Below are 59346 nucleotides of genomic sequence, written 5' to 3'. Positions count from 1 at the left end.
TTCATTTGTTCTTCCAACTTAGAAGGTTATTCAGATTTGTTAGTGAAACTTATGTAAGCGGGCCCACTAATTGTTAAATCACATTGAACCGTTGAATGCTTTTATTACTGCTTGTTAAATCACATTGAACCGTTGAATGCTTTCTATTACTGCTTGTTAAATAACATTGAACCGTTGACTGCTTTTATATTTGAAGCTTTTTATTTCTATTACTGCTTGTTAAATCACATTGAACCGTTGAATGCTTTGTTGAATGCTTCTATTACTACTTGTTCATTGTTGGGTGATTATCATGTTTTTCTCCTTCTGTTTCAGAATTCTAGTTAGATAGCATACTCATTCCTGTCCTCTCATTTTCCTATATTGTTCTTCCAACTTTGTTGCCATTTTCTAAATTATTTCAGTATGTTTCCTTTTTGTTATTGTATTGTTTTGGTGCTTAGAACAATGATATGTCGCTTCTAACCTTCACTGCAAATGAACATTTGGGCTTTGAGTCAAACGAAGGTTTAAAATCCAAGGTCTTGTAATGGGGTTCCGGTTTGTGTCTGCTTCAATTTTTTTGTAGGTTCATGTGGTTGTGATGTAGACAGAGCATCTTCCACTGGATAAATAGTTGGTCTCATAGTGTTAAAGAGTTCATTAATGGTTTTAGTAGTATTGTTTTGTATGCTTAGGAACATGGCTTTCTTCTTCTTCCTTCTCTTTTCTTTAATTTACTGTGCTTTGCTATGCTTAGGGTCACGTTGGGACTTGGGCTTTTGACTGCAAAGGTAATTGTCATGCATCTTTTGGCAGCAGTACCTCTGATCAGTGATCATTGTGGTAAACGTATTGTGATTACATATTTAGTAGCATCCATAAAAATTAAACTGAAAATCTGGTTCTCACCAGCCTACCAGGTACAGACCTGCAAATTGCAATCAGCTGAAGCTAACCAAATGAGCAGCGTTGGTATTGGCTTTAATTTTTTTGTTTGCAGCATAGTTCTCGAGCCCGTCTCAAAGCCCGGCCCAACCCGCCTGGCTCATTAACAATCGGGCCGGGCCGGGCCTCGGGCATAAACTGCAGCCTGAGGCCCGATATTACGTAAGCCCGGCCCGGCCCATCTAGAAACGGGTCGGGCTTCGGGCCGGCCCGTTTCTATTGCCGGGCTTTGAGACGGGCATTGCCGGCCCGGCCCAATGCCCAACCTTAAGTCCAACCCACTAATTTAGTGGGCTAGGTAGGGGCAAGTCATGGATGCCAATGGGTACCCATCAATTTTTTGGTTTCTGTTGTGGATCAATGTATTTTTTTGTTAAGATTATCAAATGCAAGAAGTTTTGGATATATGTTGATCGATCTTCTTGCATTTTGTTAAGATTGTCAAATATAAATGACTAATCAGAAATTAAATCACAGCACATTATTCATGAAATGCATTATGTTTTAGGTCACTAAATGCATGCATTCATCTACATTTTTACTATATGAGCCCAAGATTATGATGTTTTATGTGTCTTGGAGTGATGTTTCATATTTTTCCCAATTTGGAGCTACAATGGAGAAGATATCACTGGTTAAGTGTGCTTTGAGCAATAACCAAGAGGGTCTAATTTCAAATCCATCTAATTCTCTTCAAATATTTGAAACTTTCATCTATGAGGCGAAGTTTCCATGGTAATTCTATTCACTATTTCCGAGGTAGCGTTTGATTGTTTGGAAACCTGAGAATGGAACGAAGTCTCTAGCAATATCTTTCCAGGAAAAGTGGAATGGAAAATTTGGTGCTCCTTCCAATTTCGTTGTGTGTGTGATGACATTGAAAGAAGTTTTTGAAAACTTCTTTCTTAGTTTGATGGCATGGGATGAAAAACAAAATGTGAAAATAAAAAAGTGAAAGTGACAATGGCACAAACAGTCAAAAATAGCGAAAATATGTAACAAAACAACATCAAGCAGTGGTGAAAAATAGTCACAAAAATCAACAAACCATTTTCCCTCTTTTGGTGTTCTTCGTAGTGCAGAAATCTCTTCCCACCGTTTGCATCCAATAGCTGAGAAAGATGTACCACACAAAAACAGAAACAAATCAAATCCTTAATCAAGGTCGCATGAAAATTGTAATGAAGCAAAAATTACAATCTAAAAGTACAAAAGTCGTCACAAACTGTTTTTTTATTTCAGTAGTGATCTTCATACTCCAACGGTTCAGTTAGGTGTCTAACTTCCAAACTTGCAACTTAGTGGAGATGGATTGGAGATGAGCAGAAGGTGAAGGAGGTGGGTATTATCACCCCAATTTTTTCCAAAAGATGATACTCTCTTATTCAAACATGATTTCAATAATTTTTACGGCAATTCAGATCTAATTTGGACACTGGCCCCAAGTTCGCCTCAAAACTGACATCCAATCCATGTCCAAATTCAAATCTTGACCTTAGATCCAAAACCACCCTCTAGATCCATATCCAAATTCAAGCCTCGACACCACATTCAAAATGAACCTCTATACCCATATCTAAATCCAAATACATGGTCTAAACTCAAAATCCAACTTTGACCTAAATTTAGATCCATATAAAAAACCTAGATCTCAAAACTCACAACTCGACCCGAAATACAAAGCCAATGTCATAATCAAGCCCAACATGCAAAAATCAAGTCCAAAATAAGAAAGTGGATCCATAATGCTGCTCCTGTGTCCAAATTAGATCCAAAACTAAAGATTGGACCAAATCAAGAATTTCAACTCAAAATTGCAAGTCAACATCAAAATGACGAGTCCCAACACTATTTAGCGGCACATCCGCACACACAAATCTTCCCTTTGTTTTTGCCTCAATTTTGCATTGAAGACTTACAAAAAAATTGTGGGACCACCATGGAAGGTGAAAGCCACACTCATTGGCCCAAAATAGGCCAAATAAAGGGGGCATTTGCCCCCCCTTTTCAAGGGGCATGGCGTACGGCTGCGCTAGCATGTGCGGCCAACCCAACGTGTCGAGACAGGGCCCGTGCCCTACGCATGCCCCATTTTGGTCAAAAACTGCCCCCAAAGGGGCGGTTTTCAGTCTGTTGGGTGGGCACTATCCACCCCACCCTTTACAGGGCTAAAAGCCAATCCCCTTTGGTCAAGGCTTATTAAAAAAAATTGAAAATAATTCAAACATACTTCAAATTTGCATTAAAATCTTGTTAAATTAAAAAAACAATGAGTTTTAAATCCAAAACTCTCTATAAATACCTCCAAAATCTTTCCTCTTGAGTATGAGTTAAACTTTGGAGAATTTCTATAGTTTTTTAATGTGAAATTTTGGAAGTTCTTCCGTTAGCTCTCTCCAACTCTCTTATTCTCATTATCTTCTCTTTCTTATTCTTCTTCAACCTTGGGAGCAAGCTTCTTCTTCAACTTTTATTATTCAATGGAACATGAGGAGATCTCCTAGGAAAACATCCTCAACACCTTGGAGGTTCACTTCGAGAGTCTTCGGGATCATTCAGAGAAGAAGTTTGGTTCTCTAATGGGTCTACTTAGAGGTATGTAGTCAATACATTAATCATTTTTTCCTTCTTTCTTCTTTTTTTATCTTCCCATGGCCATACAAGGTAACTATAAAGTTTCCTCTCCAAAATCGAGAGTTGTTATTGAGTGCACCTGGAGCATGAGCAAGGTAAAGTTAAACTTCATTTTTCTTTCTAAGATCGGCATGGGTTTCTTTCTTTATTGATTAAATGAGTACATTGTTTATGCTTGAAATTATGTATATGTATAGTTTATTGATTTTTCAATTAATATGTGAATGAATGGTAAGATTGAGTGCTTGGGTTGAGATTGTTTTTATTATGTTAATTTTTGAAGTTGAGATTTATTCAACTCGAGAAAACCTTTACGAATGTGTATATGTTATAATGTACCTTCATAACATTCTTACCTTTAGCATTTCTCTTAATCACCCGAGTAGGGATCCTAATAAGAGCTTTCTTACTTTTTTAACTTGTCATTTCATGTATGCTTGTTTTTCTTCGATATCAAAGGGTGGGAGAAATAAATTTCCTTATGATAGATGAAATAATTATTTTTTTTCATGCTTATATGAGAATATTTTGAGTATTGTTTTCTAAAAAAATTTCAAAAGTAAAAACCATTTTCAATGAGGCCTTGGAGACTTAACATATGCTCTTGCATAAGCCTAAGTTCCTCTCTAACCTACAAAAAAAAATCAAAGTAAAAAGTGCTTCAAGTTATCCATTGATATTAACTTTTCATATATATATATATATATATATATATATATATATATATATATATATATATATATATATATATATATATTCCATTTTTTCTCTTTAAAACCTTTTTTTTTTCTCTCTCTCTCATTTAAAATCTTCTCTTATAAGTTTTCTTACACACACACACATATATCTTTTTGTTAAAATATTTCTTTCTTTCTCTCTCTCTCTCTCTCTCTCTCTCTCACACACACACACATACACATATATATATATATATATATATATCATTTTTTCTAAAATCACTTTCTCTTTCATTTTCTTTCTTTTATTCATATAAATATCTCTTTTCTAGGGCCTAAAATTTTAATTTTCATTTATAAACTTCATTAAGATCAAAACTCAAGTAATGATCAAATGTTGAAATCATGCTTGGTAGTCTACAACCTCATTCCAATTTCAAAAACTTTTATTTCTTTGCAAGAATATTTATGATAAAATGATAGAAAATATATAAGCAAGTGTAAGAAACTTAGACATATGTGATTGTAGGAATGCCCTTAAATTGAATGTCATGATATGAATGAATAGTTTCTTTCAATCGTATGTAATCAATGCATTCAAACGTTCGCGTTCACTTTAAGAATGACCACATGCACTTTTCTAAGAAAACTTAAGCATGATGAGATAAAACTCTAGCTATGTAATAACCGAATATAGCAAAATCTTGAACTTACTTAAAATCTTAAGAAAACACTAAATTGATTTTAAAAAAAATCTTCAAATATGCGCACATTAGTTTCAAAATGATATTTACAAAGATTTTTTAATTTGAAAATCTTTGAAAATGGCTTAATCTCTCAAATGATACTTCAAAATTTTCTCATTCAAAAGACTTTGAGATGTCAACTTTTAAAATTATTTTCAAGCACCACATCACATCACATTTGGATGTTCAAGTAAAAACGAAATGCATAAAGAATAAATATAACTTTTGGATTAGTTACCCATGGTAAAGACACCGAAATAGCCAATCCAAGGGTGAGTCCCTTCCTCTCACTTTTCAAACGAAAATTTTATTTTTCTAAAACACTACAAAAACAGTTTTGGGATGCAAACAATGGGCGTCTGTGGTGAGTCTGCTAGAGGAAGCAACAACTATTCTCTCTCTCAATATATGTAGGGGAGAATCCAAGAGAGGTCGATGAGCAACAACAGTTTGAGCTACTACGCATTAGGGATGATCTATTGGAGACAAACATAAGTGTGTTGAGGATGAGCTACAAGAGCAGGAGGAAGACAACTGCAGTGAAGCTGTGGAGGAAGTGACGCAGTTCTTGATTGACACACTCATGCAGCGCTAACATGCAGAAATTTCGTCTCAAAAATTTATGGAAATCCTTTCAAAGGGCACATTTTTCATTCCATTGTTGGTTTGTCATCCTTCACCCACCCATCTTCTTCTCTTTCTTTCCTCATATATTTGTCCTTTATTCCCCCTTTGTGGGTTGTTTTGCAAGAAACAAGCTTATGGGTGGTACTTTTGTGCACCTATGAGGTCTCTAGGCATTTCCCAAGCAAGGAAATTGTCAACCATCTTCTTCTTCACCATCACATTCCACCATATCACATATTGCTGGTTGTGTAGGAGTAAATCTTGGAGAGAGGCGGATATGGGAAGCTTCAATTCTCAGGTCAAAAACTTCAGCCAGTACATAATATACTTTAGGTTTTCATATGCTAGATCTGCTCTAGTTTTGGCAATGTTCTTTTCTACTTTTTCAGCATATTGATATTTTTTTCTCCTTGATTCGTGGTAGTTTATGACTTTATTTTATGATTCACATTAGGATTTTGTTATTTTAGCATGTTAAGGTGTTATTTAACATCTTATATTACATTTAATTCAGAAAAAAAAACTCAATTTGTTCTATTGATTTGGCATTAAAGCTACATTTTTTATTTAGGTCTCAAAAAATATGTGGACCCCATTTAGAAGGATGATCTCCCTAGGATTCTATAGGTCTGCTGCCACCTCTAGTGGACTTCACTTCATTTTAGATCCATTTCCCTGCATTGAACTTTTATTTTCATATAGTTATAATCTAATTTCATTTAGGATTATCTTAATTTAATTCCATCTCATTGCACTTATCTTACATGTCATTTCATATGATTGAGTTGCATTTCATTTAATTATTAATTTGCATCACATATTTAATTTAGGGTTTCACTTCATTTACTTCAAGCAGGACCTACTCCAGGCTCATGTGTCACTGTCACCCTTGGCCTCTCACTTTGGAATACTATTAGTGCTGATTAGAGTTCACTTTAGTAAACTATAGTGCCAGAAGTGGCTGTTTTGCGCATTATTGGCTCTCTTTTAAACTGTAATTTTATTATATTTGAACTCATCATTTTGTGTATAAATTATCTGAGTTGTCAAAATTGATTTCATTCTTTTCATCATGAGTCACATGAGTTGAGACCAAGTTTCACTTTATTTAGTCTTCTTCAGGCCTATTTTTTAAAGGTTTCTCCAATCCTATTTTCATAGATTAATTCAAAACTTGTAACTATTTTGTGACAAATTGTTATTATATGAACACTCATATCTTGAGATCTAGGATGAATTGTTGGTTCAATAAAAAGAGTCTTATTGTCGGTCTTTTTTGTTCAATTTGAACATTTTTTTCCTTTGAAAGTCTCTGTTTTTAGAAGCATGTGAGGAAACCATTTCAACATTATATTGGGGGCATTTTAGGAATTTTCTTACATAATTTATTTTCTATTATGCTTATGTCATTTTTGGAATCCATATAGTTTTGTTTTGGGGTCGAATATTCCTCCAACAGATTTAAGTTGTTTGATTTGTTAAATTTTATTTGATGCATGTTCTTCCCATAGTTTTCAGTTTAGATAGTTAAAATATAGCAAAATAAGGTTTAGCTTTTATTAATTTTATTTGTTTTAGTAATTTTATTTTTTTGCGTCTTTTTTATAGGTCCTTTGCAATGCTTCCATAGTCTTGCAGATATGTTGGTATGGAGATGAATATTTAACTTAACACGCTTTTTGTATGTTGAAACAAGTCCTATGGGTTGTTTGTTACGAGGCATATTGTGCAATTGTGTTATGAATCTAGCGCAAATATTGAATTATATTTATCAACTACTCAAACAAGTGTTCTGCGAATTTGCCCTAATATTAGAAGCAGATTCATGAAATAGTCACCTCGTGTTTCTCATGCCAAACGGCCTCTAAGGTTCATCCCTTAAGTGGCAAAACTAGCTTTTGGATTCAACAAACAACACTTATGTACAGTTCTTCTATTGACTACACAAGTAAGAAAAAATATAATAAGAGGTACACAAACTCCTTAACGGTATCTAACATGGCCAACAACAATGGTTGATGTTTGTCAACATTAGACCACTCAGACAAGTAAAAGAGTAGAGAACCACATGCACTGGTTGATTCAACAGTTCCACAAGCTCGTGTTTCACCAAAAAAAAAAAAAAAAACCTACAACCAAAAAGATAAACAAAATTGAATGTTGTAAAGATAAACGAAATTGAATGTTGGGTATTATAAGAAAAGTGCATCCTAAACTTGATGGACAATTTGGAAACTTAAAATTCAAATGACCCATATGTACACTCAAACCCATATTTTTATGCCCAAGCTTGAATAAGCAAAGGGACTCCTCTCATCCCATGGTGCACCTCAATTCTAGAACACAAGTTCCTGTCAATAGAAAGAGAACACAGAGGACGTTTAGTTTGTGATCTTGAAAGATGAGAACAATGATGTCCTTGTCCGTCTATCCGGGGTTAATCAGGCCAGTGATTCTCTTTTGGGGTGTTTGATTTGTTTGGGTAAGGAACATAGGGTCCCATTGTCCAATAGACTTGAGGACCAAAAACGGCAAACTAAGTGACAAGCGAACAACCGAACGACCAACTACACCAGAAACAACGAAGAAGAAAATGACAACCTAACCATCCACTCACCAGTTTTGAATAAAATCCAGGGTGGAACCCAAATGAGAAGAAACAGTCACCCCGCAATAGATTCACTCAAAACAAACTGCACATGAACACTGCAATGTGATTTGCACTCATTGTTCATAAAAAAAATTCATAGATCAAAAAGAGAGAGAGCAAAAAAACTTATAGACAAAGAACATTTTGAAATTGGCAGGCAGCTGAACGTTGTTGGACGACTAAATATTTAAAGTTTGTTACTATAAACATAATGAACGTCTTTAAGGCCATCATAAATAGTTGCTCATGCTTATGCACATAGTGCTTTTAGTGATAGTTGTTAAATATGTTCTCGATCGTTATCATTTGGTAGCCGGCTGATTTCAGCTATACATATCAAACTAAAAACTAAAAAGTAAAGATTCTATCAAATTTAGAATAGGACTCACTAGAAATCACTTCTAAGGCCTTTTTCTGGCTGGTTAAGTGGGAGAAAGAGGAATGGTGGTGGAAGATTAAAGGGTTCTCAAGCTTTCTGTCTATCCAAACAGGCTTAATGAAAATGAAATAAAAACACTTCTAAGGCCACAGCCGATAACCTAGGCCAGGCTTGGCTTGACTACCCAAAACTTGAGCTTGCCTCAATTAATATTTAAAAATATATAATTACATATAAAAACAATAAAATGCTATTAAATATAAATTATCGAGCCGCGTTGGACAGCCCAACACCAAATTTTTGAGATGAGACCCTGACCCGAGTCGCGTCGAGTATTCAAGCTGGTGCCCAAGCTTAATTTCGAGTATTGCGGCATGTTCTATGGTTTACATCAACAGGACAATTTTAACTAGGGCTGGGTAGCGGGCCGGCTGATAATAAGTTGGGCTGGGGCCGAGCTGTTGACCATCGTTGCGATTATAATATGTATGTATATATATTTATATAATGTAAAAAATATAATACAATATAAACATGTTCAATTATAATAAAATACATATATATTTTAAATAAAATAATATTATAAACAGGCGGCTGACCTAACTTGTCCTGCCAGCCGGACGCCCACGTTGACGGACTGGGCTCGGACACGAGTCGAGCCGCCGCAGTGTCCACTCGACATTTCGGATGGTGCGGACAAGACTGTCCGCGGACAAGACTGTTCATGTTCCATAGTCCACTCTCGCCAAGAGTGGCCTGGAGGGCCTCCTCCATTGAGCGAGAATACTCCGTTCTGGTAACGGCCGGTCGCTGTCTTCGAGAAGTTTGTGTCCGTGTGAATCTCCTCCATATGCGTTCAATTCCTATGTGCGCTATATGTTTGCCGGCTTCCTCCTCCAACTAAAATGGCACTTCCCGTCGTCCTGCAGTCGTCTGGCCTTGCAGGAGCTCGCCTCTCTACTCCGATCTATCGCCTGCCGAGGAGAGGCCCTTCTCTTCTCCTCATTAAGCCTAAGCATCTGCTTTTGAGGCGGCCGTCGTCATCATCGTGCTTGCTTGGTTTCCCCATACGTTCCCGTGCTTCAGGGCGGACGGTGGTAGTTGTCGCGCAGTTGGAGGAGAGACAGTTCGAGAGTGTCGGTGCTGCTTCCGGAGCACAGGAGCCGGTGCCCTTGGTCGTTGAATCCTTTAGTTCGAGGGAGTTGGAGGTGAAGAATTCGGGCGGGGAGGAAATCAGCCTGGAAGGAGGAAGCGGCACCGGAGGCATTGAAGGTGGGTTTGGTGGAGGTGGCGACGGCGGAAACAACAACGATAACAACGACAAGGACAATTCCGGTGAAGGCGAAAACCAGGAGAATAACAAGAAGATGTCAATGTCTCAAAAGCTGACATTAGGGTACGCTGCCCTGGTTGGAGGTATCGGATCTTTCGCTGACCTTCCATTTTATTTTCCCTTTTTCATGTGATCTGGGGGAATCAATGATCCAATGCTCTTCCTTGGGCTGTCCCGCGTTTGTTTCAGTGCTGATGATGACGTTATTGTCTTGAGTTTACTTTCGGTGAGGGTTTCTGTTCGTTGTCTTGCACTATTTGCATCATTGGGCAATGGTTTTCTTGTACAACCTAGAGTTTAAGTTTCCTGACCAATTTTTTTGCCAGTTTTTTTGCAATGATGTCTGCAGTTTGTTTCTCTGTGCCGAAAAATCTCCCGCAGGCCGCAGCTCCCCATCTTCTATTTGTGGTTCTAATGTACTGCGAATCAATCTCTATTTCTTTGGGCCATTTTGAAGGATATGAGTAGTTATTCTTTGCAGATATCGGTTAGTAATTTTCTATTCTACGATGGGCTGGATCTGAAATTGACATAAAGATATATAACGTTGTGATTCCCAAGGCTATCTGTCTGAAGAGTTCAATTTCCTTTCCTTTCTGTCGGAAATAAACTGTGATCTCTGGTTAGTTACGGAAGACACTTTATTCTCACACGAAGACTTTGGAAGATCATACCACTATACTTCCAAAGATGGAATTAGGCATGCTTTTTCATTATATCTTTTTTTTATATTCGATATTGAGCATTAACATGCCAAGGTTGATGTGCATTTGTGTTGACATGTGTATCAGGGCCTTTGTTCGTGCTAAGTCGTTCAATGTTACATTGATTTTTTGTGAAATCTAGGTTTTTTTAATCAGTTCGCATTCACTTTTTTCTTGTCATTTTCGATTCAGTTTCTTTTTTTGCATATGACCTATGACACCGTTCATATTGGGTTTCATTGATACCGCTTGGGGTATGAGGGTGACTAGTCAGCCTCTTGAGCTTAATAGCCAAATTTTGTTGAAGAGCTTGAACTTTGATGAACACATACCATTAGGTTTGGGTGATTGAATTGGAAAAAGAAATAATTCAACCTCCTCAACAAATGCCTTGGCACTAGCCTCTTCAGTAATTGCACCCCTGAAGTTCTTTGCAGTTTTATGCTTTGTGGTCATTAGACTTATCCAATTGGAGTATCCCCACCTCTCAAAATTTCTCTTAACCTTAAATGTACTTTCATTTGTCAGAGCAGGTAGTCGTTCCTCTTGAAGTGCGAGATCCAGATCCATGTATCCCTCTTTCTATAATTTGAAGTTTGAGCCATTTAGCTCGGGGATGAAATTTATATTTTCTGATATGACAAAAGCAGAAGTATTAACTGTGCAATAAACAACAGATAATCACGTGCTCACAGTCAATATGCATGTTCACATGCAATGACTCATAAATGAACAAAAATAATGGTTAATACTCATCACAAGATGTGCATGGCAAAATAGATATTTCATCTTTGGAAAGGAACACCATCTGAAATTGGTACTCTTGCTCGTCAACAATCAAATGCTAGCAATTAAGTTTGTCAAACAATGAGCTTCTCTGGGTGGAAGTTTTACAATTGTCATGTACTCATTGCTTAGCATGCCTAAATTCATCTAAGTAGTAATTTTCCTTTTCGTTGGCTATTACTTGCATGAATATCAATCATGCAAACATCTAAAGACAAGTTTATCCATACAAGAGAAGGACCACTTTTGAAAACATATTACATGAATCTGCTTGTTCATGAAACATTGGACAAAGCAAAAGAATGGCGAAGCTGAATTCATATCCCAAATTTTCATATATATACATGCATACCTTCCACTTGGACAAAACACATGTAAAATGTATTGAATTCTAATCGAAATCTTCATATATCTACACACATAATGGAAAAATAATGGACAAAATACTTGTTAAAATATCAGGGCGTCTCCATGCATGCTACGCTGGCATGGTCTCGTCAATTGCAAACGTAAAGATATATAAGGTAGTGGTCTCTAAGGCCATATGTATAAAAAATAAAAAGTAGAACTTTTGAAAAATTTTCCACCAGAGCCTATTCAAATTCCCAAAATTTTTACAAGGGATAAGTTGAAAATTTTCAAGATATTTACATGTAGCCTTTTTTTTTTTAAAATTTCAGGAGGGGCCATGGCCCTTGGCCTCCTGGCTCTGCCCTTGTAGACAAGCTTGGGAAGACTCATCCTCAGGACCTCATCTTCTTGCGTATATCCTTTTCATTATTATCCCTAGCAAAAGTGCTGCTGCTAGATGGGAGACCTTTGAAATGGCTTAGGCACCTAGGGTGGCAAAAAAAAAAAAGTCAAATATTGTGACAAAGGGCTATACAATATTTAGATAGAACTAGACATGTTTGGAATACAATAGTTAATGTTGTTGAGTCAAAACAAACTAACAAAAACTGCATTAGACATTGCACATACAAAAATCAAAAGCTAAAACCAATGCTATGAACTATGAAGTGCATGTCTTAACTCTTAAGTTTTAACCTGTATTGGTTAGGGCAATAGATACTTACTGTAACGTATCGTAATTGGAATCATATTTTTTTTTATGTTAAAAATTCAAAATAAGCAAAAAATAGAGAAAATTATGAAAAATTAGAAAAAATCTAGGAAATACATTATCCATAAAAAACTTCACACATAGATATAGGCTTATAGTGAATAACATTCATCAATTTAATGTAACATAATCATAATGTCATACGTAATAGCATATTAGAAATAAGTTTAAGGTCATATATGTCATGACATGAAAGTCTTCAATACAAATAAAAAATGAAAGTTATGAGACATCATCTATTCATCATGCATCATCTAATTAAAGTACTTGCAAATAATTTTCAGCTGATCATTTTCCTCACCCTTGTGCACCATCGTCGTGCAAGTTTATTTGAAATTTTGAAGCCATATCTTCACAAAACAGTAGAAATCTATGGTGATCTTCAAAAACGATAGGGTACTATTTGCTCCCCCAGAATCAAGTTTCTGGAATGCTAATTTCAGAAACTTGGTTCTGGAATTGGTGGAATGGGAATCACAATGCCATTTTCCAAAATGACATTGTGTTTGCTAATTGTAGATGGGGATTCCTGGATTCAGAATTCTGCGTTTGATGAACTGGAAACCTGATGCCTGAATACCTTTCCTGTGTTTGGACTTTAGAGATTGGGTTAGGGATGTTGGAACCATTTCCAACCATTGAAGAGGCAGCAGTTGACAAAAATTAAAAGGGGATGTATCGATCAAAGGATGAACATGTCAAAATGCTTGTTAAAACTGGTGAGCTTATAATCATAGAAAGCAGCTCCACCATACAGACTTGGGCCTTAGTTTTCAGTGTCACATGAGAAACCCTAGCAGGGTACTATACATTGCAAATGTTAGCATAAAAAGCTTTTCAATAGATTCACAAACTAAATCTCAACAAACAAAATCATGTTCAAATATGATTTTGTCCAATTAAAGAGAAGAAAAACCGGTAAACAAAAAGCCCAGTCTCTAAGCAATAATGGCCAAACTATTTATGCTTGCTCTCTCATTCCACCCCTATGGTAGGAATTTGGATTCCAGAATCGGGATCCCTGGTTTTGCCCTAAAATGTCTTAAAAACTAATCCCTGTTTGCTCCAAATTGGGATGGAACTCAAATTTACCCATTTTTTTGCTACAGTTGCATTCAGAGGGGACAAACATGGCCTAGAAATGTACAGTAATCTTCCAAAAGAATAGAAATCTATGATGAAAGTGAGAGAATTTATATCTTTTGTGAAGGAAACTGGAAAACCCTCTTTCTTCAATCATAAAATTGATCTCCTAGTTCAAATCTTCCTTCAAGCCTTCTTTTTTTTTGTTTCCCTCAAAGGAACAAGGTCCCCCTTCATTCAACTTGTAAGAGTGCACAAAGAGGTCTCCAATACCCCCATATTGTCCTGTAACTAGAAACGAGCGTATTGTATCAATTTCCCCTGTAGCTAGCTACAATATGCATCATAGGATATGCCTCTGTATCATAGGATACAACATTGACTAAAGCATTAAGTGGAAAATTAAACAGTATATATATATATATATATGTGTGTGTGTGTGTGTGTGTGTGTGTGTGTGTGTGTCTGTGTGTGTGTGTGTATATATAATGTATACACACATACGTGTGGAAGGTGGAGAAGAAATGTTTTATATACCATATCAAAAATTATATCATCATATGTGTGGTGTGGGTATATATATATATCTACACACACACACACACACACACGTGTAGAAGGTGGAGAAGAAGAAACAGGAGGATAAAAATGAAGAAGAATAATGGAAAATGAGAAGAAAGAAAAGAGGAAGTACAAGAAAAAGAAAGCAAGATACGGCAGGAGATCAAGGAGTTGGAAGAAGGAACAAAAAGGTATTAGGGGACGAAGCACGAGAAAATAAAGATGATGAACACTGGAAGAAAAGAACCAAAGCCGGAGAAAGTAAGAGGAGGAGGTGGGGGAAATAAGGAAAAAAGGAAGAAGAAGGAAAAAGTAAGAAGAAAAACAAGAGAGAGGATGAGAATGAACAAAAAGGAAGTGTACTTGGTGGAAGAGAACAGTGTCAGCAACTGGAGCAGCAATATGGGGTGATGGAGGGGAACAGGTAAGCAACAGCAGCGGAGGAGAGAGAATGAGGATGCATACTGTTTTTTCAGGAAAAAAAAAACCTCTTTGTAAAATGACTGGCACCTGGGTGGTGGCTTACTGAAAATGACTGCCTCCCAGCATCCACTCACACCATTAACTATGCAGCTAGAACAATTGCTCTTCTTATTTTCTTTGTCTCCAACACCTTAGCAGACAGAGGAGTAGAGGAGTAGTCTCCTCATAGGTGACTTCTTTGGTAGAGGATGGATATAGTAAGGTCTTGGACTAGATGCGTGGGACACTAGATGCACTAAGGATGAAGTGGGTAGGGCTAGTTTATAGACGGCCTTGCCATTGACCTGGATTGCTTTGGAAGGACGACATAAATGAGGAAATTGTTTGGACTAATATTGGTCAAGTAGTGACCTTTGTTTCCTATACAATTTCTTAAGGACTGTATCTTCAACATCTCTCCCTTCTATTATGATCATATATCTGCTTCATAATACTTTGAGCTTGGCATGCGCACAAACCCACCCACCCGCACACCAATAAGTCATTGAGTTTGGGACAGAAACATGAGGGCATGTGAAACTTTGGGTGCACCTTTCAATCATTCCATATTTAGAACATATGTTTGAATGATTAATGTTGCTGACAGCTGGTGGAGTTGCGGGGTTTCTCAAAAGAGGGAGCAAGACATCACTTGCTGCAGGTGGTGTGTCAGCCTTGCTTCTTTTTTACGTGTACACGCAGCTTCCAACGAATCCAGTTTTTGCCTCATCTGTGGGACTTGGTACTGTCATTCTCAATCTTTTGATGTCTCATCTCTAGGATGAATTTAATTTAGAGTGATCTTTATGGACCTTTTTTCTGAAAGCAAAGTTCATTTTCCTATGGTTGTAGGCGTGTCTGCCGCACTTCTGGGAGTAATGGGTTCTCGCTTCAAAAAATCAGGGAAGATGTTTCCCGCAGGTGTTGTATCTATTGTTTCTTTCATAATGACTGGTGGTTATATCCACGGGATATTGCGCAGTATGCATGCATAAACTTAAGAAACATATGCCTTGTGGCATTTTTGATGTGTTAGTGCTGCTTGACTCTGAGAGGATCATATGACTTTGTTGCTAGTTCTGTAGATGTTGATGAATCTTGAACCTTCTGTAGCCTATACTACCCCTATTCTGTATGTTCTGTTGTTTCTCGAGCTTCGTGGAGTAACTTGTCTTATTGTATTGGTTAAGGACTTTCACTCTTTTTCAGATGAATGTCGAATGGAATGTCTATCTGGAGTGCAGTAATTACATGGATGACAATGTCTCTGTCTTGATTTTCCGTTCAAGCTCGTGGAATTATATCCTTGAATAGCAACTGTATCTTTCACAACGATTACCATGCGATCAGTTTGACTTGAAGCAGGTGTCAGGAACATGAGGGGTTTAGGTGAAAAAAAGAAAAAAAGAAGAAAAAATACAAGTGAATACCGGAAAAATGGAGGCGACTCTCTCTCTCTCTCTCTCTCTCATTTCTGATGGTTTGCATCGGAGTGTTTTCCCATGTAGCCCATCGACACAGGGAGAAACCCTCCGCGTTGTGGAAAAAACCGCATGCAGAGGGTTTCCCTCTGCGTGGAGGAGGGTTTCCCTTGGATCAACCACCTTGACGTAGAGGGTTTTCCTTTGCATCATCGTGGTTAAGGTATCGAAACCTTTTTTTCAGAGGTTTTTTGTTTTTCCTTTTTGGGTAGTGCAGACCAATGTTATCCGTATCGTACGATACGCACGCGTATCGTACGATATGTATCGTATAGGTTGAAGAAACCTATACGATACATGTTCAATACACGATACGCGTGCGTATCGTACCCGTATCGGCCGTATCGTACGATACGGGGCCTGTATCGTACGATACGAGCGATACACCCCCGTATCGTACGATACGGGAGAAAACATAAAATTCTTTATTTTTTAAAAGTTTAAACACTCCTTCCTCTCTCTCTTCTTGTATTTAAAGACTCCAATAGACATAGGAGGGAGAAATTTTGCGTATTTTCATAAAAATTAACCGATGATTCATCGATTTGGGAGATATCATCGTTGAATCATGAAATATGATAACTGTATGTTTGAACTTATAAAATTCTGATGTAATCTAAGTCCTAAAACTCCAAGACTTAAGACTCTAAGTCCTCAAATTTTATAAAATTTTCAAGTTTAAAATTGTGATAGATGCTTATTATGTTAATTTGAATATTTGATTTCTTATTTTTGAATGTGTTGTTGATAGTATACACATGAATGTTCCTTATGTATGATGATCTTTTTTATATTTGAATACATTTTTTATTTTTCTTGATTTCTGATTTTTTGTTCATTGTTTTCAGATTTTTGAGAATTTTTGTCTATTTTTTTTATTTTTAAATATTTTTTAAAATTAAAAAATTAATTTTACGATACGTTTACGATACGTTACGATACGGCATATAGGTCAGCCCGACCGATACGCGATACGCTACGCCTTTTATAACATTGGTGGAGACCGTGAAGAAGCCAACTATGGGAGCAAGCACACATAGTTGAGACTCCAACGGGCAGTTTTTTGGTCAAATGAAATTTCCAATGGTAAAAAAAAAAAAAACTATCCCCCACTAGCTGGAACCCAGATGGATTCTAAAATTTGAATCTTCCAAATGAAGCCATCTGTGGGGGAGGCGCTCCCCCAAATTTGTTGCAAACAAGAATAGTATTTATCAGAAAACATCAACCAGAAAACAATAAATGCATTGCATTAGCCAAAGGAAAATCAAGCAACTATACTCAGAAAAATTTGAGTCAGGGGAGGCAAAACAGAAAGATCAACCCAGTTCGTAAACATGGCCTACGCTTCCATGCTGCAAAACAAGTTTGCCTGTTGTTCTAGGGACCTCAATAGATTGAATGTTAAAGGACTCAACCATCCTTCCTATATGATTTCATCGGTCTGGCCAGCTTCTTCTGCCTTCAATCATTCCTTTGAGACGTCTGACCCAAAGATTAGTTACGTCAACAGAGTTAGATGTGTCTTCATTGACACGGTATACCTGCCCTCAGCCAGATATGTGCCATTTTCTTGTCTTGCTGATTACATTTCATGGCCAAAAAGGCATCTTTGCAGGTTCTCCAACAGATTTAGAAGAGGTTTTGCAATGCCTTATCAGCTTCGGTCCATGGAGTTCTTACCCTCCTAAAAAAGGTAGATATATTTTTCCAAACATCACTAACAACTTTACACCCAAAGAAAAGATGCTTATTGTCTTCTTCAGCTTTTTCACACAACCAACACCTATTGGCCATTTGGATTCCCATTCTTTGGCACCTGTCAAGAGTGAGCAGTTTTCGGTAGTACAAGCTAAATATACAAACCAGTTCGCACGGTGGTTTGAGAATGTAAGATTCTTATGAATAAGCCAACTTAATTGTTACATTCTGCATTCTTAAAACATGTGTTTTGTAGTTATTGATGAAGCCAAGTCATGTGGAAAATCATACCTTTGACCATAGCTCGTTCCTATTTCCCTGTCAAGTTTAGGTCTCAATCCAGAAAGACATGGGGCATTTGACGAGGCCTCAATTGTGAATTTAGAATTAAAATTCTCATTTTTTATTGAATAAGAATTGCATTATCAAACAAAGAGTTTTGATTCTGGAATTATAGGTTCATTTTTTAATCAAAGTTCTGATATTGTAATCTCATTCTGGGATAAAATTATGATTCCAGAATTATGATTTTTTTTTAATCGTTTTTTTAGGGCACAAGTTAGGAAAGTTTTAATACATCAATTTCTATTTGTCAAACAGATCATTTTCAATTCCGCAATCTATACTTTGAACTATCAAACACAAAGAAATACTAGAACCGAAGTTTTCATTCTAGTGCTAGCTTAAGGTCGGATTTTGATTATAGAATTTTAATTCCACAACCAAAATTCAAGGCCATTAGCACAAGGGGTGAAACAAGAATTCATCTTCTAGGGGGTTTAATACAACTATTAAATAAAAATTTTGAAAATTTTTTGATAGGGGCCAACTTCTACTTTTCCAAAAGTTCCATCTAGACCGAAAGTTTTGAAAGATTTAATTCGTCAAAGTTAAATTTTCAAAATTTGAAAGAATGGTGTTTCGGCAAGAATTTGTTCTAAAATGTAGTTTTTAGAACCACACTAGGCCGTTAGATACGCCCCGAGAAAAAGAAGCCTGCGACGGACTTTTTTTTCCAGGATTTGCGATTTTATATTTCAGCCGCAACAAACACGCCTGAGTTTTTCCTCGAATCCAGGGTGGAATCGGGAAAAAGAACCGTGTCGTGGAAATTCTTTCTTTTCTTCCGAGGCCGTTATCGCGTTCGTCCTCCGTGGTTCTTGGGCTTCTTGCTCCGCCACGCCTGCCTCTTTCTTTCGCCTCCGCCTGCTTCTTCAGGTAAACTCACGAAAACCCTTGTCTTGCTGTCTCCTTCTCGTGGGCAGGGAAAAACCAGTCGTTTTTTTGCCGGCTTAGGCCTCACAAGTCACAAACTACCAGTGATATTTGACTGATGCTCAAAATTTTTGATCGCCGAAGCATAACGACATTGCCTTTCAACATTGAATCCCCCACTTTTCTTTGATCTTTTTTATGATTTTCTCTTGTGTTTTAGAACAGATTATTTTTTGTGCCACTTGATATTTTCCGGACAAGGATGGCGGCCGCCATCGGATTCACAAGGATGGCTCTCCACGCGGCCATGCCTTGTTCCTCTGCCGCTCAACGTTTTCATACAAGACCTGAGTTGGTCTTTCCTATCCTTCAGTTAAAGAATGCTGCATTTTCCCTCAAGGCCATCAAAATTGGAAGCATCAACAGTAGCATTTTGCCCCTTCGTTCAAGAATCTTCTGTTCCTCAGCAGATGTGTCCCACAACAGCAGCAGCAGCACTGTAGTAAACCCGACACCTTCAACGTCTCCATCCATTCCCGATGAGCCAGCACCGTCCACAAATGTGGATCCCCTACGAGATAATGCCAATGCACTAGATATCAGAGTCGGACGAATAATAAAAGCCTGGAGACATCCGGAGGCCGACTCTCTTTACGTGGAGGAGGTGGATGTGGGTGAGCCCGAACCCCGGACTATCTGTAGTGGTCTTGTTGGCTTCGTCCCATTGGAGGAGCTTCAGGTCGGTTTCTCTTCTTTCTTCGTCCGAATACTTTTTCCGTTGAAAAGAAGAGACATCAATTGGCCTCTTGCAATTGCCAAACAATGAAAGGAAATGTTTGAGATCTTTTCTGATGTTAACATAATTGGAGTGATACTACGAAGATGAATACGAATTCATTGCGTGAATACTTCTAATAATATAACGATTGTATATTTGTATTACTAACACTTAGTAGGAAGGGCATACAAACAAATATAGGAATGGAAGTTTTAAGTGATCCCAAAGCATGCTCGAAGTATTCAAATAATCAATGTGGAAGAGATGGTTATTTTTTGTTGCTTCCAATGTTCAACCTATCACATGGTAATGAAAGAGAAATGTTGTGATGGTCTTTGGGGCACCAAATGCTTCCTAGTGCAGGTGCTGAAGAAGAATGAAAATAAAACCTGATTACCTGTTTGTGGATGTTGTGATGGTATAGATATTCAAGAAAGAGTTGGCAAATATCGTTTCCTTAGTTGCTGATCAAGATCTAATAATTTTTTTGCGTGATTTGTTCAGTTGAGTTCCAGCAGTAGCACCTGTTGAATTTGCTAAAGAACTTATACAATGCACAGACTCCATGGATATTTATTACTGTAATTCATATTTGCAGGATAGGAATGTTGTTGTCCTTGCTAATCTTAAGCCACGGAATATGCGTGGCATTAAGTCAAATGGAATGCTTTTGGCTGCTTCAGATGCACAACATGAGCATGTCGAGCTTCTTTTACCACCAGAAGGTTCTGCCCTTGGAGAAAGAATATGGTTTGGCTTAGAAGAAGACAAACATGAACAACAAGAAGCTGCCACACCAAATCAGGTATGCGTTATGCATTTGGTATTTTTCCAATAGATACTTTTATTTGTTGCTAAGGCATGACTGTATAAATTGCAAAGGTGCATACATACCACATAGTTTTCTTATCTTTTTAGCATTCTTAATCTTAGTAATTCAAGTATTTTCATGAAGGTTTGCCCTACCACCAGTGAATGTGAATGAACAGATGATACTGCAATTCTAAAATGCCAGTGAAATTGACGCAGTTTGTTTGTTTTCATTTGGAAGTGGAAAAGGGTAATTCTCCATGGAAGGATTTCAAGCTTTTGCTAGGAAGATGGACCATGTCTGTGAAACAAATTTCTTTTTCCATGGTTGTCTAGGAAAAAGCTATTATATGCAATATATGATTGAAGTTTGGATTTTGAAATAGGAGTCCCTTTTGGCAAGTCTTGCCCTTATTTATGGTGCCCACTGCTTGTGCAACAGCATATGTCATTTTGGGATCCTTGGTCATCTTGTTTCAGACAATGGCATTCCTCTCAAGAAGAAAGAGTGACAGTTTAGCTGTGTGATTCATTTTGATGACCATAAATCTCCTATACCAGCTGAGAAATTTAGCTGGTGAAATGTGGAGATATGATGGTGCCTATATTGAAATAAAGTTCTGAGATTCCTAAATTGGGGGAATTAATTTGCGGTTTTATATTTTCTCTAATGTGTATAAGGACAATATGGGCCTTTGGCTAGGAAAAGGGCAGGTAATGTATTCAAACAACGTCAGCTAATACACATGTATATATGTTCATTTTTTGCGTCTCTCTCTCTCTCACACTCTCACTTTATACATTGTATCCCATCAAAGCTCTGAAATCAAGAGTGCTTAGAGAGAGTAGTACTAGGATAGGAGACATCCCAAGAAGTCCTGATGTTGCAATCCCTTTTACAGTACTGCTACTGTTGCACCTCTCTGCCACTAGGGCCCCGCCTATATCATTGGAGCACACACACAAACTCTCTCTCTCGCTATATATATATATATAATTCTCTTCAGTAGGCAGGAACCTGGAACCCCCTTGTAGTCTTCTGCGAGGTGTCTAACAATGTCACTCAATCCTGGCTCATGCTAACGTCCTAGTCCAGCTAGCTCTGATCTTCTCGTGAACCAGGTTTTGATAATCAATAGTCTGGCTTGGGTACACTTTCCCTTTTTGGAAAGAAGCTCTCCCTTTCTTTCTCATCATTTGGCTGTCTGAGGGTTGTGTCTACTCAATGAAGAATGGTCATTGGCAGCTGTCTAAGCATTGTTTGGCTTGTTGTATCCGAAGAGATACGGGGAGCAATAAGTTTTTGGTAGCCTGTTAAATGAGAAATAAAACCAAGAGGTATTTATGGAGGCTCTCTTGACGTTGGAGCTCTCTGGTTGAGGTTCCTTCTCGGTTATTAGTAAATTTCTTCATTTTCTTGTCTAGTTATCTCACAAGGATGATCCGTGTGTGAGTGTTCATCAAATCAATCAAGACAGAGACCCTCTCTTACAATGGTGTTGTAGCTTTGCTCTCCTCTCCATTTTCCTATTCTTATTCAAGAGGCTGGGAAGTCGGTTGGCCTAGCTGGCAATCCTCATGGGCAGTATTTAGTGCCAGAGTAGCAGTTCACCAGGCTAGAAAGATTAATTGGTAGTGTGCTAGCCTGCTAGGTGTGCAACTTTGAATCTCAAAGTGAGGGTGGAATGCTTCAGTGTGGTTTTTACTATGTTGTTTTGGTCAGTTTAGTAGTTTTGGTCATTTTAGTAGCATCACAAATAATTGTTATTATTATGACAAAAAGGATCCTGTTGTAGTTATAAAATTCATCGAATATTGGGACTCCATCACCTAAGAACATCACACTTTTATCCCTCATTGTGGCTTCTACAAGCTATGGCTGCCAATGGGTCTAGCCTCGATGTGGAGCTACTCCTCTACCTCCTGGCTGAAGTTTCTATGGGAGGCAGAACCCTTCATGTCAATTTGTCTTAACGAGCCAAATCATGATTACATTAAGAACGGCGAGCTGGTGCATGTGCCCGAGGTGTTTTCATGTATGTCGAAGAGCCTTTCATACTTGATGATGTCTCATTCCCCATGCTCTCCTTTAATTCTTAGCTTCTTTTTTGCATGGGGAAATTGCGTTTCTCATATGGCTTATGGGGACCAGCACCCCTTCATGGTTCCACTGCTTTCATATGGCTCTAGGGCCTAGGCATATTACTGCCAACGATTTCAATTGCTTGCTATCAGTTCACAATTCAAACGTCTATGTGGCCCCAAATATCATGATTTGTGGTTTCAAAATGTTCATCCAAGGTTGTGGACTATATCCTCTACCTAATTCTAGAGAAAAAATTTCATGGTCTAGCAAAAGAACAGGTCTATGTCTTCACCTATTGTGTAGGGCTCTCATCTCTTCTGACATCTTGGATGTATTCCCAGATATTGCATCTCATTTAGCAGTTAGATTCCTATTCAACCATAGGGAATTGTCCATCATCTAGGGATCCCAGTTTACTAAGACTAGGAACAGTGGTCGTTAAATGAGAAGGAATTCAGTGAGCTCTTCGCTTCTTTCGAGATGGTGCTTGCTACTGCAAAATGGCCTGCCATTGGATTCAACGTAAGATGAATGGAGAGCCTAGGAAATAGGTGGAAGATACGTTCTAGGATTACTTGGCTAAAGTATGCAGATAGCAATACTAAGTTCTTTCATAAAATGGTGTCTCAGAGTCATCATAAATCTTCTGCCGCCTCTATTAACATTGTGGAATCCGTTAAGCGAATGATTGTCTTCTCACAATAACTGGGTACTACAAATTTTTCTCTCATGTCTCAGCAGAGGTGGGAAACATTGGTGCATTGGGTTTGTCTACTCTCTCTGCTCCATCATGCAAGAATTATATTGCACAGCAAGGAATTTGCCGGAAGTAATTTTGAGAAAAAACTCAGTTGCTAGGGACCTCATAAAAGGGACCTTTTTTTTGCCAGTCTTCAAAAGGGGGCTCCATGTTATGGAGAATGTGGCTTTTCTCCACTTGATGGCTTGTGGTTGCAAAAGAAAATGCAGTCTACAGAGGGGATAAACTTAAAGTTAATATTAATAGGTGGCCCCCTCGTATTCTTTCTGGTGTAGCCTCACTTGTTAAATGGTTGCATCCTACTATTTGTGGTCTTGTTCATGTTACCATGTCCACCCTGTGATGTTAAACTATGTTTCTGTTGCTTCATAACTCTTTGTTGGGAAGGGTTGGTAATGTTGTCAGATAATTTATCTCTTTCCCTTTCTCTACTTCTCTCTGACCACACAAACAGACACGTGCATGCACTTGCATACGTATGTAGATGTGAATGCATGATTGCATGCACAAGTATGTACTTTCAGGTCTTTACTGCCAGTCGATTTTGAATGCATAATACAAGCTTTTTTTTGTTTGTTTGTCTAGCCCAATGATGGATTAGGTTATATTTTTGTTTAGCTAATGGTGATAAGGTCGCGTTGGTCGTGTAGCAACTACATTCTTGATTGATCTTTACGCTGCTGGGTTGTTCCAATAGCAGAGCCAGAAATTTAATTAATAGGCACGAACTTTCAATTGATTTGCAAGGCTGTCAATTTAATAGAAAAATATAAATTTTTGAGTTATTAACAGGCAAAATAGAAACCTTTTTGATGTATGTGCAAATGGTATTTATAAATGTCATGTTTTCACAAACTGAGTGCAGTTTTGAAATTCTTTTATGTATGTTTCTGTAATCTTAATTTTTTTTTGTATTTTAATTTTCCTTTGTTTTTCTAAAATGTAAGTTGTCAATATATTTTCGAAATTCTCTTGTAACAAGTTCAAAATGTCGTGGAATTTAACTTTGTGAAGATTTTTTAAGTAAGATTTATAAAAAATAAATTTTCATTTTTCAAACTAACAATAATTTTGTAGTTTTAGTAATGGCAAAGTAAGAGCTGTAGTTTCTCCCTTGCTCCAACTATTAAACATAACTGAATAACATACTAAAGTATAAGTTTTTAAAACTTATTGATAGGTTTTGTATCTTCCGCAATGATAAAATGTAGAATGAGCACCTTAAGTCCGACTGTCGTTTAAATTAGTAAAGCTCATTTAACTATGCCAAAAAATTGACAGTTAACTTGAATTTTAAATGTAAAAAAGGTAGATCTAGACTGAAAATGTCATATCATATGCATTAAATGCTAATCTTCTCTAAATAAAAGTAATGCATTTAATGCTAATGTTCTCTAAGGAAATGTATATTGACATATATAGGCATTTCTTTGTGATGTTCGACTTTATTTTTCTCAAAAGATAAAGGAAAAGACAAAGAAGGTCCACTTAAGAAAATTATTTGTCAGCCAAAGTAACTTAAATAGGAATTCTTCCGTAAGAGTCTCTTTTTAAATAAGATAATTTGTAACTCATTTATAACTCATGGTTAGCAACTGTCCTCTGGCTCTGCCCCACTGGGTTGTACATTGAAAGATGTCCTTCCTAAGCAAGCTAAATGTGTATGAATTTCAAATTAAATAGGAGAAATCTAACTATTTCAAAAGATTGGGCATCCTAAGTGCCTGTCTGCATAACACTTATTGATATGTTTCTGCTTGGTGACATTAATGCTGTTATCTCCAACAGGTGCAGAAAAAGAAAATATGGGAATACGTGCAACCTCACCTTAAGACCACAAGTTCTTGCGAAGCTGTCCTTGGAGGGTACCCAATGCGGACATCAGCAGGCATTATTGTGTGTAAATCCTTGAAGGATGCAAACATTGCCTGAGCAAGTATATAAATCTTGTCTAAACACTCTGAAGATTTCTCCAGCTTACTCTGTTCCTCAAGAGGGATTCCTATTTTTCCTCAGAAATGGTTGTCATCATTGCTAAAATAGTCTCTCAGATAATCATTCAAAGGAAAAAGTTGGATTCCCTTTCTAATCATTTTTTGCTGTTTTTCTTTTTATAGTTTCCTCATTAAAAGGAAGCTCCTTTTTATCCTTTTTCACACCGTGTTGATGGCTTGTCTGCGTTATCTCATGAAGCAATTGTACCGCTTTTCTGGCTTATAGGTGTGTCCTTCTCTTGGCCATCCTAAGCAACACCTGTTCTTTCTCTCTCTCTCTCTCTCTCTCTCTCTCTAGTGGAGAACATAAAACAGAGTTAGACTTTTGTTGCCTAACTCACATGGAGACAGATATGGTTGGAGGTACCAGTATGGACCTACAGGTATGGATATGGCAACTTTACAAAATATGAGTATGTAATATGAGTATGAGAGTACAGCAATATATATGTATGCAAAATAACACGAAAAGTTGAAATGGAAGCAACATTTAAATAAACAAGTGACTTTAAATAAAAATATTACATGTTAATGAACAATAACTTTAAAAATATAATTAAAATTAAGTTGGAAAAAAATAAATAACGTAAATTTAGCGGTTTGAATCAATTTAGAATTTAAAAAGTATCAAAGTATGTTCAAGTACTCACTTTCGGTAGTATGAGTATAACGACACGGGTATGTGGACCTTATTTGACTCGTGAGTTGCTAAAGTTGGTAAGGTAGCCTACCCAGTCTGGGTGTCAAGGTGAATAGATTTGTGTGAAACCAGTTTATTGTTATTCCTAGTTGGGTAAAGATTATAATAGCCTACTCTATCAGATGCAGCAGAAAATGCTTCCCTGAGTATCTTCCTTTGGTCATCTAAATTTCGTTTACACCTTCCTTTTTTTTTTTTTTTTTTGAGTGAGTCATTCTTTTACTGGTATATTTATGTATTAGTAGAAACCAAACCGTTAGACTGTGGACAAAAACCAGATCCTTTGATTTTTTAGTAAAAAATTATTTTAAATAAATATAAACATTCTCATGTATTACAAAAGCTATCTTGATGTAAAACATGAAAAATGTGGATTTTCCTATTATCAAAATGTTGCTGCTACGTGAGTTTCTTGGTTTTTGCTTGTTACAAAAACGCTATTGAAATTCGAAAAATGATCACCTTAATATATGTTTTGTAGCAACCTATTCTTAGTTAGGGTGAAGTTTTGGCTGTAACAATTCGAGTGGCTCAGTTGACTTGACATCCTCGAGCCAATAACAAACAACAGAAACTAATATAAATAATGTTAATTTTAATGTTATATGAAGTTAAAACTAGAACTCTTCCACTTTATGGTTTTTATAAAATACCGTGTAATTAGAAAGGGGGAAAAAGAAATGAACAAACAAATTCATAATAACGACATTTTAGAATATGGTATATTCTGTAATAGTAATTAAAAAAAATATGCTAATAATACTTTTTTTAAATAACAATTAAAAAGAATTGGAGATGACAAAAAATATGTCTAACTTTTTTATATTGATAAAAATACACGTAATTTTATATTACTAATGAAATTGTTCTTGATCAGTTACCTCTTATTTACTACAAACCTAAGTTAACCTTAAATTTAATAAAACGACTAAAATTCCTTCCATGAAACCATATTTCACGTTCATTTGTTTGCCTAGCCTCTTGAATTATATATGATATATAATTATCCACTAATTATTTATTATTACATTTAAAATGGTTATGTAAATTCTTTGTGGTATATTAAATTCAAAACCAAGGGAACCTAATTTTGTAAACAAACTCAATCAATCATGTCATTTTTATAACATAAAATGTAATTTTTTAACTGATTTATAATTATTTTAACAAAAATAGCATGAATTATCCTTTTAATTAATTGAGAAACTAAATTATGTCTACTTTTAACAATATTTAAAAATTGTGCATATTTTCTATCGCAGTAAGTGTATTCTGAAAATTTTGTTAATAACATTTGCTGTTAAAAATTATATGGAGTATTAATCTGATGACAACATCCTTCGCCGTTTGCTTTCGGTTGACGTCGGTGCCATATAAAGTAAGAGGAGGAGGAGGAGGAGAAGAAGAAGAAGAGGAGGAGGTAGAGGAGGCGGCGGAGGGATGGATCCGGCCCCCAAGCGCTGTCTCTACGAGGTGCTTGGTCTCCCACGAACGTGCAACCAGGAGGAGATAAGGGCCGCCTATAAGCGTCTTGCCCTCCAGCTCCACCCGGACAAGCTCCGCCATTCCTCCGACGAGTCATCCGCCACCGCCGCCTTCCAGGAGCTCCGCCACGCCTACGATGTCCTCTCCGATCCCCGGGAGCGCTCTTGGTACGACTCGCACCGCCTTCAGATCCTCTCCCCTCAGACCCCTTGCACCTACAGTGCTTCCTCGTCGGCCGTCGATGTCCCGAACCTGTGGCCCTACTTCTCCAATTCGGCCTTCTCCGGCTTCAGTGACACCGGAAAGGGGTTCTTCAAGGTGTACGGGGATGTTTTCGGTAGGGTTTATTCCAGCGAGGTGGCCTTCGCGAAGGAGGCTCAGGAAGCCGGGAATAAGGTTTTGGTTAGGGAGGCGCCATCCATGGGGAATTTGGAGAGCGATTACTTCCAGGTCTCGGCCTTCTATGATTATTGGTTGGGTTTCTCTACGGTTCTGGATTTCTCCTGGGTCGATGAGTACCGTCCATCGGCAGCACCAAACCGGAAGCTCAGGCGGATGGCAGAGGATGAGAACAACAAGTTGAGGAGGAAGGCGAGGAGGGAGTACAACGAGATGATTCGAGGGTTGGCGGAATTTGTTAAGAAGCGGGACAAAAGGGTGATCGAGCGGAAGTTGCAGAAGGATTTGGAGCAGCGGAAGAAAACGGAGGCAGAGATTTTGCGTAAGAAGGAAATGGAGAAGGCGAAAAGGGAGAAGGCGATGTTGTACGAAGAGCCGGAATGGGCGAAGGTCGCTGAGGAGATGGAGGAGGTTGATGACGCCTTTGATCAACCGAGGAAAGAGGTTAAGGAGTTCTACTGTATAGTTTGCAGCAAGAAGTTCAAATCAGATAAGCAGTGGAAGAACCACGAGCAGTCAAAGAAGCACCGAATGAAAGTTGCAGAGATTGGGGAGCCATCTGATGCTGTTGTGGATGAAGGAATTGAGGATGGGCTATGTGAAGAGTTCGAGGACGCAATAAACATTCATGAGGAAAAGAGAGATGATGGGAATGTGAGTGGCAAAAACGTCGGAGGCCTTGACCGTGAAGCAAGTGATGAATCGAGAAGCGTAACATCAGACGTTGAAGGTCATGGGGAAAAGGATGGTACTGAGAGCACTGATGAGGACGAGATGAGCATCTTGGAGGCTATGGTGAAGGAGCAGAGAGCTAGACGAAATATGTCTTCACATGAGGTCGATGCATCATATGCTGGAGATCAGGAATCCGATTATTTGAATCTTCAAACTTCTCTGGTTTCCAAGAAAGACGTTGAATATGTTCAAAAGTCCGAAAATGTCAGTAATGCCAACGGAACTGCAGATACTCAAACAACATACACAAATGGGCTTGAGGGGGAGGAAACTTCGGAGTATGACAATGGTGATAATGATGATTCTATGCCCAATTCGCGAGACATACCCTCCGATCCAGTCAGAGATACGGATGCCATTTACGATGACCGGAGAAAGAAAAGTTCCAAAAAACATCCACCCGAAAGGAAACGGTTTGTGCAAAATGAAGCAAATGTCATGCAAAAGGTTTCTTCCAAAGGCAGAAAACAGAAGGTACTAACTTGTGCAGCTTTATACGATATTTTCTTAGAAGAAAGGAAATTAATGCGAAGGCCTACCAGTATTCTTTTTATGCCAGTCCATTAGAAGCGTACTTCACTGGGAAAAGAAGACTATCCATTAGAATTTACAGAATCGTTACCTTGCATTATTATTACGATCATGGGATCTTTTTCCTTGATCCATGCTCCAGTTGGGCGGGGAACCTTTTTGGGGCTTTTCCTGTGGTTTATTTTTTTGCGCTGTTTGATTTTTTGGTGAATTCTATATGCCTCGTAGGGTTCTTCTGCAGAAGTTTTTGTTAGACGAATAGGATCAAATGTCTCCTACAGTTCAGATATTCGACTATTCGTGGTACTTGATAACATAGTTTTACTATTATTGTTCACAATGTATAGTTGGTCCTTGGTAATAATATACATCATGATGTACAGTTATTCTTTTCTTTGACCAATTTTAATGGTTTTGGGGAATTATTTGGAAACATTAAAAAATAAGTTTGTGAAAATTTTTCTTTTCCTTATTTTCCCCCAGTATGATATGTAACCTTCTTAAACGTTGAAAGATTCCGATTAGTCTTTGACAGCTTGCCTAAGTAGTCCTTTATTGGTCATCGGCCATCATTCAATGGGCTGGCATCACTTCCACTATCTTTTCAGCTTTTGTCATTCGTCGTCAGGTTCAGGCTACGGTAGACTATCTGATTATGAACACTTGTTGGAAGAACTCAGATAACAAGCAGCACAGATGCACACTGGAATTATCCAGTTTTAGACACAGGCTTGCACTGGATTATGATGGACGTTAGCGAGGGCCTTGGACACATGAGGAGGGCCATGACCCTTGATTTGTCCTATTTTGGTAATTGAAGTGACTTCAACAAATCATTTTTTGGACACATGAGGAGGGCTATGAGCCTTGATTTGCCCTATTTTGGTAACTGAAGTGACTTCAACAAATCATTTTTTCTGCATAGTCCCAAGCTATGTTGTTGAGCTAAGTGACATGGGTACTTCAGTAAGGTCCACGTGTTAGGAACATGTCTCTCTCACACTCTCTTAATGCACCAAGGGAACAAGAAAACAGAAAAAAAGAAAAAGGAAGAACACACAAAGATTTATGTGGTTCGAAAACAATGTTGTCCTACGTCTACGGGCTGTCACACAAAGCAGTTTTTCACTATCACAGAAGAACACAAAGTACAAGCTAAAACGGCACCCTCATAAACATGAGATTAGGGCAAAATCCGCAAAGCAGAAAAATGACATAAATGCCCTTACAAAAATTAGGGAAGGCTATCACGTATGGATGAGGCTCCACAGTCTATCACTACATAGCTGTTCGCCAATACCCGTACACAAAATGAGTACTTGGACACACTTGGGTACTTTGTAGATCGAAGTTGATCCAAACTGCTTAATTTTACTTAATTTAGTTCTTTCTAACTCAGTTTTCATTTTGTTTTTAAAGTTATTGTTCATTAACATGCGATGGTTTTGTTTATACCACTTGTTTATTTAAGTTGCTTTCATTTTGATTTTTTTTGTGTTATTGTGCATACATATACATATATAGTTATATACATCCTGCTGTAGCCTTGTACCTACATTCTCTTAAGTTGCCGTGTCTATACCCATATCTCTGTTTGCCGAGATTTTTCCAGAGGTTTTAGGCTTTGCTGAAAAATGCTTGAGAAAAACCTCGCCCTTTAAAACCCATTAACAATATTTTATGACTATAGTGCCTAGGCGCACACCTACTATGGACTGCACACCTACTATGGACTAGGCACGGCTAGTCCAACCTGCACCTAGTTCAGAGGAGTCCAAGAGTCTCTCAGTGGGGCTCTTAAGGACTATTTAATAAAGATTAAATGGGTGCTGGAGATTGTTGTGGTGCACGTTTTTTGGTTGTGACTGTTTATATATAATATACTGTTTTTCTTATTACATAATAGACTTAATGTAATAATGTTTATATAGATTCTGTAACTCATTTGATTAGTCTGTTTATTTGTCGATAATCTATATTGACTGATAATTTTAATGTAATAATGTTTTGTATAGATTCTGTTTCATTATATGGTCTGTGACTCTATTTGTAAGTTGTAACTCATGTGATTACAATCTGTTTATTTGTCTATTTGCAGTCTCTTTGTAACTCATTACAGCCCGTTCATAATTTTCGGTTTTCTTATGAAAAAGACATGCCAATTTATGATATTAAACATTTAATTTGGTAATGGAAAGCTTTCTAAAATTTTTGACATGGGAAGTCTGATTTTTGTTTTGTGAAAAGTCTGATGTATGTTTCAGGATTTCAGCTAATGTCGTAATACTCATATGGTTCTTGATTATATTTTTTGTATAAAAAATTACAAATTGACTGCTTATACTTTATATTGACTGCACTGTAATATGTACAGAACTTTTTAGGCTCAATTTTATTCTACTTTCAGGAGCTAGGTTTGTTTTACAGCCTTTCTTTTATGTCTGAACCCATTTTATACATTTTTTTGAAAGTGATTTATGATTTCTGCCAACTGTTTATCAATTTTCTTGAAACTTCAAAGCTATAAACTCTGCATTTGTCTTCATTATACAAGTATAATATAAATCATATTATGAAGTGTTATTATATTATATAAGGATATAATTTAACATAAGCTAATTAATAGCTTCATTATTGTAATTTTCGCCTAAGTGCGCCTAGGCGTGCCCAGACACTAGGCACGGACTGTTGCCCAGGCTGCACATAGCGACTTTCAGAACAGCAATCTCATTTATTGTGAATTCACAAAGTTGGATGCTGTTGAATAGGAAGATCAATTAAAGCCAGCCATTCACCTGTTGGTCCTTGAATGCCTTCTAAAAGTACGATGCAACCTTTGTTGACAATCCACTTGGAAATCTTTCTCGGAGCAAGGTGTGAACCCTTATTTATATGATAATACTTGTCTTACTATGTCATATGCTATGTTGCTAAGGTTGCTAGCTGCAGCCTAGGCAATCGGTTGAGCCTAGGACGAGGTGCATTAACCTGTACAGAAATTGAGAAAAGAACTATAACTGGTAAATCTCTAATTATGATTTCTAATACCTAAAAATCTAAATTAAAATTTCAAATTGCTTACTTATTGGAAAGAAATGAACATAAATCTTCAGCATATTCATCACAATTATAATGGGTCTTTCTTCATGACATACACAAAAATCTACTGTAAAAATCACGTGCAACACCAGTAACAAGGAACAAAAGAAGAAGAAGAAGAAGAAGAAAAGAAAAAGGATAAAAACACTGCCTCAAGCAGCCGAAGGAAGAAAAGGAAAAGGAAGAAAAAGAAGAGAAAATCTAGGTTGTTGAAGGAGAAAAAATAGGCTAGTATTTGCCTAGGCGAGCCTAGATGCTGCAGTCAATGATGGCCTAGGGTGTTCTCAAATGGCAGGTACGAAGAACTAGCCTAGGCGACCAGCGAACCCCTAAATGCAAATTTAGGTGCACATTTTGATATGTCATTTGGTAAGTATCATAAGTGGTGCTATATCAAACAGATGCGGACTCAGATGAAGTTAGTATCATGTGTTGTTCATACTAAGGATGCAGTGGCATGGCTATATGCATGCACATATTCATGCATCTCAAGAAGAAACTCTTAGATATTTTCAATTCATCATTATTGTAAACATCTTATGTGAGATTTGAATAATGATCCGATTGATAACATAAACAGTGGGTTTGATTGTTAAGACAATTTGTTGGACAATTCAACCCTACAGATATGATCTTGAGAATGTTTTGGTGAGACACATATATTAAGTTATCTCCTTTTCTGAGTCGAACAATGTTTTTACAGTAATAGAAAAATGAACGGCCATTATAACATCAAAATGTAGTAGTAGAAAATCAATATTTTTTATAAAAACAACTTAATTTAGGACTTGTTTTATGTTTAATTAGTGTTTGTAAACATTCTAAAATATTCATATTCTGTTTAAGATATATTTTAACAATAACTTAAGCGGTCTGATTTTTTTTTTTCTGGCCTAAGTGGTCTGGGATATAACAATATGTATATATGTGTGTGTGTGTGTGTGTGTTTGTAGTCAAACGTGGAATGTGAGGGAACTGAACTAGAAAGCATGTTAAGCTTGTCTGGAGGAAGAAATTACTTTCATTCATTGCGTGGAAGGCCAGTAAAGCAAATTTTTTGGACATCTGCAAATGGGTCCTCCCTCGTAAAGGGAGGTAAAATCTATTTTGCATCAAGATCTGGCCACCAAATTTTCAGTCTTAATATGATTCTATAAACTGAGCCCCAACCATTCTGAAGTTATCATGGAACACAAAAAGTTCGAATTGAAGTATTATCTAAGGTTTCCACAGCCTTCCAAAATGACTTCAGAAAGTGAGGAAACTGTCTGGACTAGAATCCTCCTTCACCAATACTGGACTACCTGTCCGTTGGATGGTGCTCGTTGCTTCTGTGATGTTCCACCATTGTGGTTATACCCAACTTGTTGAATGCTACTTATCTCTTCTTGAATTTCGTTACCAGTGAAAGTATGTTCTTTCTTTATGGCTTGTATATATTGTTTTTCCGTCTCACGTAGAAGGGCAAGATTGAGTACATGATTATGCATTATTAGGAAGAAATGCTGTATACATACCATTACATCCGCAATTTCTGATTCGACTAAAAAATATAATTGGGGTTGAGCTAGCTGATCTGACCTGATAAACTTCTTTCAGGGAACAAAAGCGGCAAGTCATTCGTGTGAAACATGTGGCGAGGATTTTGATTCAAGGTACTTATCAGCATTTGCTCTACTATGGTTCCCATAGATGCTTATAGTCTACGCATATTTGTTACGTTACCTACATTTTTAATACTGCAGGAACAAGCTTTTTGCGCATTTGAGTAGCACTGGTCATGCCATGTTGAGAGCAAGATAAATAGGATTGGCCTTATGTGGAGCATTCTTTGAGCCCATTGCTTGTGTAATGTGAGACCCATTTCTTATACTCAGAGCATTCCTTTGAGCTCGTAGTTAGTCTGTCGCTGAGATTTTGCTATTGTATCAGCTAGTGTTTTATTTTTTTCTAAAGAAAATTCTTTATACATCTCAGATTGAGGTTGTACCACTTAGGGGTCTTCTTCTGTAATGTGAAAACAAGTTGGTTATTATTAATGAGTGCAAAGCAAAGTCGCTTTTTAGGTCGACTGCTTTTTTGACAGTCATGGGCATGTTTTGTGTAGCATTTCATATTGCTTCATGCGTTTTGAGACTGCAGTGTATACTTATTCATATTGGCAATGTATACAATTTTTATTCCTCGCGACAAAAGGATGGTCACAATAATATCAAAGTTACTAGAGCATCATTGTCAAAAGACGAGGAACAGCACGTGGTCCAGATGTTTCTTAGGCTAGTTTCCTACAATCATAAAAAGAGACTCTTTTATCATCTCTTAGCACAAAGATCATTCATTGTCAAAAGATGTGGGACAGGACATTGTTCAAATGTTACTAGAACTAGATTATACAGTCATAAAAAGATTTTACATTGCTTAGTACAAGCAAAGATCATCTGTATTTCAGACAATGCTTGTTCCAGTCTGGCCAGGAAAAGAGCTAGGAAATCAGGATATATACATGGACTGATATTCTGCTTCTCATAAATGTATATGCGACAGGCTGAAAGCAACAAAAATTTAGCATGAGTTCCACATTTAATGCGATAACAAAAACCCAATTTGTAAGAATTCAACCATCAGAAGCTGAAACCAGTAAAGCTAGTCAAAGTGGAAACGTTGCTGCAGAATCGAGGTAGGCTACTGCATCCTGTTGACAGAGTTGCTTTCCTTCCACCAAGCCCCGGATCAAGCAGCTCTTATATCCTGCAGCAGGGAGTGACAGAGGCAGCTCTCCAGATTTGAATCTATCGATGTCAGACATTGGACAGCTGCAAGCGACCACCAAATAGCGAATACATACATGTCAACTTTGAAATCACACAAATGACTGACAAAGTTGCTTTGCCTTTTCATCTAGAAAACAGACGCATTTGTAGAATGACCCAATAATCGGTTACCAATATTGTTTAAGGATTTTAAACAGCTAGATTTTTCTCGAACATAATAGGGTAAAATTGTTTTTCTTTGGAAAACTTGGCAGATTTTAAAAAGTCGGAAGAAACCTCCTAAAAATAAGATGCAAAAAACGTGAAAACAAAAAACACATTAATAGAGAATGTGAAAAAACGCCAAAAAACATGAAAGGGACATGCTTTCATCATGTTTTTTTGGAGTTATTTTCGTTTTGTCTAAAAAAATGGAGCCTTTTTTGTAGTTTTATATGGCTGACCTATTTTTGAAGTATAAAACGAGTTTTTCAGAAAAAAAAAAAAGGTGGGGAGAGCATTTAAGATGTACAAGGATTCTCACTTGTATCTAGTCCCCAATGGCAGGTTTCCCGCAGATCACTGTTAAACCATAACATTGCTGCTCTAGGCCTATCCTTCAGCAGGAGACAATTACAGTAACAATTTTATCAGTGAATTCTCAACTGCGGCATCCATAAGACATTACGGACGCGTTACTTCGCCGTTTCAACCATTAGCGTGCATCCAGCAAACTAATGTTATATACGTGTCACCTATGAATTTAGGTTCTCAATTATTCAAGTCAAATCTTGATTACAACAGAAGCTGCCAGCAAAGCAGAGCTTGCAATCTAAAAGCTACATGAGCCCATCACGTTTTTGACTTGTGGATTTATTTGTAAGCACACACAGAGCATATGGACGGACGCACGCCAACAAACAATTAGATAAATAAAAGAGGAAGTTAAGAAGTGGGAACATACGTCATAGATAGGATGGGAAGATCATCCTGTACTCCCAGGAAAATGACATTATGGTACCAGCCTTCCTGCACCACAAGCATTCCAAGACCACAGAGGGTGAGAGGTGAGGTGGGAAAGCCTACACCAGTACAAAATTTCCTCATTTGGCAACAAAATTGATCCAACAGTCCCTGCCTATCTTTCATAATTAGGCATTAATCTTCTTGAAATCCTACAAAGTTACAAACACATCCTAAAGTTATTTTGAGAGTCTTCCCCTATTTTCTGCCATGAAAAACACATTCCCTCAGCTTTGTTGAAAATCATTGACACAAAAACTTTTAAAAGGATTAGGATGGTGGCCTAACATTTAAGGTGTGAGGACCATTCTCTCTCTCTTTCTCGCATGTATAAGAGTTTATATATATATATATATATATATATATATATATATATATATAGAGAGAGAGAGAGAGAGAGAGAGAGTATTGCTAAATGGAGATAGACTGTACCTTCAGAGGCTGAAGGGCCACGGATTTGTTTGCAGCAACATAATCTACAAGAGCTAAATCCACAACCGGCAAGTTCCCAGCATAAATTGCACGATTCTCTTGGACTAGTACATCGTTGAACTGCTCAAGCCTACAAAAGAAAAGGAAGTAACCAAAAGGCAGAAAAATGATGAACGGGAAGAAATTATGACATGAATTCAATCTTGAAAGTAATCTTGAGATTGTCAGATCATAATAAATTATTGAACTGTGCACACAATGAGTGCAAGAGAAGATCACTTACGTTATTTTATATAGGCAGATATGAGCTTTGTTGTTGGAATTGCTTTCTGGATGCAAGAAAGCAACACCTCCTGCTCCCCATGTACTTGTACGAGAATGTCCAAAGAACAACCTGTGTGGCACAGTAGTCCACATGACATTCTTTGGAGGTCTTCTATCATTCGATCCAACACATGGCCTTTGCATATCTTGAACCTGCTTAGTAATCACATAATTAATACAAATATACGAGGTCAAGAAAGCAAAACGTGAATTTTTGCACCAGACTGTTATCAGGGTCCATTGAGACATTTTTTCAACAAAAGCATTGAAAATCAAAAGCAAACCAAACGTAAAATTCTTCCGAATGTCAGCATGCTACTTATTAATTTGGAAGCCATGAGTGAATCGAGAAACAGAAGAATACTCTTCAGAGAACTCGTATGGATCCAGTTTTAGTGATCTTGAGTACACATAACTTCAGATTAAATCCTTTTTCCTTTTTCTTTAATTTGGCAACTTGCGGTTGGGCAGATTCGTACCAGATACACGAGAGGGGATATGGCCAGATACTGAACTTTTGATTGTATATAACTTGAAGGTATTAAGTTTAAACCCTCTAACAAAGCGCAAGCAGATCTACTGGCACAGGACTAACTCACATGGCTTATAGTCCATAGCTTAGTTTTCAGTAGAAAGGTCACACACAGAACACGTGTGTGTGCCTGTTGGTTGGCTTCATCTACCAAGTTCAGACAAAATTTAGCCCATATATTATTTGCAATTCCTTCAACCCATTCTTTATGTCACTTTTTACATCCTAATGAAAGACAGCTGCTTGACCGTTCCTTAGAGGAAATATTTATGTTTTAGCTACTGCTAGTTATAATTACACCATGAAAATGACAAGGAAGAGAAGCAACTGGGGACATATTTGACGTGCAACCAAACTATCTTAGGGCAGAAGAGAAGTAGGTAATAACATATATTACGTGCACGGTGCACCTTAACTACCATTGATCTTGTAGAAATATTTGATTGGCTACATAGGAAACCTAACCTAGTCATAAGATCTTTTCAAGTCTCGAGTCTTTTGCAGATGAACACAGAAACTGACCTAAGTTCACGGATCACAAGGGTTTTATAGTCTAATTGCTCATTTTTATATGGTATATCCAGGTAGCCTTGAACATAAATTGCCTCAGGTTGAGGGGCTTCTTTACCTGTCCACCTTCAATATAGCACAGGAACCTTGGTTTCCACATGTTTGATCCATATGATGCATACCAGACATCAACTTTTGAGAAGGCTGACCTCCATGAAGAAGTGGTTTCAGCTATTTGTGCTGGCAAGGGAACTGTCACTTCAGCTGAAATGCCTGGAACAATGGTTTGGCTATTATTTGAAGCAACCCCTTTATTGCATTTGGTTTCATCAATTTCCAGCTTAGAAAAGGCTAGAACAACATTTGCATGATGAGTATCTGCTGTTTTGGCCTGACTAATATCTTTTGTAACGTCAGATTCTGCATTGTCCTCAGAATCAGATTCAGAACTTGAGGCTGAAATAAGCTGGAAATGCCAATAGAAAAATAATAAAGTTAACACATCAAACATGTTTAGACAACAGAAACATATATATCAAGGACTGTAGATCAAATGCAGGTGAAAGAACAAAAACTAAAATTTAGGCAACAATAATGTAAAAAAATTGGACATGATTCGTACTCTAGGGATACAGATTCTTAGACTTTATCAGTTTATCTTGTGCTAAAAGACAAAACAAGTGGGGAAAGATAGCACCTCAGGTACACGAGCACTGTCAATGTTGATTAATTGTGCCTGTGGTAACTCTTCAGAAAATATTGGCCAGAATCTACGTAACTCTTGTCGAACCTGCCAAGATTTGTCATACAAATAATCTTAGCTAGCACAAATGCAGACTGCAATTATTACAACAAACAGATAAAATTCTTGAGCCATGTTACCACTTTTATGATGCGCCACGTGGATTCAAATGGATAGGCCTCAAATGAACCATCAATAGGCTTGTCCTCAAGTAATACTTTAACACATGCAAGAACTGACTTCGCCAAAGAGTTAAGGTTGTATCCACCCTCAAGAGCAAGAACAATTTTCCCACTTGCAAAATCCATCAGCTAAAAACAGAAATTATATTAATAAATAAATTCTTTATTGCTTAAAAGACTTTTTTAATCCATAATCATAAAAGGATTTCAAAACTCGATCATATAGTTAAACAAAAAGCATTAAGGCCAGATGTGGGTCTCACTAAATACAAATCTGAGCAAATTGTAGTCCCGATAAGAGGAGGCATGCACCTTACTAAATAAACATTAACCGGGTATATCAAAACACTGGTCATTGGTTTGCCACATCTAACAAACATGGACCAACTAGAATCTTCAAACCAGAACATGTGACAAAATGTAGACATGGAGGCATCTGGATAGTGAAATATATATACAAACCCAGTCACATACCACAGGCATCAGTATCATGACCTAACAATTGAAATAGATTGGTCCCATTAGGATATCTAGTAATTTCCCAAACCAGGAGGAACAAAATCAAGGAGAATGTGAGGCCTATAGAATCAATGTTATCAATTCTCCATCATAATTCTTATCTGTTGCACCTTCTTACACTCATGGTCATGCACATTATTTCCTTCTCTGATGCCCTTGTCTTTGTCAACGTAGCATAGCACAAGCATGCATTGACAAAGTGGTTTATATGTTTTAACGTCTAAGTATTTTAACAACTTAGAGAATAAAAAGTCTATCTCAGTTATTTTCTAGCCAAACTTGCACCAAAAAGCTATCCAAGATCATCTTATGTAAAATTAGCAATTATAAACTATAGTCACAGAAAACATATTTTTTAAAAAATGCAATAAAAATGTTAAAAATGAGTCAGCAAAAAAAGGCAAAAAATGTGTGTTTTTTTAATGCCAAAACAAAAAAAAAACGACATTTTTCCCCTTTTTCGTATTTTTTCATTTTGGCATTTTTTCACGTTTTTTGTTTTTCACATTCTTTTTTGACATTTTTTAATACCACATTTTTATTTTTTATTTTTGCTTTTAAGATTTTTTTTTTAATTGTTTTAAAATTTACCAAGATTTTTCCGAGAAAAACAACTCTGTAGTATCCTACCACCTCAAAAAAATCTCGCCACTATAGAACCCGTAAATGATATTTGTGACTATCTAAACAAACAAAGCCACTGGTCTCTTCTAACATCTTACGTCAACAGTTACTGTCAATAGTTTAATTTTGGTGAGCAGCAGTTAGATCTCAGAAATTAACTTATAAAAATATCATGTATTGGGAGTATCATGCATAATGGTCAACAATATGTATGTCCTATATGACAGCACATAAACCATGCTTTTGTATCTTAAAGCAGACCTTTTTTGTCATGATAGAATATCCATAAGGAGTGACTCGACAGCCTCCTAGTGGGTCCCCAATAGCTGTGAATAAGAAGAAAAGATGTTCAGACATTGCTTGCAGTTTTTGTGTAGAGTTATATATATATATATATATATATATATGCTGTGGAAGCATAAACATGCATGAAAGACCAATGAGGAACCACTGAACCAGCCATAAAGAATGTTTGCTATTAATTTGTCATCTTCCAAGTAAGAAACCTATATGCTTCCTTGCAAATAGTACCAACTGAATAGAAAAGGATGATTGAAAACTAGGGAGAAAAAAGATCCACCCTAACTCAGGATTTATGCATAATCCAGCATTAAGGGACAAAACTGGCATCAAATGCTGAAATGCAGTTAATTAACAGAATAAAATCAGGAAAAATGAAAAAAGAAACCAGAATCAGTAGACACTTGGCCATGGGAAAATCTTTATGAACAGAGACATTGCCAACATATACTCAGTCAAACTATTCCTGGCCAGATTGGGATCATGAGTTTACTAACTGCAAAGATTTGCAAAGCATGCTATTTAGCACAAATTTGTTGGAGGCAACATATGCTCCACTCCTCATATCCAGGTCAAACAAATGAGCACAAAATTGGTTCAGAAAAAGGTTGAAGAAGCTACCTGCGTCAAATCCAGCAGAAATAAGTACCAAATCTGGATCAAAACTCTTTGCTAGTGGAATCAGTATATTGTCCCAAACAGCAAGGTAGTCAGCATCACCACAGCGGCCATGTTCCCATGGAACATTAACATTATACCCTGTACCTAAGCCCTCACCAACTTTATTGTAAGCACCATCATCACCACCAGGATAGAAGCTTCCATTATCATACCTGTAGAGAAATAAAAGAATATCTCAGGCAAGGTCACCGGTGCACGTGCATATTTTCATTTTAGTAAAGCAAAGAGAGAGTACAGAATAAAGATTATACAGTTAAACAAAATCCTAGTGACACCGTTGGGTAATCACTGTATGATTGGTTTTAATAAAAAAGAAAAAGAAAAAGATTTAGGATAATGCTAAAAATCCCAGTTTTTAGCCTGTGGAATGCAGATAAAAAACAATTGAGAATTAGGCTGAAGCAGGAAAATTAAGCTATACTAAAAAAATTAATTTCTTATGTTTAAGCATCTCTATCTCTTGAATAAGATGTAGGCGTGACCAATCCAATTCAAATAAATGGCACCCAAAAAATTGACTATGCAGCAGCACAGGGAAAATGAATAGGATGTTCACCATGATAGATGAAAGGAAGATGACTTGCACCTGACAGACCATTTGTAGATGTTATTTCCAAATATTTCTAAGAACAATCACAAATGGGAAAAGGAAATATCATCGGGAAGTGCTTTCCTGACAGTGCTTTCCTAACATGTATTTGGAAGTTGTGCCTGCTCAATGAAATTATGTCATCATGTGGTGATACAAACAAATGGAAAAGAATAAACAAGGTAATACCATAATTTTATTGAACGAATAAATGCTCTTTAATTACCTATGGACAGAGAAGTACAGAACTCTTGGATCATTCCAAAACATCTTTTGCGTCCCATTTCCATGATGAACATCCCAATCAACAATTAGAATCTTCTTTATACCAAGTTCTGGCTGCAATAAACTCTAGTGTATGAATTTGCTGGAAGAAAAAAGCTCATTTGAATATCAGAAGCAGTGTTGTACATATCATACGATACGAGGTTGTATCGTACGATACGTATCATCGCGTTTCAAAAATGTAATATGATACACCACCTTTATCGTAAAGACGTAAACAGGTGGTGTATCGTGCATGTATCGCATGTATCGTACAATACAAGCACCATACCATACAATACAGTTACAATACGTTATGTACTTATGTTCCTTGTTGTGCTTTCTAGATTGATATTGACATATTGTTATGAATTTTGATGTTTATGAATGATGAAGTAATGAACCGTAACATTATAGCAATAGTAAGTCTATCATTTTGTAAAATATGTTTTTTATGAAGAACATATTATTCTTGATTTTTACTGATTTTTTATGATTTTTTCGAAATTTTTTCGGATTTTTTTTTTTAAAAATACGATACAGTTACGATACGTTAACGTTACAACATTTTACGATATAATGTATCTTAAAGCCAGACCGATACACTTTTTACAACATTGATTAGAAGTGCATAAGAGGCATTACAGAAATAAGAGCCTATAGAATTAAATGATGTCATATAGTCCAAATTCCTAGTACAAAGTACAAACTATTGACTACAGCTTTTTAGTAGGAACTGGGAAAAAATCATACCTTTTCATTTACAAGAAAATTGGCAGCAATCGCAACATTATTGAAAAGGCAAAACCCCATTGGTTCGTTATGCTCAGCATGGTGACCAGGAGGTCTAACAATAGCAACAGCAGCACCAAGCTCTCCTTTAGCCACCTTCTCAGTTAACTGCAATATCACCAGGGCCATGTCAATAATTTGCAAAGAAATAAATAATGCTGCTGCCAAGCAAGATGTAGACTATGACCTGAAAGGTCATGCTGCATCAATGGGACTGAGGTTCTAAGTCAGTCGGCACTTAATGCTTCTTGACCATGAAGAACTTTCTTGGGAAAACTTTGTTGTTGCTGCATGATGTGGAAAATTTAAGTAAAATCACAGCTAATCAGCACTTTGTGATCTAGCATGCTTCTAGTTGATGTTCAACAATTTTGAAATGCTTGAGATTTGACTTGCCTATAGCACCGTCAGTGGACATGGCTACTGTCCCTATACAATAATTCATATAGATTTTGTGAAGCTTCCTGTAGAAATACGAACAAGACGAAGAAGAAGAGAAACAATGATCACGATGTAACGTGGAAAAACCCTCAACACGAGGGAGAAAAAACCACGAATGAGGAGGAGTTGGTGCCCACTAGCAGCCAGACTCTCTCTCTCTAAAGATTATCATTAACTCATAAGGATTAGGGTTACATGACTTAAGTAGAGCCCAAAACGGGCTACAAGGCGGGTCGGGTATGGATCCGGACCCGAAACCCACAATCTATCAACACTCCCCCTCAAGTTGGGCGTACATATCAAACATGCCCAACTTGGATACATTCCTCTCAAATGAAGCTGAAGGAAGAGCTTTCGTCAGAACATCAGCAGTTTGGTCTTCAGACTTCATGTAAGGTAAGATCAACTCTTTCGCATCAATCCTTTCCCGAATGAAGTGACGATCAATTTCAACATGTTTTGTTCTGTCGTGAAGTACAGGATTGTTGGCTAAGTTGATTGCAGACTTGTTATCACAATACATCTTCATAGGTCCTTCAATCTCTATTCCAATGTCAGTCAACAATATCTTCAACCATAATAACTCTGACACTCCCATAGCAACTGCCCTATATTCTGCCTCTGCACTGGATCTAGAGCAAACATCCTGTCTCTTGCTCCTCCATACAACAAGGTTTCCTCCCAAGTAGACACAGTACCCTGTAGTGGATCGTCTGGTATCACCACAACCTGCCCAATCCGCATCAGAATAGCCCTCGATTTCCACAGTCTCTTGTTTCACATACAGGAGTCCCTTACCAGGATTTTTCTTCAGGTAGCATAGCACTCTGTCCACAGCCTTCAGATGTGCATCGGTTGGCGCATGCATGAATTGGCTCAAAACATTCACCACAAAGGTGATATCAGGTCTCGTGAGGGTAAGATAAATTAGCTTCCCAACCAAACGTTGATATCTTCCCTTGTCTTCTTCACAGAGAGGCTCTCCATCTCTGAGACTCAACTTGTGCCCAGTGTCAAAAGGGGTAGGAGTAGGTCTACATCCCAATTTACCAGTTTCTTCCAGCAGGTCTAATGTATATTTCCTTTGGTTTAGTACAAGACCAGTACTAGACCTAGCAACCTCCATACCAAGAAAATACCTTAGTTTTCCAAGATCTTTGAGGTCGAATTCTGTAGCCAGTAACCCTTTTAGCTTGATAATCTCTTCCTCATCATCTCCAGTAACAATCATGTCATCTACGTAGACGAGCAGGAGAGTAACCTTGCTCTCCTTCTTCTTCACAAACAGAGTGTGATCTCCATTTCCTTGTTTGTATCCATGACGTATCATCACTCTTCTCAGTCGTTCAAACCACGCTCTGGGCGATTGCTTAAGGCCATACAATGCCTTTTTCAGCTTACAACACATTTCTGGTTCTTCATATCCTGGAGGCATATGCATATATACTTCTTCTTCGAGGTCACCATTGAGGAATGCATTCTTAACATCCAGTTGATACATCTTCCACTCCTTCATCACAGCTAGGGATATAACCACCCTCACAGTCTTCATTTTCGCAACAGGAGCAAAGGTTTCCAAGTAATCAATTCCATATTTCTGGCTAAATCCCTTGGCCACAAGTCGAGCTTTATATCTTTCAACACTCCCATCTGGTTTGTACTTGATGGTATACACCCATTTGGATCCAACTAGGTGAGCGGCTTCAGGAATCTTCACCACTTCCCATGTCAAGTTTCTTCTTAGGGCATCTATTTCTTCTTTCATTGCATCGGCCCACTTGGAGTCACTTTGAGCTTCAGCGACAGTCCTGGGAATCACAGCCAAAGAAAGAGTAGAAACAAAACACTTGTAATCTTTCCCAAGTCTGGAATAAGAAACAAAATTACCAATAGGGTGTTGAGTACATGACCTGACACCCTTTCTCAGGGCAATGGGAAGATCGTCATTCTTCTTTTCAACCTCATCATGGGTCTCCACGGTCTCCTCGGTAGGACTTGGTTCATCCAGGGAAGGAGTGGCATTGGGATTGGAAGTAGATCTAGCATCACAAGTCATCACCTCTGTCCGAGTACCTCGTCTAGAGTAGAACTGTCCAAACAACTGAGGGCCTTCCTTCTCAATGCTATTGTCACCCCTTTCCTCATTCTCAGGCACATCAACAGTATTAAGTGATTCTGTTTTCTTGTAGTCCAAAAAATCTATAAACTGAAGTTCCTGTCTCTGAGAATACTCTTCCCTGCCCACAGACTGCTCCCCCTGAAGAGGATTCACACCAAAGTAAGAGGCATGTTCCAAGAAGGTAACATCCCTCGTAACATAAGCTCGACCAGTAATAGGATCAATACATTTGTATCCTTTTTGCGTAGGGGAGTATCCAACAAAGACACCTTTGATAGACCTAGGATCAAGTTTCTTGACATTTGGACTGTGATCATGGATAAAACATACACAACCAAAAACACGAGGAGGAAGAGGAAATGGTGGACGACTGCCAGGAAGCAACGAGTGGGGAGTCCTACCATTCAAAACACGACTGGGCATGCGGTTAATAAGATAGGCACTAGTAAGAACTGCATCACCCCAATAGTGTTTAGGAAGATTTCTCTGAAACAAAAGAGCCCTGGTGACATTAAGAAGTTGACGATTTTTCCTTTCAGCTACCCCATTTTGAGGGGGGGTGTAACTACAGGATGTCTCGTGAACAATCCCCCGTTGTCTAAGAAACTCCTCAACAGGCCGACACATGTACTCACGGGCATTATCGGACCTGAAAGTTTTAACATTCGCACCATACTGGGTATGCACAAGAAGAATAAATGTCTCGATGATTCGAGGAACCTCGCTGCGGTCTTTTAACAAGTATATAAATGTAGCACGAGAGAAATCATCAATGAAAGTGATAAAATACTGGAAACCTTGACGGGTATGAATGCCCGAAGGTCCCCATACATCAGAGTGAATCAGAGAAAAAGCTTCATTAGCACAACTAGAAGAAAGAGGGTACGAAGCCCTCACATGTTTGGCAAACTGACAAACATCACAAGAAATGGAAGACACATCAAAGGAGGAACACAAGTCTGGAAACAAATGTTTCAAAATCCCAAAAGGTAAATGCCCAAAACGTTCATGCCAGTACATAAAAGACTGAAGACAATCTTCTCTTCTCTTATCTGTCTTGCGGATCGCTGTCAACAGAGCAGTAGCCACACGTATGGGAAGACGATATAATCCATCAGAAGCTAAACCAATCCCAATCCTCTTCCCTGTCACCAAGTCCTGCAAAACACAACGATCGGCAGAGAATATAAGTTCACAATTCAATTCTTTAGTAAGTCTACTGACTGATAAGAGATTTAAAGGAAACTGAGGAACATGTAAAGCGCCCTGCACATGAAATTTGTCCAACAAGGACAGAGTGCCTTCGCCTGCCACACAGGTAGAGGAACCATCTGCAAGAGAAACACGTTCCCTTCCCGAGGACAACTTATACTCATGAAACAATTTTGGGTTACCTGTCATGTGATGAGTAGCACCACTATCGACAATCCATTCCCCCACAGAAGAGTTACCTTGATTGCCAATAGCTGCAAGAGCATGATTAGCTGTAGTTCCCTCTGAGGTCTCAGTCTTGTTGACATCGAGCCTGCCCAAATAAGCCCTTAGTTCACGAAGCTGGTCAGCAGAAATGGAGACTTTTTCTCCACTAGAGGCTTGCACCTCAGACACGGGCGTTCTCCCAGTCAAAGATCTCCCTCTGTTCCCCTTCTTTTCTGGATGAAGATCCCAGCAATAATCCACAGTGTGACCTGTCTTCTTGCAGTGAGTGCACCGGCGAAGAGACCTAGATGGGCCGCCAGGACCACGACTCACGAGAGCAGATCTCTCGTTATAGGGCACAAGTTCCCTCTTCCCTTCTTTTGTAACAAGCCTTCGCTGTTCTTCCGCTTCAACACAGGAGTACACATCTTCAATACTGGACACCTCCCCTGAATTCAAAATCTGACTTCGAACACCTTCAAACTCATCATTTAAACCTGCTAAAAATAGGAACACCCTGTTTTCCCATTCATGAGCAACATAGAGCGCCTGATCATGGGGACAATGCCAAGGAATATCAGAATGATAGTCAAGCTCTTCCCACTTGGCTTTCAAAGCCCCATAGTACTCTGCAACAGACGAGGTCCCTTGTCGAATGCCATAGACTGTCTTCATTACTTGGTAAGTACGAATTGCGGTCTTCTTTTGGCCATACATTTGCTCGAGGACCACCCACATGTCTCTAGCAGTCTTCTTCCGAAGGATAAGGGGCTGAATATCGGCGGAAACGGAATTGACAATCCAAGTTTTCACTTGATTATCCTCAAGAAACCAAGTATGCCACACATCACTTGTTCTTGCTGGTTCGGGGTTGCTCCCATCAATATAGGCCATGCGACCACGGCCAGCAATCCCCATGGTCATAGCAGGCGACCACGAGAAATAATTATCCTTGGTGAGGCGAAGAGTGATGACCTGCATGGGAACATTCTCCGTTCTAAAAGCCCCTATTTCAGTGGGATTGGTGTTGACGGTTGACGAGGAAGAGGCTGCCATAATCACAGACCAGTAGGCAGCAAGGGCAGCAAGAAGCAATCACACGATACGACACCAAAAAACGGACAGAGAGCAGGAAACAGAACCAGGCAAAGCGGCGCGGCGCTGGGCGGGAACAGACCAGGCAGTCGGCGCGGCGCTGGGCGGAAACAGACCAGGCAGAGCGGCACGGCGCCGGAAAAGGACACGGCGTTGGGCGGAAAAAGACCGCCGCTGGACAGGTCGTCGTTTGGGCAGGCCGACGCTGGGCGGAAGCAGCAGAACGGGAACGCCGCTGGGCAGGCCGACGCTGGGCGGAAGCGGCTGCGCTAACCAGGGCGTCGCTAGGCGGAGACGGCGGAATCCTGATCGGCGTTGATCAGGGCGGCGCTGGGCGGAGACGGCGGCGGGGTGACAGACGACGCTCGGGCACGAGCGTCGGGCACGGGCGAGACGATGAACAGTGTCGGGCGATTCTCCTCTAACACGGGCAAAAGACAACCAAAAACGCCGGAACTTCACGGCTCTGATACCATGTAGAAATACGAACAAGACGAAGAAGAAGAGAAACAATGATCACGATGTAACGTGGAAAAACCCTCAACACGAGGGAGAAAAAACCACGAATGAGGAGGAGTTGGTGCCCACTAGCAGCCAGACTCTCTCTCTCTAAAGATTATCATTAACTCATAAGGATTAGGGTTACATGACTTAAGTAGAGCCCAAAACGGGCTACAAGGCGGGTCGGGTATGGATCCGGACCCGAAACCCACAATCTATCAACACTTCCAATAAGCTGTCATATATCTGCAGGTGTTAAAAAGAATACAAAATTTTTTTAATGAGATATAAATTATCTTAGAAGCCTTGTTATTTTCTCCTGTTCTATCAATACACATTACAGGTTTGCCTATTCTTGTCTGCTTACCTATTCATCTAATACTCTTCCTATCATTCTTCACCCGCACTTCTTACATCTTAGTTACAAAACATCAAGATTTGCTACTTCTGCAAGTTCAAGCCTGAGGTTCAAAGTAGTCAAAAGTCTCAAAGCTACTCTCTGAACTCAGATGACCTTTTATGATGTTCACCAGAACATCACAAAGTACCACAAAGATCTGTGAACAGTACAATCCATCATGCAGGTAACATTTTGCTCTTGGATGAAAGAAGTTGAATTATGCCTAAACTCGATAAGTTTCATACTTGTGAAAGAACAAATCTAGAAGCAGAAATTTGATGCATATAGGGTAAGCAAGGAGTATTGTATAGCATTAATCCGTGTAATCTGTAATTTTATCAGAGTAAGAAACTTAGGCTCATGACTAACCTTAACCTACTTCCTCACACTTATTTATTAGGCTGATTGAGAGACTTTCTTGATGATTGCAAGAGAAGAAAGATGTACTATGGGTTCCCTACAGTATATGGTCCTTCAATTAGAACTATACTTATACAGATGATCCTTTACTTTTTATGTGAAACAAAGGCCACCTTGTCAGTTTTTCCTAAATGCAGCTTGAGAATCTGCACAGAAATATGGCTGCTGATTGATAAGAAAAAATCCATAATCATCTTAAGTGAGGTTGGAGAAGCTTGGTTTTCTAGGAACAAAAAATCTTAGATAGCACCAAGATATGTTGGCCATTAATGCCTTGGTTCCTTTTTTTTCCCCTAAGGAGGCTAAAATTGACTATTTTTCTCTTGTTAGGGAATTTCTAGACAAGAACAATGGTGAAGGGGTTGTAATCTCTTCATGACTTATCAAGTTGTCCTTTCAGAGCTAATTATAGTCTTTCTACTTTTCAGCAGATCAAAAATGACATACAGGTAAACTGCCCTCTATCTATTGTTGAGGTCAATGTAGGTTAGGATTAGGAAGTATGTTCAGCTACTAATTATAATTCACAATGCTTTCAATTGGCTTCTGATACAAGAAAGACATCATTAACTTGGATTTTGGATTGTTTAAAAGACATTGTTTATAATATATGACCAAGAAATTAAGACGATGCAATATATTTTCCTTTAGCCTGCTTTATTAGGAGAATATGGGACCAGATCAGATGTCCTTGACTTTTTACAAAAACCATGGTTAACTATGAAGACCTGAGAAAATCTTTATTAATTCATATACATGGTCAATTCACTTTCATTTTTCCGACAAATTTATTGGAGAAACATGGACCATTCCATTCTAGAAGGTGGTGCAAAATTCAAAGAAAATGCAAAAGATCTTGTTATATCAAAACAATCCTGAGGCCAGGCCAGGAAAACCATTTACTTGCTTTTGTTCTTGTTGACGGGTTTTGTTGTTCGGGTCCGGATCCGTACCCGATCCGGTTTGTCCTAATTAGGACTACTTATACTTCTGTAAACCCTAATCTTTGTGTTAATGAAGTGTTGAAGAGAGAGAGTGTCTGGAGGCTAGTGGGCACCAGACCTCCTCACCCGTGGTTTTTCTTCCCTCGAGTCGAGGGTTTTCCACGTTACATCTGTGTGCTTTCTTCTACTCTCGTGCACATTTTGTTTCTACATGGTATCAGAGCCGTCGGACTTGGAGAAAACAAAATCTGTTTTTTGTTCTATGGTTGTGAAGTTCCAACCCTGACTGCCGCCGCCGCTACCGCCGTCGCTACCACCACCGCCGCCGCTGCCCTTGCTGCGCCGCCGCTGTCCTGGCCGTGACCGTGACCACCGCCGCTGTCGCCGCACCGTGGCCGCGTGACTGCCTCCGTCGCTGCCCTGCCGTGGCTGTGACCGCTGCTGCGTCGCTGGTGTCGTGACTGCCGACGCCAACGTCTCTGCTGACGCCTCTGCCGACGCTGACGTCCGACCACCGACGCCGACGTCCGACGCCGTCGCCTCTTCTCGGCGCGCGCTGCCAAGCGCGGCCCTCTGCTTCCGCCGCGTCCTGCTGCTTCCGCAGCTCCCGCCGCTTCCGCCGTTGATCCCCGACTGCGTCATCTCACCTCTTCTCTCGGTTACTGCTGCTGTGTGTGTTCTTTGGCAGCCACTTCTACCTCGTGATCATGGCTGACTCGTCTTCTTCTTCAGTCAACACTACTCTGCCTGATGTTGTGTCTGTGCGGACTGATCATGTACCGGTTCAGGTTACCACCATTCAACTTATCAAGGAGAACTATTCCCGATGGTCTGCTGCGATTACCATGGGGATTGCTGGGCGAGGACGCATTGCCTATGTGAATGGGAGAAAGGTTGAACCTGCTGCAGATAGTCTGGCTTGGGATACATGGTTTCTTGAAGACAACCAGGTCAAAACCTGGATTGTCAATTCAGTGTCCCCGGATATCCAACCCCTCATTCTTCGTAAGAAGACTGCAAGGGATATGTGGATTATTTTGGAGCAGATGTATGGCCAAAAGAAAAGGAAAGTTCGTGTGTATCAACTTATGAAGGATGTGTATTCCCTGCGACAAGGTGCTCTCTCGGTTGCAGACTTTTATGCAGCATTAAAATCTAAGTGGGAGGACCTTGACTATCACTCTGATATTCCATGGAGGTGTCCTCACGACCAGATGCAGTACATGACTGATAAATGGGAAAACAGGGTATTCCTTTTCTTATCCGGACTGAATGATGACTTTGAAAATATAAGGAGTCAGATTCTTAACTCTGACGAATCATTTAGTATTGAAGATGTCTATTCCCGTGTTGAAGCTGAAGAACAGAGAAGGCTGCTCTCTAGTGGACGAAAGGGGGAAGAACAGTCTGCCTATGTTAGCCGTGCCCCTGTGGGAACTCCTCGTTCTTCCCGAAAATGTACTCATTGCAAAAAACTTGGTCATACTAGGGATTTTTGTTGGGACCTGTATCCAGAGAAGAAGGATAGTAGGGGGAGGTCTTCGAGTGAGAAGAAGCCTGTATCGTCCGCAACAAGTCTGAGTGATGGGAAAGGTTCTATTTCTGCAGAGCAGATTCGTGAGCTACGAGCATATTTGAGCAAGATTGATGTTGGTCAGGCAGATACACCAGATGAGGTGAAGATCAATCAGGCATTGGCTGTTTCAGGGGGAGAAGGTACTTCTTCTATGGGTGAATGGATTGTTGACAGCGGTGCCACTCATCACATGACTGGCAACCCCAAGCTTTTCCATGACTACAAGCTATCCTCGGGAAAGGAACGTGTGTCCCTTGCCGATGGTTCCTTTACTTCAGTGGCAGGGAAAGGGAGTCTTTCCTTGTTAAATAATTTTTTAGTTCATGATGCCTTACATGTTCCTCATCTTCCCTTAAATTTGTTATCTGTTAGTAAGATTACCAAGGAACTGAAGTGAGAGCTTATATTTTCTGAAAAACGTTGTGTTTTGCAGGACTTGGTGACAGGAAAGAGGATTGGGATTGGTTTGGTGTCTGATGGGCTGTATCGGCTTCCTATACGCGTTGTCACAGCTCTTATGTCAGCAGTCAGCAGAACAGAGAAGAAGGAGGAAGAGAATCGTCAGTTATTTTTGTTTTGGCATGAACGCCTTGGTCATCTCCCATTTGGGATTTTGAAACATTTGTTCCCTGAACTATGTTCTAGTTTAAACATTTCCATGTTATCATGTGATGTGTGTCAGTTTGCGAAGCATGTTAGAGCTTCTTATCCAATTTCAAATAGTCGTTCTAATAAAGCTTTCTCCTTGGTTCATTCTGATGTGTGGGGGCCTTCGGGCATTCATTCTCGTGGTGGTTTTCAATACTTTATAACCTTTATAGATGATTATTCAAGATGTACCTTTGTGTATTTGTTGAAAGATCGTAGTGAGGTGCCTCACATTATTGAAACTTTCATCCTCCTAGTGGAAAACCAATATGGAAATTCTGTCAAGACTTTTCGGTCTGATAATGCTCGTGAATATCTGTGTCTCACTGTTGAAGAATTCTTTCGAAAGAGGGGGATTGTTCATGAGACATCCTGTAGTTATACCCCCCCTCAAAATGGGGTTGCTGAGAGGAAAAATCGTCAGTTGCTCAATGTCACCCGAGCCATACTGTTCCAAAGACATCTCCCAAAATACTATTGGGGTGATGCAATCCTTACTAGTGTCTACTTGATTAATCGCATGCCCAGTCGTGTGCTAAAGGGTCGTACTCCATACTCTATGCTTCCAGGGAGTAGTCAACCTTTTCATCTTCCTCCTCGAGTCTTTGGATGTGTGTGTTTCATACATAACCACAGCCCCAATGTGAAAAAACTTGATCCCAAATCTATTAAGGGCGTCTTTCTTGGGTATTCTTCCACTCAAAAAGGTTATAAATGTCTAGATCCTACCACTGGTCGTCTTCACATTACCAAAGATGTCACATTCTTGGAACATGTCTCCTATTTTGGTGAGAATTCTCTTCAGGGGGAGAAATTAATGTCTAAGGAAGAGTATTCTCCCACACAGGAAATTCAGTTTACAGACTTTATGGATTACAGGCGTGAAGAGAATCCTGTTGCCAAGGTGCTTGGCAAAGATGAAGATGGCAAAGATGAAGAGGGGACGACTACTGATGTACATGAACAGGAGAAGGAGGGAGAGCATCCTTTGGTGACAGAACAAGAGGGTAATCGTATGTTTGGACAGGTGTATTCCAGGAAAAGAGCTTGTACTGACAAGGTGATTGATGATGAGGAGGTTACACCGAATCCCAATCCTACTTCTTCCTTGGATGATCCAAGTCGTGTTCAGAAGCAAGATGTTGGAAAAGAAAAGGAGGATCTTCCTATTGCCTTGAGAAAGGGGGTCAGGTCATGTACCCAGCACCCTATTGGTAACTTCGTATCTTACTCTAGATTGAGCACTGACTATAAATGTTTTGTATCCTCCTTGGCTGTGGTTGTGATTCCCAGGAATGCTACAGAGGCTCAGGGTGACACTAAGTGGTCTCATGCAATGAAAGAAGAGATGGAAGCTTTAGACAGAAATCAGACATGGGAGGTGGTTGATATTCCTGAAGCAGCCCACTTGGTTGGGTCGAAGTGGGTCTACACTGTTAAGTACAAACCAGATGGTAGCATTGAAAGGTACAAAGCACGATTGGTGGCCAAGGGGTTCAGTCAGAAATATAGGATCGACTACTTAGAGACGTTTGCTCATGTTGCAAAGATGAAGACTGTTAGAGTTATTATTTCATTGGCGGTGTTGAAGGGTTGGAAGATGTGCCAACTTGATGTAAAAAATGCCTTTCTCAATGGAGATCTCGAAGAGGAAGTGTACATGTGCATGCCACCAGGTTTTGAGAAGCCTGGAAAATGCTGTAAATTGAAGAAAGCTTTGTATGGACTGAAACAGTCTCCCCGAGCATGGTTTGAACGGCTCAGACTTGTTATGAAGAAACATGGCTACAAACAAGGAAATGGAGATCATACCCTGTTTGTAAAGAGAAGAGAGAGTAAAGTTACTCTACTATTGGTTTATGTTGATGATATGATTGTTACAGGTGATGATAAGGAAGAGATAGCAAGATTAAAGGGTTTACTATCTACTGAATTCGATCTAAAAGATCTTGGTAAGCTGAAGTATTTTCTGGGTATTGAAATTGCTAGATCAGGTACAACTCTTGTACTTAGTCAAAGGAAGTATACCCTGGATCTACTAAAGGAGACAGGAAAACTGGGATGCAGACCAGCCTCTACTCCTATAGATGCTGGGCATAAACTTGGTAGCAAAGATGGAGAACTGTTGGGTGAAGAAGCTAAAGGGAGATATCAACGTCTAGTTGGCAAACTGATTTATCTCACTCTGACTAGACCTGATATCACATTTGCTGTAAATGTGATGAGCCAGTTCATGCATGCACCTACAGATATGCACTTGAAGGCTGTAGATAGAATTTTGTGCTACTTGAAGAAGAATCCCGGAAAGGGACTTCTATATGTGCAACAAAGATCTATTGAAGTTGAAGGGTATTCTGATGCAGACTGGGCAGGCTGTGTTGACACCAGAAGATCTACTTCAGGATACTGCGTCTACTTGGGGGGGAATTTGGTTGTTTGGAGAAGCAAGAGACAAGATGTGTGTTCCCGCTCGAGTGCAGAGGCTGAATATAGGGCTGTGGCTACTGGGGTATCAGAATTGTTATGGCTGAAGATCTTACTGACAGATATTGGAATAGAGATTGAAGGGCCTACGAGGATGTATTGTGATAATAAGTCTGCAATTAACTTGGCTAACAACCCGGTTCTTCATGATCGAACAAAGCATGTGGAGATCGACCGTCACTTCATCAGAGAAAGAATTGATGCTAAGGAATTAACGCTACCTTACATGAAGTCTGAAGACCAAACTGCTGATGTCCTAACCAAGGCCTTAAGTGTAACTCCATTTGAGAGAAATGTATCCAAGTTGGGCATGTTTGATATGTATGCCCAACTTGAGGGGGAGTGTTGACGGGTTTTGTTGTTCGGGTCCGGATCCGTACCCGATCCGGTTTGTCCTAATTAGGACTACTTATACTTCTGTAAACCCTAATCTTTGTGTTAATGAAGTGTTGAAGAGAGAGAGTATCTGGAGGCTAGTGGGCACCAGACCTCCTCACCCGTGGTTTTTCTTCCCTCGAGTCGAGGGTTTTCCACGTTACATCTGTGTGCTTTCTTCTACTCTCGTGCACATTTTGTTTCTACAGTTCTTAATGGACTCTCAGTCTCAGGTACCTAACGGTAGCAGACGTCCTGTTCAACTGAATTGGATATAAGCTAACCACAAGCTCAGGATTGGTGCTTCAATCCATTTCGTGTCACTTTCTTTCTGTTTTTTTGACGACTAAATTGCTTCAGTGTGCCAGGTTGTCTCTTGCTTGTCCATATGGATGCAGAGGCTGTTTTAAAAGGTTGACCTATTTGGGGCATCACTTGGTGAGTAGTTGATATGGTACCTACCACGAGTGAACTTTCTGAAGGTCAGCCACCTTGAACAGTCCAATGCGGTGTTAGGTAATTGATGGTGGTATGAACAATGAAATACTTGCAGATCTTCAGAAGCTAAGAGTGGCAGCACAATCTCTCAAGGAGGATGCCATCGATGCCATTCCATGAGCATTTTTTGGCCATGAACACGAGGAAGTGGTGAACTACAAAGCCATATGGCGCTTCTTAAAAGGTGTGACAAGTTTTTGTAGTCTCGCTAAGTTTAAAGGCCAGAAAATTGCACGTGCTTGCAGAAGGTATTGAGGTTGGACAGTATCGAAGGACAAATAACGAGTTTGGTCTCGTTCTGAAATTTTCTGAGAATCAGTTGGGCAGCGAGTAATCCAACTGTTACGTGTGATCCCTTCCTAATACGATAACTTTAAATGGTTGCGACATGCCAATGGTTCCCTGGAGAAGGCAGACCAGTAGCTGTACGGCTCGTAGACATGGGATGGGTTAAGTTTGATCCTGCTTCCTCTTGCGAAAAGAAACACAGGTTTTCTAGAGTTCTCACCTATCTATTTCTACTGTGTGTCGCGAAACAGAGCATGCATGACCAATGATGTGAAACGAGGTCGACCATTAAGCATCTCAGAACAGTGAAAAGATAGAATAGAAATGAGAAGAAACGTGATACCTCCAAAACCGAACCAGCCGCTAAAAATGCTGCTTCAGACGACCCCTTGTTGAAATATATTGAATTAAACCTCGATGCTATTTTCCCCCTTTTTGCGTCCAACCCCTTAGAGCTAATGGTCCTTATGAAATCAACGTGCTTTTGGGAATGAACCAGCGCAATATTCTTTTCATCTGCCGACTTAGCTTTCATCACTACACACCTAAACGATCACCAAAACAGAACTATAAGACACATAAACCAAAATTCTAGTAAACAATTAAAAGTAATGAAAGGATTATCACATTCAATTTCTAGAAAAAATTAACTTTTGTAACCAAAAACCCACGAAAATTTCAAACTGCAGAAACTGTAAAATTGTCGATTCATGAATCAACCAATGAGTTACTTCTGAAGAACTCGTGCCCAGAAGAATAATACAAATAAATGGACCTTTTCAAAATATAGATGATCCGGGAAAAGCAAAGTTGGAAAGGATTCCATTATGGATGATGCATGTCCAAGAACTGTGGTTATCGAGTTAGAAAGAATTTTCTTTTCGACTACCTCTCTGGAATTCCTTCTGATTGAAGCATTTCCCAGACAGCTTTGATCCTTTGTGGATCTTCCGGGTGGGGATCCTCCCTTGGATCGAAGTGGGCACACATCCTTTCGTCGTAAGCGAGGCCAACGGGTCCTTTCTTCCCTCCGCAAGAATCCATTTCTCCCTCTCTCTCACCTCCGCCAAGAAAGAAAATAAAATAGAACAAACTGATACCCTTTCAGCAGCAGACAGACGGAAACGAGTTGCCAACGAGCAGCAACTCCGCGTCCCACAGAGAGAGAGGGAGAGAGCAGAACGAGTTTTCCCCCTTCCCAATGAGACCAGACAGATTACCAATGAAACCATACAAAAATGGTTTCCTCAGGAAAAAGAAACAGCCACAAAATTGCTGAGAGCTTCTCCTTTGGAATGGGTCCCACTTTGATTGGAGGGAAAACATTTTGTTTTCCTGCTCAGGCGCCGCTTTTGTTCCAATTCCAACTCTCCAGAAATTCCGAAGTTCAAAAAAAAAAAAAAAAAATCCCCCACAGAGACCCTCTGTTGCCTCCGACAAAAAAGAATCCGCTCAATCTTCCCGTTTTGTTCCCATTTCACACGGCCATCCTAAAATTGGTCGCATTATCACAAAAAAAAAAGTTCCATATGAACTAAATGGTGGCAGATCCATCAAATTAAATTTCATTGTTATAACAATATGACTCACTCTGGTTTGGCGGATATCAATTTGCTCCTTAACATTTTCAATTCTGATTAGAAGTGAGCATCAAGCCAAGCAAGCCCGGCTCAATTTTGGCGGCCGGGTCCTGGCCAACACGAAATGGGTTCAACCCAACATGGTTCAGTTTTAATATAAAAAAAATTCAAATATATATATATATATATAATATAAATAAAAATATATAAATATAAAGTTTTAAAATTAACAATAAAATTTTTATCTGGCCCAAGCCGTGCTTTCATTCGGGCCGGCCCAGCCTACTAAAAAAGACTAAGAACCAAGGCCGCTTTCACTTAAAACAGTTTTTATAAGCTCTTGAAAATTCATTAGCCCACTTCCACACTAGCTTAGCTCTTGGTTTTTCCAACCTACCTCTCCTGCTTGGGTTTCAAAATAAAATGACTAAGAACCATGACAACTAACTATTTAACAACTTTATTTATAGTTCATAGAAGATTCTTTACAATCTTCAATACTATACTCAACTCTAAAAGCGAGGATTTACGATAAGAGTTATTAATTTAAAAATATCATGTAACCTATTATATATAAGTTATTTTTTAATTAATTTTATATATTTCCATTTACTTATGAAAAAATAGATTTTTAATTCTTTTTGTGGATTTTCAGTTGTTTCAATTGAGATTCTCAATCCAACGAGTTACCAGATCGGCAGCTTGGCCCATTCAGTTCCCGATCAGATTTTCACGACGCTGGACCCAGCATAGGGTTCTTGGTGCAATTACTAAACACCAAAATTTTCATCATGTTTGCACTATTTTATATGGTTTGGGTTCTTCTTAGGCTTCAAATCTGGTTGTGTATAATAAAAATGCAGTTTTCTGGAGCTTCACAGGCATTTGTATATAAGAGACAACGACTGTAGAAGTTAGTTTTGCAGGAAATAGTTGCAAAATGCAAAATTTTAATAGGAAATTTGCATGTTAATGGATTAAATTTGAATCATATACACTCAAAATGCAAAATTTTAATAGGAAATTTGCACGTTAATGGATTAAATTTGAATCATATACACTCTTTCGATATCTCGAGACACCGACGCAAGTCCTGTACCCTAAAAGATAAATGGTTGAGTGCGGGTTCAGTCTTTTTCTGGTGGTGGGTCGAACCCCACTCCACCCAAAAGTCTTAACCATGTTGGCTCTTTGTATGTTCACATATTTTGGATTTGAATTCAGTGAAGAAACAGATTCGGGTCTAGTACCATAGTCTGATTCTAAATCTAAATGCATACTACGAATTTGATCCAAATCTGACCTCTAAAGTCGGATCCGAATCCGAATCCAACTTTTACCAAACCACATGACACAATGTTAAGGACCGAGTTTCAAAAATGTTTGGATGTTGGTACAAGAAAGTTATTTAAAACTAAATCTGAATCCAATCAATATTTATTTAAATACAAATTTGAAACCAATTGGATGCTTGTTTTTGAATCAAATCTCATCTGATTTCTTGACTGGATATTAATTGTTTTTTATATCTATTTTTTTTTTGAAGCAGTTCGATTGGATATCCCTATATGATCTAATCAGTTTTATTGACAATATCCCTATTTGCACCTATGATTATCATGGTTTGAGGTCGGAATCCAGCTAACAAGCTTGGTTCAAACCACTACTACGTCTCACTTAGCTTGAGTGAACTAGATTAGACCTACGCATCGGGCTGAGTATTCAATTGGTACCCGTACGCAAAAAAACTGGACCAGGTTGGCATGATGGGGCTCCATTTCGCAAATAAAAATTAATTTTATCTTATTAAAAATATATTTTATTTTCA

General features: G+C 38.7%; 4 protein-coding genes across 5 annotated transcripts; 3 read left to right on the top strand and 1 right to left on the bottom strand.

Moving 5' to 3' along the window:
• The first annotated feature begins 9405 nt into the window (after window positions 1-9405).
• On the top strand, window positions 9406-15924 carry LOC116258015 (protein FATTY ACID EXPORT 2, chloroplastic-like). Its single transcript, XM_031635072.2, has 3 exons — window positions 9406-10056; window positions 15300-15434; window positions 15545-15924. The coding sequence occupies exons 1-3, from the start codon at window positions 9546-9548 to the stop codon at window positions 15685-15687; spliced, it is 789 nt and encodes a 262-aa protein (XP_031490932.1). The 5' UTR covers window positions 9406-9545; the 3' UTR covers window positions 15688-15924.
• Window positions 15925-18927: 3003 nt separating this feature from the next.
• Window positions 18928-25615, top strand: LOC116257265 (uncharacterized). The gene is made up of 4 exons (XM_031633880.2): window positions 18928-19092; window positions 19310-19828; window positions 20466-20672; window positions 25312-25615. Exons 2-4 carry the CDS (start codon window positions 19352-19354, stop codon window positions 25453-25455), a joined length of 828 nt encoding a protein of 275 aa, XP_031489740.1. The 5' UTR covers window positions 18928-19092; window positions 19310-19351; the 3' UTR covers window positions 25456-25615.
• A 1961-nt stretch (window positions 25616-27576) lies between these two features.
• Window positions 27577-34551, top strand: LOC116257379 (DNAJ protein JJJ1 homolog). Its single transcript, XM_031634066.2, has 3 exons — window positions 27577-29310; window positions 34066-34121; window positions 34212-34551. Exons 1-3 carry the CDS (start codon window positions 27658-27660, stop codon window positions 34267-34269), a joined length of 1767 nt encoding a protein of 588 aa, XP_031489926.1. The 5' UTR covers window positions 27577-27657; the 3' UTR covers window positions 34270-34551.
• Window positions 34552-34829: 278 nt separating this feature from the next.
• Window positions 34830-57236, bottom strand: LOC116257378 (histone deacetylase 5). 2 transcript variants are annotated; one of them, XM_050078583.1, is made up of 14 exons: window positions 56828-57236; window positions 56282-56483; window positions 42692-42838; window positions 41901-42013; window positions 41026-41237; window positions 40366-40430; window positions 38920-39090; window positions 38735-38827; window positions 38156-38503; window positions 36955-37148; window positions 36672-36801; window positions 36181-36245; window positions 35086-35279; window positions 34830-35011 (listed from the first exon to the last, which is right to left on the bottom strand). In XM_050078583.1, exons 1-13 carry the CDS (start codon window positions 56980-56982, stop codon window positions 35114-35116), a joined length of 2061 nt encoding a protein of 686 aa, XP_049934540.1. In that variant the 5' UTR covers window positions 56983-57236; the 3' UTR covers window positions 34830-35011; window positions 35086-35113. The 2 variants fall into 2 exon arrangements, with proteins under 2 accessions (XP_049934540.1, XP_031489923.1); XM_031634063.2 differs by having other exon boundaries at window positions 34830-35279.
• Between the last annotated feature and the right edge of the window lie 2110 nt (window positions 57237-59346).

This window comes from Nymphaea colorata, chromosome 7 (assembly GCF_008831285.2).
Source record: "Nymphaea colorata isolate Beijing-Zhang1983 chromosome 7, ASM883128v2, whole genome shotgun sequence".
NCBI lineage: Eukaryota > Viridiplantae > Streptophyta > Magnoliopsida > Nymphaeales > Nymphaeaceae > Nymphaea > Nymphaea colorata.
This window is presented reverse-complemented; position numbering and strand designations above follow the sequence as displayed.

Bases quoted from the DNA above. Each gene is read 5' to 3' on its own strand.
- LOC116258015 (XM_031635072.2), top strand. From the start codon at position 9,546: ATGGCACTTCCCGTCGTCCTGCAGTCGTCTGGCCTTGCAGGAGCTCGC. The intron at 10,057-15,299 runs GTATCGGATCTT...TGTTGCTGACAG, and splicing joins GTACGCTGCCCTGGTTGGAG to CTGGTGGAGTTGCGGGGTTT. The intron at 15,435-15,544 runs GTACTGTCATTC...CTATGGTTGTAG, and splicing joins TGCCTCATCTGTGGGACTTG to GCGTGTCTGCCGCACTTCTG.
- LOC116257265 (XM_031633880.2), top strand. From the start codon at position 19,352: ATGGCGGCCGCCATCGGATTCACAAGGATGGCTCTCCACGCGGCCATG. The intron at 19,829-20,465 runs GTCGGTTTCTCT...TCATATTTGCAG, and splicing joins TCCCATTGGAGGAGCTTCAG to GATAGGAATGTTGTTGTCCT. The intron at 20,673-25,311 runs GTATGCGTTATG...TATCTCCAACAG, and splicing joins AAGCTGCCACACCAAATCAG to GTGCAGAAAAAGAAAATATG.
- LOC116257379 (XM_031634066.2), top strand. From the start codon at position 27,658: ATGGATCCGGCCCCCAAGCGCTGTCTCTACGAGGTGCTTGGTCTCCCA. The intron at 29,311-34,065 runs GTACTAACTTGT...AACTTCTTTCAG, and splicing joins CCAAAGGCAGAAAACAGAAG to GGAACAAAAGCGGCAAGTCA. The intron at 34,122-34,211 runs GTACTTATCAGC...TTAATACTGCAG, and splicing joins GGCGAGGATTTTGATTCAAG to GAACAAGCTTTTTGCGCATT.
- LOC116257378 (XM_031634063.2), bottom strand. From the start codon at position 56,982: ATGGATTCTTGCGGAGGGAAGAAAGGACCCGTTGGCCTCGCTTACGAC. The intron at 42,839-56,281 runs GTATCACGTTTC...GTGATATTGCAG, and splicing joins CGGCTGGTTCGGTTTTGGAG to TTAACTGAGAAGGTGGCTAA. The intron at 39,091-40,365 runs GTCTGCTTTAAG...TTCTGTTTTTAG, and splicing joins ATTCTATCATGACAAAAAAG to CTGATGGATTTTGCAAGTGG.